Source organism: Vulpes lagopus, chromosome 21, assembly GCF_018345385.1.
Source record: "Vulpes lagopus strain Blue_001 chromosome 21, ASM1834538v1, whole genome shotgun sequence".
NCBI classification, from domain to species: domain Eukaryota; kingdom Metazoa; phylum Chordata; class Mammalia; order Carnivora; family Canidae; genus Vulpes; species Vulpes lagopus.
In genome coordinates, this window is record NC_054844.1 from 7,340,940 (window position 1) to 7,401,906 (window position 60,967).

General features: G+C 49.9%; 2 protein-coding genes across 5 annotated transcripts; one reads left to right on the top strand and one right to left on the bottom strand.

Moving 5' to 3' along the window:
• The first annotated feature begins 30,928 nt into the window (after positions 1-30,928).
• On the top strand, positions 30,929-47,406 carry PLEKHG6 (pleckstrin homology and RhoGEF domain containing G6). 3 transcript variants are annotated; one of them, XM_041736221.1, is made up of 17 exons: positions 30,929-31,190; positions 31,874-32,041; positions 32,750-32,955; positions 34,246-34,401; positions 34,918-35,082; positions 35,419-35,514; positions 35,800-35,850; positions 36,239-36,388; positions 37,288-37,398; positions 37,554-37,703; positions 37,899-38,036; positions 38,344-38,463; positions 38,862-38,994; positions 39,111-39,226; positions 45,326-45,501; positions 46,191-46,883; positions 47,092-47,406. In XM_041736221.1, exons 3-17 carry the CDS (start codon positions 32,818-32,820, stop codon positions 47,099-47,101), a joined length of 2,403 nt encoding a protein of 800 aa, XP_041592155.1. In that variant the 5' UTR covers positions 30,929-31,190; positions 31,874-32,041; positions 32,750-32,817; the 3' UTR covers positions 47,102-47,406. The 3 variants fall into 3 exon arrangements, with proteins under 3 accessions (XP_041592155.1, XP_041592154.1, XP_041592156.1); XM_041736220.1 differs by lacking the exon at positions 30,929-31,190 and adding an exon at positions 31,416-31,551; XM_041736222.1 differs by lacking the exons at positions 30,929-31,190; positions 31,874-32,041 and adding an exon at positions 31,419-31,551.
• A 188-nt stretch (positions 47,407-47,594) lies between these two features.
• On the bottom strand, positions 47,595-60,394 carry TNFRSF1A (TNF receptor superfamily member 1A). 2 transcript variants are annotated; one of them, XM_041736223.1, is made up of 10 exons: positions 60,065-60,394; positions 52,681-52,834; positions 52,291-52,419; positions 51,935-52,084; positions 51,614-51,692; positions 49,602-49,675; positions 49,365-49,475; positions 49,030-49,058; positions 48,595-48,871; positions 47,595-48,494 (listed from the first exon to the last, which is right to left on the bottom strand). In XM_041736223.1, the coding sequence occupies exons 1-10, from the start codon at positions 60,101-60,103 to the stop codon at positions 48,178-48,180; spliced, it is 1,359 nt and encodes a 452-aa protein (XP_041592157.1). In that variant the 5' UTR covers positions 60,104-60,394; the 3' UTR covers positions 47,595-48,177. The 2 variants fall into 2 exon arrangements, with proteins under 2 accessions (XP_041592157.1, XP_041592158.1); XM_041736224.1 differs by lacking the exon at positions 60,065-60,394 and adding an exon at positions 59,581-59,783.
• Positions 60,395-60,967: the final 573 nt, after the last annotated feature.

Below are 60,967 nucleotides of genomic sequence, written 5' to 3' on the forward strand. Positions count from 1 at the left end.
CACGTATCAAACTGTGGCTGCCCTGCCTCTGCACCCTGCCGGTGAGATGGGAGGAAGAAGGCTTTCATTCACCCTTCCTTGTCAGTGCACCAAAAATGATTACCAGTGAGCAGCAGGTTCTAGAGGGGCATGGCACCAGGTCTCCCTTCAGAGACTACTAGAAGAAGGATGTGCCTTTTTGCTTAAAAAAAGGAAGGGAAGGAACCATAGCCTTGTCTGACAACCACTTATGACACCCTTTTGTGATGCTGGTGCCTAAGAGGCCTCCATGTCTAGGTCAATCCTGCTGAGCTTCGTTATTACAGAAATCAGGGCAACAAGGGGTGGCCTGTAAATGCAATACTTCTCCCTCAGGCCTCTCCTCATCCCAGCTCTGCATCTCTCACAGCATATTTCCCTGCATCCTCCCCTCCCTCCATCCAATTCCAACCTGTCCTTCTAGACTTGGCTGGTTGTAATTCTTTATCTACATCAAGGATTTAAGCTCTGGTCATTAATGCTACACTCTCTCTGAAATTCCAAAGCATGCAGTGGTTATAGTACTGAGTTTTCACCCACCATTACCCACTTCTTTTTTGATGTGGATTGCCTGACTTGCTAACAAAAAGCCTAGAACCCTCTCACATCTAATTCCATTCCTGGTACACAGGGTAGGCTCTCAGTCAGTGCACTCCAATTCAATGAGGACAAGAGGCAAACTTCTAGGATATACCATTAATATCATCTGCTGACAACATGAGTATTCCCTATGAAAGGGTATATATTACCCCTTACTCTGCCAACCAGGAATGAGACAGCTCAGTTTATCCAACTCAATGAATACAGATGACATTGGCATCATGACTGACTTGCAGTTACCAAAGCACACCTTTGTAGACTATCTCATTTGAACCACACAGAAACCTTGTGACCATTTGACAGAATTTGAGGGTCGGAGAGGTTAAGTAATATGACTCAGGACACGTAATTAGTTCAATACACAGGTCCCTAGTCTCCTAGCCTAACACGTACTATAGTATGTGCACCTAGGATCCAGTTTAACACTTAGTATCCAGGGGCGTCTGAGTGTCTCAGTTAGTTAAGTGTCTGACTCTCAATCTCAGCTCAGGTCATGATCTCAGGGTTGTGAGATCGAGCCCCACATCAGGCTCTGCACCGGGAGTCAAGCCTGCTTAAGATTCTCTCTCTCTCTCTGTCCCTTCTCACCCTCTGTTTCTCTCAAAAACAAAAAAGTCAGAGATGGACAATATTAACACCCAGTATCCAAAGACAAGCAAAAAAGGCTATCAAGCTGGGAGCTGACAGATACAACTCTACTCCAGATTGGAATACAACACTGAAAGAGAGGGATAAACAATGTGACCCAGGAGGAGGGAAAGTCATCACTCTGCCCAACTCACATGTCTTGATAACACAATCTACTGGAAATTGGGGGAAAGAAGACAGATATGAAGATTCACGAAGGTCTTAGGGCTGCCAGCATGTTGGTCTGAGCTCTCAGAGCCCAAGGGTCCCAACCCCAGCTGAGAAGCTCAGAGGCATGACCGCCCTGCCCAGGACCTGCAAGAAGTGAACCCCACTATGTGGGTGAAAAGGCTGGTGCCTGGTAAAGAAACAAATCCTATAAACCGAGGCAGAGGCCCAGAGAGGTTGAGAAGGGACATGACTCCAAAGGAGTGACACAGATGCTTCCATTGAAAGAATCTGGGACACTGCTCAAAGTCAGTTGCAAAAAAAATGGGTTTGGAAGATGAGGGAATGGGGTCACTGGGCATTAAGGAGGGCACGTGATGTGATGGGCACTGGGTATGATATGCAACTGATGAATTACTGAGCTCTACATGGGAAACTAATGATATGTTGGCTAATCGAGTTTAAATTTTAAATTTTTCTTAAAGAAAAATGAAAATAAAAAAGAAGAAATTGGGCAAACAGGGCTACACAAGAAAATTGTAGAAGCTGTCTCGTAAAATTACAGGTTCCTAGAGCCACCTTGACACTACTCACTCAGTCCTTGGAGCCGTGGTTTTCAATCTCAGCTGCACACCAGAATCATCCCTATTGCCCAGGCTGACTCCTAGGTGTATTCAATCGGGAGTCCCTAGAGGGAAGAACCCAGGCTTTCTTCAAGTCCTGAAGGATACTCCTCGAGCATCAGTGTACGACCAAGTCTGAGGATCTCTGCTCTCCAGTGGGTGAGGGATCTGTGTGTTCACCATGCTCCCTAACTGATTCTAATGGGCCTTGAGTCCACCTCACTCTGTTGGCAAGTATTTGGGAAACTCTGCTAAAGGTAACTTCCCTTAAAGCCTACGAAACCAGCAGGGATAATGGTGGCGGCCAGAGGCCAGGTCCTGGGACAATACAGATGATCAGCAATGGGACATGAGTGCCACTCAGCGGTTCGGCCGGCCTGTGGCACCCCAGGAAAGCTACAGAGCTTGGGCCTCGGGCAGGAGGGGCAGAGCTAACAAGGCCAGAGGGAAATAGCTCGCCCCTCTGGTCTGTGTGTAACACCGTCCTCTTCAGATACCCTGAATGCAAACAATTTCTGGGGCATGGCCCCATGCCACTAATATTCGAAGTCATTTGCGTGCATAACGCGTCTAAAGGCCCGGGTCCGGGTTTATCCCACACCGCACTTCCCAGCTGTGTGATCTTGGGCAAGTTACCCAAGTTCTCTGAGCTTCTGCTTCCTCAGCGGCCGTACAGAGATAACCACAGTAGTTCTGGCTCCTGTCGTGAGAATCAAACACGATGGGTAACCGAGAGCCCTCGGAGCCCTGTGGGCGGGACCAGGCTGGGCGCCCCTGGTCCTGCGCGGTCCTGCCCGGGCTCCCCGGGGCGCCGTCTTCAGCCCGCAGCCAGGACCCCGGGGCGCCCATGCCCCCGACCTCCTGGAGGAGCGCTGGAAGCGGGGGCTCTCCCAGGGAGCAGGGCAGGCTCTGGGCCTGGGCTGCGGCCGGGCGCTTCCCTCCCGCCGCGCCCGCGGGGGCCGCGACCCGGGCGGCCCAGGCCGGAGCCCCCTTCTTGGAGCAGGTGCCCGGGAGGCCGAGGGGCACCCCGCGCCGCAGGCAAGGCCACCGGGGGCGCCAGGGCCTCCGGGAAACCCAGGCAAGCTCCGGCGCCTCCCGAAGCTCTGGCCCCGGCCCCACCCCGGGCCTCGCGGAGGGAGACCCGGAGCCCCCGGGCTGCACCCCGCAGGAGCCCCGGAGCGCCGGGCCGAGCACAGGGGGCACCGGCCGGGGGCGGCAGCTGACTCCTCCTCCCCCCGCCGCGGTGAGTCACCCGCGGGAGCCGCCGCCCCACGCCGCGGGCTCGGGTCCCGGAGGCCGGCCCGGGGCGCCCCCTCGCGGCCACGCGGGGAGGTGCCGCCCGCGTCCGCGCCCCTGCCTCGCTCCCCGCCCCCCCCCCCCCCTCTCTCTCTCTCTCTCTCTCTCTCTCTCTCTCTCTCTCGCCCTCCCTTTTTCTCTCTCCTTCTTGCCGCTGAGCAGGGACCTCTCTCCCCACTCTCTTCTTTCTCTCATTTTCTCTCTCCTCTTTCTTCTCTTTCTCTCATTATCTCCCATCTCTCATTCTCTCTCTCTCTCACAGTGCATTGTCCTTTTAAAAGATGAGTTTGGGGCACCCCGGGTGGCTCAGCGGTTGAGCATCCACCTTCTGTCAGGGCGTGACCCGGGGTCCGGCATCGAGTCCCACATCAGCTCCCCCATGGAGCCTGCTTCTCCCTCTGCCTGTGCCTCTGCCTCTCTCTGTGTGTCTCTCATGAATAAATAAATAAAATCTATTTTAAAAAAAGATGAATTTCTGCACCCTCTCGGGGACCCCAAGCCAATGCCACATTGGAGCAGGAAGCGGAGAGGTCTTCCCCACCCACCCCAACCTCCAAGAGGAAAGACCAGACCCTTAGCTTCCAGGGAGAAGACCAATGACCTAGGCTACCAGCTACCACTCCTATTCACCTCTGTCCCCACATGGGATGTGGGCCCAGAGAACAGTGAGCCTGTCTGGCTGGCTAACCCCCACCCCCACCACCCCACTCTGCCCATGCAAATTGCAGGATTTTCACCCAGTAGGCCCTCCATGAAAATGTACCAAATGAATGCATGGGTGAGGGAGTTTGGAGGTCAGGGGAAGGAGCAGACAAGAGAAAGCAAGGGTCCCCATCCACTCCTCCAGCTACACTTATTCCTAGAAATCTCACAAGACTTCCTCATCAGTGGGCCGCCTCCTCCTGCTTCATCCCCAAGGAACTGAAGCACTACCCTGAGCAGCCCCCCTCCCCCAATTGCCCACTCACCATGTCAAGCCCAGGGGGATCCCACGCCTGGCCCCCAGGATCCTGAGCCCCAGCCCTCAGCCTGACACAACTACCCATTTCCCCTTCCTGATGGAGTCTGGTCATCAAACAGCAAAGAATTCTCTGGAGATGAACAGGGGACTGATGATAGAGGCCAGCTTTTACTCATTACACGTACCAAACATCTTGCTAAACCTTTTACGTGCTTTATTTTATTTACATTTTAAATAAATAAATTTTATTAAAGCCACCTGGTGGAAGTAGGCGCTCTTATGTGTCCATCCTCAAAGAAAGAGATAAAGAGTTAATAGCATAATGACAATCTGTAGAGAACTTAATTATTTAGGCAACACTTTCATTTAATTCCACAACAATCCAAGGAATGAGGGATCATTCTCCTGCTTTACAGATCAGCCAACAGGACAGGTCTTTAAAAAAGTAAATGATTTATTCAAGGTCACACAGCTCCAGCCCCTGGACACTGAGCCTTGGTGCTTTTTCCGTCACTTCTTCCTACCTCCAAGCAACAAAAGTGACTCACGCTCTTAATGCACTCCACATCCAGATTCCAGCACCCATGAGTAATTTACTCTGCTGGTAGCTTTTGCATAAAAAACAAACCTAAACAGGGGCACCTGGGTGCCTCAGTCTATTAAGGGGCTGACTTGATTTGGGCCCAGGTCATGTTCTCAGGGTCATGAGATCCAGCCCCACATCCAACTCCCTGCTCAGCGTGAAGTCTGCTTGTCCCTCTCCCTTTCCCCCTGAGTCCCCATTCATTCTCTCTCTCTCTCTCTCTCTCTCTCTCTCTGTCTCAAGTAAATAAATAAATAAAATATTTGGGGGGGGGGCAGGAAACTAAACAAATCGTCCTGCTAAGGACCCAGCTCCTGGGGACCAGGATTTCTTTTTCTCTGTTATAATCCCTGTCACCTCTGCAATGCCTAGAACAGTCTACATATCTGAGGCTCTGTAGAATTATGTGGAATGAATTAAGTCTCTACACCAGATGAAGCCAGACAGCCCCTAGCAGACTTCAAAAAAATTGGAAGATAGCGAAATGAAGCATTGGGAAGTGGGGGACAATTCTGCTCCCAAACGTCTCCAGGAAGAAAGGACACTTTCTAGGGCTCTGTCAGCTGCCAGTCTTCATGCCTCATGCCCTGTCAAGGTCAGAATTTTCTTCTTCAAATCTAGCCTTGAACATGCTCTCTCTCACATTCCCCACATACTTTAGGGGCCAGAAGTGAGGTTGGTGGCCTTCTTGCTTTTCATGGCTGCTTCCAGAAGTTATGTCCCAACAACCACCCCTGACATCCCTTATAAACATCCTTGAAGAATTTGGGCATCCAGCTCTAGCACCCTGTCCTCCCTCTTGTTGTCATCTGGCCTCCTGACCACTCCACTTCCTTCCTTGAAGACTTAGCTCCTGGTCCGCATCTAGTTCTCCACCCATCTCCTCCAGTTCCTTCAGGCAGCCTCAACATCCACACACATGACCTGTTATCCTGGGCCTCTTCCTTCCTGATGACAATCCTCCTCCTTCAACTTCCCATTACTGACTCATACCTTGGATCTTATCATGTACCTGAAACTGCCCCGTCTCCCCAGGCACCTGTCCCATCATCCCAGTTCCGGTCACCTGCTCAAGGACTTCCTGTAAACCAGTCCTTTGGTGTCATAGAGATTTCCAGCCTGTCGCCCCTCCTCTGGCTTTTCTTCCCTCCCCACCAGCAGATGGTTAATGGATCATCATTGGTCACTCCCTTGCACAAATCCTCAATCCCCTTTCCTCCCTCACATCATAATCACCTAACAAAATCTCAGCCCCAGATGAACTTCTCCAGGCCACACAGTCAAGCTTTGCTGGAGAGCACACATCAATCAGGCAGATGACATTGCTATGACCTCTTGCTTACCACCCTCCAGTGGACCCCGGTGGCAGCCAGCGATTCTAAGACCTTTCGTTCGTTCTTTCTTTCTTTCTTTTTGAGATTTTATTTATTTATTCATGAGAGACACAGAGAGAGAGAGGCAGAGACGCAGGCAGAGGGAGAAGCAGACTCCATGTAGGGAGCCCGATGTGGGACTCGATCCTGGGTCTCCAGGATCACACCCCAGGCTGCAGGCAGCGCTAAACCGCTGCGCCACCGGGGCTGCCCCTAAGACATTTCTGAAGCAAGCTTTCTCTCCCACTCTCCTTGTCCCACAAAACTGTTCTTGGCCCCCTATCCCTCCCAAATTTCACCTGACAGCTTTCTTCTCACTTCTCCAGAACACAGAGCCATCACACAAGAGCTTTCCCAACTTTCTATGACCAAATTCTACCTACACCAGACCCCATCTCCTTTCCTCTCCTGACACCCCAGAGAATGGATCCCTTCTCCCAGAGACCAACAGTCCACAGGAGCCCTAGATCCCATCCTCTCCACTTCTCCTCTTACCCCACTCTGCCACCCCCATCATTCCCTCCAACACTGACTGAGCCCCCAGTTTTCTTTATTTTTTACTTTTATTGAAGTACAGTTGACACACATTATATTAGTTTCAGGTGTACAACATGTAATCCTACATTTCTTTACATTATGAAATGCTCACTACCATAAGCATAGTTACCATCTATCACCATACAAAGTTATAATATTATTGCTTATGTTCCCTATGCTGTTCACCCCCATGATTTATTTATTTTATAATTAGAAGTTTGTACCTCTTAATCCCCTTCATATGCTCCACCCATTCTCCACATCTTCTCCTCTGGCAACCACCAGTTTGCCCTCTGTATTTGTGAGTCTGTTTCTCCTTTTTTGTTCATTTGTTTTGTTTTTAAGATTCCATATATCGGGGGCACCTGGGTGGCTCAGTTAGTTAAGTGTCTGCCTTTGGCTCAGGACATGATCTCCGGGTCCTGAGATCAAGCCCCACACTGGGCGCTGTGCTCAACAGGGAGACTTATTCTCCCTCTCCTTCTCCCTTTTTTCTCTCTCTCGCTCTCTCTCTCTCTCTCACATGTGCATGTGCGACATGCTCAAATAAACAAATAAAATCTTAAAAAAGAAAGATTCCACATGTAAGTGAGATCATATGGTACTTGCCTTTCTCTGTCTGATTTATTTCACTTAGCATAACACCCTCTAGGTCCATGCCAATGTCATTGCAAATGACAAGATATCATTCTTTTTTATGGCTGAGTAATATCCCATTGTCTATCTACCACACCTTTATCCAGTTCATCTTTCAATGGACACTTAGGTTGTTTCCTTATCTTGGCCATTGTAAATAATGCTGCAGTAGACATGGGATGCCTATATATCTTTTTGAATTAGTGAATTAGTGTTTTCATTTTCTTTGAGTAAATACCCAACAGTGGAATTATGGGATCATAATGCTATTTCTATTTTTAAACATTTGAGGAACTTTCATACTGTTTTCCAGAGTGGAATGCATTTTAAAAGCCAAAACAACTACCAAAAACTCTGTTCTTTTTCCATATCCCTCTTGCTCAGGACTGCCCATTTCTCTGTCCATCTTTAGAGCCTAACTTCTCTTTTTTTTTTTTTTTTAAAGGTTTTATTTATTTATTCATGAGACACAGAGAGAGAGAGAGAGAGAGGCAGAGTACAGGCAGGGGGAGAAGCAGATTCCATGCAGGGAGCCTGATGTGGGACTGGATCCCGGGTCTCCAGGATCATGCCCTGGGCCAAAGACGGCGCCAAACCTCGGAGCCACCCGGGCTGCCCTAGAGCCTAAACTCTTTTTTTTTTTTTTTAAGAGTTTATTTATTTATTCTTGAAAGACACAGAGAAAGAGAGGCAGAGACAATGGCAGAGGGAGAAGCAGGCTCCATGCAAGGATCCTGATGTGGGACTCGATCCCAGGCCTCCAGGATCATGCCCTGGGCTGAAGGCGGTGCCAAACCGCTGAGCCACCCAAGGATCCCAGAGCCTAACTTCTTGATAGCACTGTCTGCATGCTCGCACACCTGTTCTCCCTTCTGCTGGCCTCTGCCCCTAGCTTGGTCTGGAACTGCTCTAGTCCATGTGACCAACAGATCCATGTGGCCCAGGCCAGGGGGACACTGCTTCTCTGCCTTCTCACTGTTGTCAGGTTTAATCTGATCAATAGAGAGGCCAGGCAAAAGTTGGTCTAGACAGGCTTTTAATGGGATGCACTCTGGGGCAGGGTTCCCTGGCTCGCAGGGGGCAGGGGGCAGGGGGGTAAGGGGTTGTGTGTCTGCAGGGGATGATTGGTATTAGGCAGATTACTGGTGAAATCGGCCTGGGACAATAACTGCCCATGCCCTTATATGGGGTCTGGGTAAGTATGGTTCAGGTTTCCTGCATAGGTTCAGTCTCCCCCTGATTACGTGTCCTCGTGTCCTCGGGCAGTCTGCTGGTGATGGGAAGTTCTGAGGTGGGGGCAACAAGCAGGAAGGTCTGCCACAATTTTGTTAGTGCCTCCCGATCCCCCTTGATCCCCCCCCTCCCCCCCCCAACAACTGTCACAACCACCCCCTAATGGATCACTCCCTCCTCCTGGCCCCTAGGCCCCATACTTCCTCCTTCTCCTTCTAGTCCTCAGCTTTTGCCTCCTCCAGCCAACTGTAAACATCAAAGTCTGGTCCTAGGCCCCCATTGTCTCCAATTTGCTCTGCCCTGGCCATCTTTACCATCCCCATGACCTCCGATACTATCTATGTCACAGAGACTCCCAGAGTTTATTTCCTGCCCACAAGACTCATACCCAACTGTCTACTTGACATGGCCCCTTGTAGGACTCCCAGGACTTTAAAAATGGAACAACACAGTCCACTATTCCCCATCAGCAGGCCTGCCCCCTCAGGACAGGCTACCCGGTTGCTGACTGGGACCACATAACATCCTTACACTTTTGATGGTCTCCAGTGCTTCTCCATCCCAGACATAGTAAAATTACTCTTTTGAAATTTGTGTCAAACTCATGTATTACCATTTCTAAAACATGAATTAGAAAGAAAAGTAAAACAATTGAAAGCAGGGTATTGCAGAGATATTTGTACACTCACGCTCACAGCAGCCTGACTCACAGTAGCCAAAAGGTGGAAACAATGAAGTGTCCATGAACAGATGACTTAGGTAAACAAAATGTGGCATACATACAATGGAATAGTAGTCAACCTTAAAAAGGAAGGAAATTCTGACACATGCTACAACATGGATGAATCTTGAGAACATAATGCTAAGTGAAATGAGCCAGTCACCAAAAAATACAGTATACTTGTGTACCGTATGATTCCACTTACATGGCAATCCCTGGAGTAGTCAAATTCGCAGAAAGAAAATAGAGTAGTCTGAGAAGTGGGAGCAGGGGGAGAGTGGTTATTTAATGGGTGGAGAGTCTTAGTTTTGGGAAATGAAAAGACTTCTAGAATTGCACAGTATGAATGTACTTAAGCTACTTGAGCTGTAAACTTACAAAGTAAAGATGGTAAATTTTATGTGTTTATTTTTACAATTAAAAATAAAATAAGAGGGATCCCTGGGTGGTGCAGCGGTTTGGCGCCTGCCTTTGGCCCAGGGCGCGATCCTGGAGACCCGGGATCGAATCCCACATCGGGCTCCTGGTGCATGGAGCCTGCTTCTCCTTCTGCCTGTGTCTCTGCCTCTCTCTCTCTCTCTCTCTCTGTGACTATCATAAATAAATAATAAAAATTAAAATTAAAATAAATAAATAAAATAAAATAAGAAAAATATAAATTAGCTGGCCTTTCTCCCCTGTTTTAAATCCTACAATGGCTTCTCATTTCCCTGAGAATATTGAGGTAGTTTGTTTTTTGGAGTAGCATTGGTGAGTTCCAGAGCCAACAGCGAAGAAAGAATTCTTGAGAAGTCTGGTGTAAAAATAGGTGGTTTTATTAATGCATGGGGAAAGGACCCACGGACACAAAGAGCTGCTTCCTCCAGGGGCTGTGAGGGGTGGCTGATTATAGACTTGGGAGTTGGTGGAGGTATGGATAAGGGAAGGTTTTGAAAGAATTTTATTTTTTTAAGATTTTATTAATTTATTCATAAGAGACACAGAAAGAGAGAGGCAGAGACACAGGCAGAGGGAGAAGCAGGCTCCATGCAGGGAGCCCGTTGTGGGACTTAATCCGGGGACCCTAGGATCAGTCCTGGGCCAAAGGCAGACGCTTAACCTCCGAGCCACCCAGGCATCCCGAGTATTTTATTTTATTTTATTTACTTATTCATAAGAGACACAAAGAGAGAGGCAGATTCATAGGCAGAGGAAGAAGCAGGCTCCATCCAGGGAGCCGGATGTGGGACTCGATCCTGGGACTCCAGGATCACGACCGAGAGGAAGGCAGACGCTCAACTGCTGAGCCACCCAGGCGTCTCTCTCTCTCTCTCTCTCTCTCTCTCTCTCTCTCTCTCTCTCTCTCTCTTTAAGATCGTATTTACTTATTCGCGAGAGAGGCAGAGACACAGGCAGAGGGAGAAGCCGGCTCCCTGCAAGGAGGCCGATGCGGACCCATCCCGGGACCCGGGTCACGCCTGGAACGGACGGCGGACGGCAGACGCTCGGCCGCTGAGCCACCCAAGGATCCTTTGAAAGAATATTCACATGCTAAAGAAGACCTCCAGGACAGTGGAGGCCCTGCCATGGTCAAGTTAAGGCTGTTTTTCCCTCTAGGGAGGCAAGACAGTAGGGAGCTTCCTGAAGGAGTGTGGCACAGAGCCCACCCAGGAGTGGGGGGCGGGGGTTGCAGGCAGCTTCTGCTCTGTCCTCAGCCTTCTGCTCCGTCCACAGAGAGAGAGAGAGAACTTGGGGGGGGGGGGGGGCGCGTGTGCTGGGGGAGGGCATGAGCTGGGGAGGGTCTGCGCAGGAGGAGGGGCAAGCAGATTCCCCGCTGAGCAGGGAGCCCGAGGGCCGGGTGTGGCGGGGCTGGATCCCATGACCCTGAGCAGGACTTGAGCCTAAGGCAGATGCTTAACCCACAGAACCGCCCCCTTCTATCCTTTACTCTTACCTCATCGCTATTTCCACAGGCCTCCCCTAGCCATCCTACCTGAAGATTCCCGCCCCCCCCCCCCTTTTTAAGATTTTATTTATTTATTCATGAGAGACACAGAGAGAGAGGCAGAGACACAGGCAGAGGGAGAACCAGGCTCCCTGCGAGGAGCCCGATACTCGATCCCAGGACCCCGGGATCACGCCCTGAGCCAAAGGCAGATGCTCAACCACCCAGATGTCCCTCCCCTTTTCTATGTAGCTGTCCTCTCCTGAAGTGTTTCCTTCAGAGCACTTTTCTTATTTTGCAATTGCCTGCATGTATGTTGACTCTTTCCCTGCTGACGTGACCACCACTACCAGCACCTCCTCCAGGCACTAAGCTTCAGGAAAGCAGGGAGCAAGTCTGTCCCGTTTTCCCCTCTACCCTTGACACCCAGCACACCACTGGACACATGCCAGTATTCCTGTATGTTTGCTGGTGAGCGAGTCTCTCTTGCTTTTTTTTTTTTTTTTTTTTTTCTGGGAATAGCAACATCGCAGTGAGAGTCAACCACTCCTGGAATTAAATCCCAGCCTCCCCACTAGGTAGCCGTGTGGTCTGGAGCAAAGTACTTCCACCTCTTTGAACTTCAGGTTCTTTATCTGGCAAGGTGGTTCTGAGGATTATGTTAAATAACATGTATTAAATGCTTGCCCCCCCAAAAAATAATAAAATAAAATAAATAAATGCTTGCGTAGATGTCAACAGATTAGTACCTAACATCATGCATTCTATACCGTCAAGGGGATGCATTACATTCTATGCCTTCAACGGGATAGTATTGCTTTTGGGGGTGGTGGGGGTGGGAGGGAAAATGTCACAAGTCCTTTCGAAAGTTTTATTAACACTATAAAACTTTCCTCTAACCAAAATATACAGCTCATCCCAGGCACACATATTTTATGTATAAATTCTAGATGTTCACTGACCATCAGAAGCCTGACCACAGTCACCAGGTGAAGAACCTTTACTATATAGGGGCGCCTGGGTGGCTCAGCCGCTCAGTGGGTTAAGCCTCTGCCTTTGGCTCAGGTCATGGTGGGAGGCTTGGGATCCAATCCTGCACGGGCTCCCTGCCGTGCACTCTCCCTCTGTGTGTCACTCCCCCTGCTTGTGCACTCTCTCTGTCAAATAAATGAATAAAATCTTTAAAAAAGGAAAACTTTACTATGAAGGAATAAGACCAGATGAATACGATTAAATTGCTGAAGCTTGGATAGAGTTCAAGAATGCCTGGAGCAAACGATTCTAAACGGACTCGCTGAACAAGGCCGGCGTCCCTAGGTGTCCAGCGCCCCCTCGTGGTGGGCTGTACCGCCGGCAGGGACTCCCGGGCCCGCCGAGGAAGGCAGGGTTCCTTGGGATTATGCTCCACCCTGGGAGTCTACCCTCAACACTTCACGTGGCCTCTGTCTCCCTATTTATCCTTCAATCACCTCCCTCGCAGCTCATCTAATAGGAATTAAAAATCTCTTGGAGGGGCACCTGGGTGGCTCAGTAGTTGAGCACCTGCCTTCGGCTCAGGGTGTGATCCTGGGGTCCTGGGATTGAGTCCCATATAGGGCTCCCTGCAAAGAGAGCCTGCTTCTCCCTCTGCTTATATGTATCTCTGCCTTTCTCTGTGTCTCTCATAAATAAATAAATAAATAAATAAATAAATAAATAAATAAATAAATAAATAAATTCTCTTAAAAATATAAAAATAAAGTAAAAATAAAAATCTCTTGGAGCAGTAGAACGTTTCCAACGACAGTTTTACCAACTGTAAATTGGTAGGTTCAGGGGAGAACAGTGATAAATGATTTTGTTCCTTCCGTTTCACAGATTTGAAACATGACATTACTTATGGCTGTCACAGACATCTCATTATGTTAATAATTATTACACTCCTGAAGATTTCAGGACTGCTGTAACTAAAGGGACCAGCTTATGCATGTTTTTGTTTATGTTTTAAAATATACTCTCTGTATTCATACTGTTGTGCTATGTTATATCCCCAAATTATAAAAAGTCATTAATGGTTCAAAAGTGCTTTATGGAGCCATAAAAGCAGCAATGATGATAGCAACATAAATCTGACAACTCAGAACAATGTCATCCATGCTCAGTGAGCAGGATTTCAGTGGGCATATAGTATGTGTGCATATATTGAGACAAAGGAAAATGTTAAGAGTGATTATTTTGCACATCAAGCAAAAAAAAACCTCCAGAGAGGAGCTACCTGGAAACTATGTTTTACTGACTGTACACCCCTCGTCCCCAATGCATTATCATCTATGAAATGTCAAATAGTGGCTCAAAGTCATTAAAATTTGTCGTGGCCAGAGCCTACAGATTTTTCTTTTTCAAAATAAGCACAAAATAGCATTTCCCAGAATAAAAATTTAATTTTGCTCTAAAGACAAAAGAACGCATCAGAAATACGGCACATCACTCAAAGTTGTCCTCCCCCGTCAGAGTGAATACAGGTCCAAGTCCCACAACAATAGACAAAGCAGTTGTGACATGAACGACCTAAATACTTAGAGAGCAGCTTTATCAAAGGCCACGGATGCAGATCATGTAGCTGGCAGACAGGGTGCTACACAGACTGTAAAATCGCTGTTGGAATGGGGACAACATTGATGATGGCAAAATAGTGAAGTTTTGTTCTGTTTCTTTCTAAAAATCCCTCCTACAAGAGAAAAATAGTTTGTGCTATTAGAGATTGTTTTGTGAATGAAAGGGACGCATTGGCATCAGTACAGATGGAGCACTGGTTTGGGGAGCAAGAAGGCAGGAGGTTGAAGATGTAATGAAAGAAGCTGTACCTTCCTGTGCTTTAGTTTTTTCCCTCTAAATAATTGGAAATGGGGGGCTCCTGGGGGGCTCAGTTGGTTAAGCATCTGCCTTCGGCTCAGGTCGTGACCCCGGGGTCCTGGGGTGGAGCCCTGCACTGGGCTCCCTCCTCAGTGGGGAACCTGCTTCTCCCTCTCTCTCTGCCCCTCCCTGTTTGTGCTCTCTCTTTCTCTCTCTCGCGCTCTCTCTCTCTCTGAAACAAACAACAAAAAAAATAACTAGAATCCTTAAAAAATAAACATTGGAAATGATGATGATCAGTAGTAGTAATAATAATAATACCTATTTCATACAGTTGGGGTAAGGATTAGTGAAGAAATACATAGGAAGGGCTTACTTAGTACAATAATTGGCAGATATCGAGTGCTCAGTAAAGATTAGTATTGTTGGTCACTAGTATTGAAGGTCAGTTTGAAACATTTTAATTCACAGAGAACCCCTGAGAGTCTTCAGTATGCCTCCTGAATCCAATTCAGTGTTGAAGGAAATAGAAACATTTCCCGGTGATTCATAATGCAGTCACCAAGGATACATTCTTTCCAATGTGTTCAGGTAGAAATGAGCAGCACAGAAGAGAAACTGCTTCCTTCTCCCAAAGCCTAGAAAGTACTCTGACTCTGTGGGGCAAAGGTGCTCACATGAATGTTTTGTTCTAGTTTAACTTCTTTATTGAGATGTAATTCACAGAACATAAAATTCATCATTTTAAAGTGTACCCTCCAAAGGTTTTAGTATATGTACTATGTTGTGCAAACATCACTACTAATTTCAAAACACCTCTATCACCGCACAAAGAAACCCCACACCTATTAGCAGTTAGTCCAAATTCCTTGCCTTCACCAACCCCCTGGCAACTGCTAATCTACTTTGTGCCTCTATGGATTTGCCTACTCTGGACATTTTTTATCAATGGAATCATACAGTATTTGGTCTTTTGGGGTTGGCTTCTTTCAATTAGCATACTGTTTTCAAGGTTCTCCTATGTTGTAGCATATATCAATACTTCATTCCTTTCTATAGCTGAATAATATCCCATTATATGGCTATATCACATTTTGCTTCTCCATTAATAACTTGACAAACTTTGTGTTGGTTCTATTTTTGGCTATTGTAACACTGCGATGAATATTCATATACAAGTTTTTGTGTGAATGTGTAATCAGTTTTTTTAGGCATATACACCTAGGAATGGAATCGCTGGGCCATATGATAATTCTATAACCTTTTCAGGCATCCCATTAGTTCTTTTATTTAGATCTTTGATTCATTTTGAGTTAAGATTTGTATATGATATGAGATAGAAGTCCAAATTCATGGGACACCTGGGTGGCTCAGCAAGTGAGTGTCTGCCTTCAGCTCAGGTCGTGATCCTGGGGTCCAGGGATTGAGTCCCACATCGGGCTCCTTTCAGGGAGCCTGCTTCTCCCTCTGCCTCTGTCTCTGCCTCTCTCTCTGTCTCTCATGAATAAATAAAATCTTAAAAAAAAAAAAAAAGAAAGAAATCCTTCTTCTTTTGTATGTGGATATCCACATATCCCAGCATCATTTGTTGAAAAAGTTTTTCCCTGCTGAATGGTCTTCCTATCTTTGTCAAAAATCAATTAACTGTAAATGTCTGAGTTTGTTTCTGGACTCTTAATTCTATTCAATTGGTCTATATGTCTATCCTTACACCAGTACCACACTGTCATGATTATTATTAGTTTTGAAATTGGGAAGTGTGAGTCTTTCAATTTTTTTTTTCAAGATTGTTTCAGTTGTTCTTGGTCCCTTATGACTCTATATGAAATTTAGGATCAGCTTGCCCATTTCTGGGGGAAAAAAAGCAGTTTTGACAGAGATTGCTTTGAATCTGGAGACCAATTTGGCAAGTATTGTCATCTTGACGATGTTAAATTTTTCAGACAGTGAACACAAGATGTTCTTAGATTTGCATAGACGATCTTTAATTTCTTTTAACAGTATTTCAGAGTGTACAAGTCTTGACTTTTTTTTGTTAAATTTATCCCTAAGTGTTTTAGTATTTTTGATGCTATTATAATGAAAATTGTTTTCTTAATTTCCCTTTCAGATTGTTCATTGCTACTGTATTGAAACACAACTGGTTTTTGTATATTGATCCTGTATCCTGCAACTTTGCTGATTTATTTATGAGCTGTATGTAACTGGTGTTTTGTAAATTCTTTAGGGTCTTCTATATATAGGATCATGTCATCTGCCAATAAAGATAGTTTACTGCTTCCTTTTCATTACATGAGTTTTTGAAATGCAAGGTGACACTTCATGACATTGATAATGCCAACAAAGAATATTTCTCCAATTGCAAACGGCCTACTCACATAATGTACTTTAGTGATATGTCAGAACCTATCACTCAAGACCAAAATCTCACAATGTTGGGGATACAATATCAGGATGTCTCAAAACTAGAACTCTGGCACAGTAGCAGCTTCAAAGTTTTACTATTTCCCAACATTTGCTTTACTTGAGAAAGAAATAAAAAAAAAATATGCTATTGGGTATATTTAAAACCACTTTGATAAAATGGAAAACTTTATGTGTGTGTGTGTGTGTGTGTATGTGTTTTTAAAAGATTTTACTTATTTATTCATGAGAGACACGGAGAGAGAGGCAGAGACATAGGCAGAAGAAGAAGGCTCCCAGTGGGGAGCCTGATGCGGGACTTGATCTCCTCCCCCACCCCACCCCCCATCATGTGCTGAGCCAAAGGCAGACCCTCAACCACTGAGCCACCCAGGTGCCTTGGAAAGCTTTATGTTATGTATATTACCACACACACACACACACACACACACACACACACACACACACAGTCTTGAGATTGTACATCATGATAAGAAGTTGCTTTCCAATGCTGAACAAAGCCAAGAATTAGATAAGGAATCCATTTGCCCCCAACTTCTAGGTTAAAACAGTCAATATTCCAACTTTTGTACATAATGTGCTTACAGACCTAGGTCCTGGTAGTTTGACCAACCATTTTCATTGAGAATGTTGTCCACAGTTCTGAGTCTGAGTTTAATCTGCTTACCAAGGACTGTCTGATGAAGCACTTGATGCCATTCCTTCCATTTTTCTAACTTGGTAGAAATGGTTAAAAAAAAAAAAAAAAACAGGGGCGCCTAGGTAGCTCAGTCAGTTAAGCATCTGCCTTTGGCTCAGGTCATGATCCCAGGGTCCTGGGATCAAGCCCCACATTGGGCTCTCTGCTTGACAGAGAGCCTATTTCTCCCTCTCCTTCTGCCTGCCACTCCTCCTGCTTGTTCTCTCTCTGTCAAATGAGTAAATGAAATCTTAAAAAAAAAAAAACAAAAAAAAACAAAACCATACTGGATACAAGATCTGAGCCATGGCTCAAAAAATATACTGGAAAAAAAAAAAATATATACTGGATACCGGATACCAAGCTGAATATAGATACTTTAGTGAAGATCACGAATGTATCTCTTTCATTGAGTTAAAACAAAGTAACAAAGTTACTTTGTAAGTGCTTTATTACATTATTTTAAAATTTGTGATGATTTTTAAGTGTATAAAAAATTTAGGTACTTGTGTGTACCAGACATCCATTAATGGATGCCAAAGTTTCAGAAACACCGATTAAGTAAAAAGAACATTGGGCTGGGAGCCAAGAGGGCTAGATTCTAGTCCTAGTTTTGACCTTGGCTTTGTTAATTAACTTCTGTTAGCCCAAGTCTCCCCATTTTAGAATAGACTGGTATTCTTTGTTGTCCTGGCTTCCTCCCAGGAGTTCTGTGAAAAGCAAATTAACAATGGATAAACAAGCGCTTTGTAACCTGTAAGACTATGCAAATGTATGAGATGAGATAATCTTTTAAAATCTATATTTTGGTTTTCCCTTCTTTTGGTTCCTTTGTGTACATCTCCAGCAGTTGTCAAATAGACCATTCCTCTTGGCTTTGCATTTGTAAATCTGGCCTATCCACCACAATAGAGAAAGAACCCTGCTTGTCCCTGGTGAAGAAGGTTGCCCAAGGTCTCCCAAATCCTTCTCTGACTCTTCTGTGTCCCAAGATTCCTTGTCTCTCCATTTCCTGAGTCCTCCCATAAGTATTTGGAGAAGGCAGGAGCTGCACAGTTCTCTGTCACACACTGTGTGACTATGTACCCCCACACCTGACTACAGAGATCTGTTCCTAACCCCTAGCTCCATACCCCAGCCTCTCTTTCATTTTCTCCCAAGGAAACTCACACCTGAGATTCTGTAGACACACATTCTCCCCACCAATCACCTCTGCTATATCCTGGACAAAGCTGCTGGGGTGCTGAGCCAGACAAGCGAGAGAATAGCCCCACCTGCACTCCCCACTCTCCAGGACTAGATTTATGCTTTATTGTTGGTGGCAACCATGGAAACCACAGATGACTGTGAGTCAGAGGGTAATAAACAGGATTCTTTACTAACAGAAGTTGCCTGGAACAACCCTGGGAGGGCAGGGCCCTAGATTTCTGGTTTGGACTCTGAGAACTTCCTAGAACAGCAGAGCTCCCAACTCGGATATTCGGGAAGGCTAACAAGCACAGATAAATCGTTTGAACTTCTTCTGGAGTTTCTTCTCAAGACCCCCAATATCCCCTTGAACTTTGCGTTTCCCCATCCTGAGCTTCTATTTTTTTTTTTTTTAAGATTTTATTTATTTATGAGAAACACAGAGAGGCAGAGACATACACAAGAGGGAGAAGCAGGCTCCCTGCCAGGAGCCTGATGTGGGACTCCACCCCAGGACCCCAGAATCACATCCTGAGCCAAAGGCAGATGCTTAACCACTGAGCCACCCAGGTGTCTCTCCAACTTGAGCTTCTTTCCATTCCTCAAACTCATCATGCTGTCTCTTGGCTCCTGACTTTCCTACCTGAGCTTCCTGTTGCTGGAAATGCTCTTCTTTTTACTCAGAAAGCACCTATTCATCCTTTAGGTATCAGGTCCCTTAAATGTCAGGGCCTTCCCAGAACCCCAGAAAACATGGAATCTTATTTCTCACTCACTTGAATAAGGTCTGGAGATACAGGGTGCTCTCCATGGAATCCTCGAGGTTTCAGGCTCCTTCCCACTCTGCCAGCCCTACAGGTGAGTCCCTCAGCCTCATGATCCAGGATGGCAGTATCTGCTCCAGACAGCAGAAGGGAGACAGGAACAAGGGCTTGTGCTGGCTGCCGTGTAAAACAGGTCATTAAATCTGCCAACAGGTACTCAGCACCATTGGAAGGCAATTGCTTTCCACCAGCTCAAACTCCCTGTCCCTCCTTCCTAAGACACTCCTGCCTGCAGCCAAGGCCTCTGCCAATTCTCTTGTCCCACCTGCCTATTGGCATGCACCACTGTCTTGCCACTTTAGAAAAGAAAGGGAGACCTCTCACCAGTTGTGGTCTCACCACCGACAGCAGGCTATGGGGTGCGTTGTGGAGAATTTTAAAACAGTGATCAACCAAAAGCCAGCTGCTCTTTATCACCTCAACCAGCAATTCTAAATATCAGTGGAAAAACATTCCTTTCCTGAGAAAACATTTTGTTGGTCTAAGTTCTAAATCTAAACTAGTGCTGTAGTTATCACTGGCTTTCAACAATAGATTAGCAAGTTAGCATTTTTTTAATGTGTTTTTTAGGAAACATTATATTCTACAGAGAATTTCAATTCTGGAAATTCCAGTGATACAACCCCCCCACCACCACCGACTCCTGATTCAGGCCAAGTGGGCCCCTTTTGGATCATACGGCCCCTTCATGCTAGGTCAGCGCATCCATCTGGGCAAACTATCTCTGCGTTTAAAAAGGAGATTCAAAGGAAGGGATGACAGCACTGAGGATGTAAAGACAAAAGAAGTAAATTGAGTTATTTTGCACCTGTCTACTTAGACTTCTTATTTGTGTTTGAAATTTAAACAGTGAAAAGAAGGACAGATTCCAAGTGGGAATTTTTTTGTTTAGTAAGAGTAGGCATGAAATGGAATCATTTCATTTCACAATTACTGCAGAAAATAATTTTGTCTAAGAGAGGAGAAAGGTGTTTAAAAATAATCTATGCCATTGTCAAACACCTCAGCCTCAGCCTCTCATCCCTCCTGATTTTTATTAAGATATAATGCTTAGATTGGAAAAGCTTGGTGCCCCCCCCCCGCAAAAAACAGATGCCAAAATATGGGTTTTGGTGAATCTCTTTGTAATCAAATCAACACAAACCTATGATAGGTCTTCATGCCTTCTCTGTCATGTGTATATTTTTGTTACAGGCACAGTGCAAAATTAAAAGGAAGATATCATGGCCTACGTTTAGATGTTCTGGATTCAGTTATAGTATCATGCAGGGCAGCAGGATGGCAGTATTAATTTCTACGTGCCCCGAGTTGTCCCAGAATGCCTAAGTGCTGAAGGAGAATCCTTTGAGCACAAAGCAATGAAATACTAAAGGCATTTAGTCATGCAGACGACAAACTCATAGCAGAGCTCCATGCCCGATCTATCCATCTTAACTATGCATGATTCCTAAGGGTGCCTAGCTGGCTCAGTCAGTAGAGCCTGGGCCTCTTAATCTCAGGGTTGTGAGTTCCAGCCCCACGCCGGGTGTAGAGAGTACTTAAAAATCTAATCATGGGGCGCCTGGGGGACTCAGTTCGTTGCCCAATTATTGATTTCAATTCAGGTCATGATCTCAGGCTCCTGGGATCAAGCCCCACTTTGCGATAGGCTCCTCAGTCTAGCAGGGAGTCTACTTGAGGATTCTCTCCCTCTTGCCCCTCCTCTCTTTCTCTCTCTCTCTCTCTCTCTCTCTCTCTCTCTCTCTCTCAAATAAATACATCTTAAAAAAAAAATCTATTTGTGATTCCTAAAAAAAAGGATCTGGTCAATGCTGACCTGCTATGAAGCGCACTCCGTGCCTTCACTGAGCCACCAGCGGTTAAAGAGTGGCCAGCCAGCTCTGTCAGTCATCTGATCTGGGTCGCTTCTCCTTTGCACATTCCTTCAAGGAGGAGGAAGTGAAAAGTTTCAGATTTACTTTCAACAGCTGAACACATCTTTAAATAAAAAGCATATATCAAAGGCACTTCAGTGTTTCATATTTTTGTAAACATTTATTGACTTATAGAAAAAATTTTCAGTAACTTTTGCCCCCAAATTATTGGATGATGGAAAGTCAGGATCTTTTCTTTTTTTAATTTGGGCAGGAGTCTCCCACTTGCTGTCAATTATCAATCACTTCTCAGCTCATTTGTTTATTCCAACCATGTTTCTATTAGATTAATTTAATAACATCTGTGATGTGATCTCCTATAAATAATGCATTCAACAACAATCATTAATACATCTCTCATAAGTGTCCAATTTACTGGTAAGCCATATTGTCTTGTTAATTTGCTCAGAATCTTCATTATTTCAGCAATAGATAATTATGTGTCCATTGATGCATTCTATTTACATTATACACATAAATTGCATTTAAAATACATCAGGTAAAGTTCTAAGTACCTTATAATATTAACTCATTGGGTCCTCATCACAACCCATATGTGACAGATATTATTATCTATAATAATATATAACATATATTATTATATATTGAGGTACAGAGAAATAACTTGCCCAAGGCCAGACAGCTAATAAGTAGCAGAACCAGGCTTCCAATACAGGCTGCCTGATTCCATTCATGAGCTAAACAACTGCACTATGCTGCCTCTATAAAAAAATTTAAGTCAGGGGGAAGCTCTGTCCATCTTACTTAGGACGTAAAGTACAATCCCAATAAACTTTTAAGTTTAATGTGAATTTGAAATATATTTCTATTTGATCAATTTTATACTATAATTCTGATGTGAAGAGTATGAGAGAGAGCAAACAGGGCAAAATATTCATAACTGATAAATCTAAGGAAAGTGTATATAAGAAGTCATTGTATTATTTTGCAACTTTAAAAAGATGTTTTAAAATAAGTTAAAATAAAAGTGATTTTATTTTTTGATGTTAATAATATACTAAAAGTTGCATTTAAAACTATAAGGAAAAATTTTAGGTCTAAAAAATATGCAAGGGGGTATATAGTTTTCCAAAATTCTTTTGGTAGTGGGAACAAGCACAAAGTTTGAAGACAATAGTCTTAACAAGGAACATTTCAGGAAACTGCCATGTGATTCTTCCCCTTCCACCTCATTGGCCATAACTCACCACATGGTCATTTGCGGCCCCTCCCATGGGTGAGTTCTGGGAAATCAGACTGTAAGATAAAGATATGAAATGGAAGAGGTTTATTGGAGGCACTCTTGGCCTCAACTCCTGTGGAGGACAAATGAAACAGGCCTACCTAGGCTGGGGAAGAAGTAGGGAGACAACACAGTTGCAAGAAAAGCCTTAGTTGATCCCACAGGCAGCTCTGGAGCAACGATGACCCTGCTGAGTTGGCCCAAATTGGAACAAGAGGGCTGGAACTTTATACTTCCACATCAGCCAGTCACGATATAGGCTGTCCCAGAGGAGAGGGCAGAAACTTGAGTAAGGCAGCTCTTCAGCTGAAACAAACCATAAAAGGGGAAACTCAGCTGCAAGCTGTCAACAGTGTCCACTGCATCCCCATTTTACAGATAAGGAAGTTGAAGTACATGGAGACTAAATAGCTTGCCCAAGGTCACAGAGGTGGTAAATGGTTGTATCAATTCTCTATTGTCATGTTAATGCTGCGTAACAAATGTTCACAAAACCTCTAATAACAGGCTAATAGTAGTTAGTTTTGTGCATGAGTCTTTTGGTCGGCTAAGAGGCTCTGCTGATTTGGGCCAGACTAGACTCACTTCTGGGCTCACTCAGGCATTTGCAGTCATGGATCAGGGGACTCATGGTGTAAAGCAGCCTCAGCTGGGATGACTTGACTCTACTCTGCATGGTCTCTCATCCTCCAGGAGGCTACCCTGGGCTTATTCTCATGATGGTGGGAAGGTTCCCAGAGAGAATGAAAGTGCACAAAGCCTTTTGAGGCCTATGCCTGGAACTAGTGCATCGTTATTTCTGTCACTCTATTGGCCAAAGCAAATCACCAGGCTGAGCCCAGAGGGAGTGTGGGAGGGTGCTCTTGGATGGCAGAGAGCCACAGAGGCATGAAAACCCCGGGGCTGATCTGCCAGAGTGATGGAGCCAGGAGGCAAACTTCAGAGACCTCTCTTAACCTTATTTCCCAGCAACCTCCCTATCCAATATTTTGTAGTATCTATTTTTTAAGTTCCTTCATTTCATGTACCCAGCATGTTGGTAGGCACTCTGGAGAGACAAGGTCTTACTTTCAAGGAGCCTACGGTCTCGTTAAGGAGATGAGACACCACCCTGGAAGGCTTGGTGACAGTAAAGGCAAGACAAATGGTACAGGGACGTACGGGGATGAAACAACGGGAATCAAAGGTAGGCACTGTGCCTAAGGGCACCGTGCACTGGAAACATGAGGAAGGCCGGATGGAGGTTTATTTGAGTCTTGCACAATGTTCAGCACTGAGTCAGCCGGTGAATAAGAAGGCACAAATAACTCCACTTCCTCCTCCCTCCCCCAGGTACCAAAGGAGAGGGAGAATAAGAGATGGAATGGGGACTCCATCCCAGGACCCTGGGATCAGGACTTGAGTTGTAGACAGGCAGCAGACACTTAACCACCTGAGCCACCCAGGCATGGGAAAGTCAGTTTCTAACTCCCCTCTCCATTGTGTCATCAACTCATTAGGGTTTCCTTCCACCTCCCTCGGGCGGGCCGTGCATTCAGTGCTCAGCATGCCAAGGACAATCCTATTCAACTCATATGGGTTTACTGCCCCCTTTAGAGAATGGTAGGCTCTGAAAAATCATTGGTTTTACTGAGCAGAAGGGTGGACAGAGTTGCAGATGGCAAGATGAGAACGAATGGCTTTGTAAAGGGAACGAAGGGGAGCTAGGGAGGGAAGGACAGGCAGAGGGGTTGGAAGGAGACAAAAGAAGATGAGAGAGGTTTGAAAAGATACTATGAGGAGGGTTCTTTTGGGGACAGGGAATAACTGTGCAAAGATGCTTCTTTTTAGGAAGCATCTTGCTTCCTAAAAGCAAGATGCTGCGTGGTAAGCCACAAGACCCTGTGCTCCAAGTCGGCAGCCTTTAGCAAGGGTCAATGTTACTTCTCAAGGCTTTGGGAGTTAGATTTCTGTTTCTTTGAATACTGAGACGACCTTGAGGATTGAAACAAGACAGTGGGTTTTCCTTGGTTTTCTTGCAGTGTGGCAAGCTACACAGAACAACCCATTTATTTTCTCAAAGGAGAGTGGTAAAAGGTGCAGGCTTTGGAGAGAGACAAATGTGAATTCAAATCCTGGTCATCTGAAGCATGTTACCTAATCTCTCTGAGCCTGTTTCTTTATTTGTTCCAGGAGGGTAATATCTAACTCAAGAATTTTTGCAAGGATTACATAAAATGAAACATGTCAAGTGCTTAATTATGCCTGCACCTATAATTGCTTTATTAAAACATTAGCTGTTATTATTAATAATTATCCTAAAATTTAATATCATTATCCTCATTTACATATGAGGATGAAGATATAGAGAAGTCAAGTCCTCTTGCCCCAGAAACTCTGGTGAAGGGCTTGCCTTTGAACAAAGACGCTGACATCGAACAAAGAGCAGGAAGGAATGCATGAGGCTATGACAGAAGGTTGTTCAAGCAGAAAGAGAGGATTAATGCAAAATTAGGGTGGAGGCCAATGTAAAGTGGGGGTAAAGTCAGAGGAAGACATCTTTCCTAAATGCACACAGAGGTCTCTTGCTTGGAGGCTAGTGGTTGAACCAACCCCTAGCTCTGAAGCCTTGTTAGATGTGGGGATAAGATCCCAGTCATTCCACATGCTGGCTTTGTGACCTTAGCCAAGTTACTTGACCTCCGAGATTCAGCCTTGCATCTATCAAATGGGACTATCCCAGTCATACCTGTTTCATTGGGTTGTAGTAAGGGTATGTTGATTAATCTACACTGGGGCATCCAGCACAGTACCTGGCACACAGACCTAGGTGCCTATCCACATAAACCACCTAAACTGAGAGAACTAGTGTCTCTGAAGGATAGTCTCTAAAATGACCCAAATTCAATTATCTGAAAAGGGATTCATGCAGAAGGACAGTTCTGGGAGTAGGAGGAAATTATCTTAAGTTTGAGCTGGAGGTATTTGGGTCAGAGATGAGAAGGAACTTCCTGAAAATCTGGGTTGTCAAATGAAATTAGAAATAATGATCTAGGACTGTGGTGCTGGCATCTACTCAAAGAGTAAAATATCTGCCCGTGCTTCTGATCTGCACAAGATGTATCATAATGAGATGGGACGAAACAGCCAACCATCCTGGGCACAAGAGCCTCAAAATACATGTGCTATGAGCAAGGCCTTTCCGTAATCCGAGACTAAGTAATGAGGGCCACAGAGCTAGAAGTTGAGCGTGGCAGGGAGCGAAGCTGTACTAACTTGGAGAACATTTACAAAGACCAACTGGAGCCTTATGCTTCACAATTACAAGTACTTTTGAGTTAACCTCAGGCTGAAGAGGTGGAGACCCACTGTCAGTATGGACCCGAAGGAGGAAATCAAATGACTCCACTAATCAAAACCACTTGAACAAAGGCACAGACATTGGGAGCAGCATTGCTGGAGGTTATCAGGTAGCAGCAGGGGCCATCTGCCAAAGTCATTAGCCGGTGTTCTTGCCTGAAGAGACATGTTGGGTTGCAAGAACACATGGGTCCCATTCAAGTGGGAAGGGCAAGGCTTGGGAGTGTGTCCACTCCTGGTCACAGAAACCAAGTCATAGGGTTTCCAGGGAATGCCACTAGGGGAGACCATGGCCCCAGGTGCAATGGAGCAAAGATAGGAAGCTGGGAAATAACTCTCTAGATAGTATCTAGAGATTATTCTCTAGATATAATCTCTAGATATTATTCACTTTTTTTTTAAAGATTTTATTTATTTATTCATGAGAAACAGAGAGACAGAGAGGCAGAGACACAGGCAGAGGGAGAAGCAGGCTCCATGTAGGGCACCCAATGTGGGACTCCCTCCTGGGTCTCCAGGATCATGCCTTGGGCCGAAGGTGGCGCTAAACCACTGAGCCACCCAGGTTGCCCTAGATATTATTATTACTTTTGATACATTCTTATCATTCTTTTAAAACTTTTTTTAAAGATTTTATTTTTATTTTACTTGAGAGAGAGAGAGCTCGCACACACTCAAAAGGCAGAGGTGGAGAGAGAGGAACAAGCAGACTCTGCACTAAGCATAGAGCCCATCACAGGGCTAGATCTCAAGACTCTGACCTGAGCCAAAATCAAGAGTTGGATGCTTTACTGACTGAGCCATTCTGGAGGAGCCTTGGCTGCCTAGGAAGACAGAGGAATCAGGGACATGCCCACAGGTGGAGAACCCCGTGTTATCGCCTTCGCTTTACCTGCTAAGGAATCTGCTGGGGATCCTGAACCACGAAGCCCTATTGGTCTGGCTGAGTCTACAGCCACCTCTGGGGACTGATCATGTCAAGATCAGGAGGACGCACAGTAAGAACATAGACCCAGACATTCAGACACTTGACTCCAAGGTTTGCTCTAGGAAATCTCAAGAGGGTAAATCTACCTTTGGAGACCTCAGCTCCTCTTCTGCTCACTCTCCTCCGTCAGCTTCCACCAAAGGCAAAAGCCCCACCCAGGCTCTCACACTGCCCCAGTCTTGGCTTTATGTGAGAAAAGTATCTGATGAACTAACAGAAGGCAGAGGGAGCGCTGCCTCCTCACATGGCACATGTTGCTAAACCATCTTGGGGTTCTTTCTCCTGAGCCCCCATCATCCACAGGATCCTTCTTGGCATAATATTCTAGGGAGACCACTACTAATCTATCAGCAGTGATGTGCAAGGTAAAACTTACACGGTGTATTCGTCCTAACGGGGCTGAAACTTTTAGGGGGAGCATCAAGGAAGTGCTGAAGCTACAGTGAAAGAGCAGGAATGCCAAACTGAAGTTATGGAAGAGTCCTGGATATTTAAAAAAAAAAAAAAAAAGGTGGCTCCTTTGATAAGGGATGGAGAGATTACAGACTAGGCAAGTCCACCCACAAGTCTATTTTTTTTTTTTAAGATTTTATTTATTTATTCATGAGAGACACACAGAGAGAGGCAAAGACCCAGGCAGAGGGAGAAGCAGGCTCCCCACAGGGAGCTTGATGCAGGACTCGACTCAGGACCCTGGGATCATGACCTGAGCCGAAGGTAGACACTCAGCCACTGAGCCACCCAGGTGCTCCCTATAAGTTGAATTTATTTGGATCCTCTAGCGAATCAATGCAGTTCAATCCCACAGACACTGGCTACCAGTCCTCTCCCAGGCCTTGCCCTCAAGGAGCTTGGTGTCTAGTGAGGGACATGGGCATATGGATTAACAACAGAACTGGGCAGGGTGTGAGTGGCGTGTTTTTAAGAAACACAGTGGCCAAGGCCATTGAAAGCAGGAAGGAAAGTGATCTGGTTGGGAGACTAGCAGGAAATGGTTCATGAAGGAAGCAGCCCCCTGGGAAGGTCCCTGAAGGAGGCAGAAATGGAGATGGGGGAAAGGGGGCCAAGAACATCATGCCAGCTGAGGAGAAGGGCTCATGCCCTTGAACAAAGTCATGGAATCCGGGCCACTGGGGCAGACTCAGAGACTGGGCACACTTCATGGGATGGAGTAGGGAAGAAGGAAGTGGAAGGCAGGGAGTGTAATTGGGGTCATATTGAAGAGGTCCTTGAATGCCAGAAAGAGGGTTTGTCCTCCTTAGCCACCACCCAGAGATCAGCTGCTTGGAGGGTAGGATGTCCCCAGGCAGCCACCACAGCTGACTTTCAGGACACCTTTGGGAAAGCCTGCCCTTCTCCCTGCCTTTTTTAAAAAATTATTTTATTTTTTGAGAGAGAGAGAGAGCACATGTGTACAAGCACAAGTAGGGGGAGGGGCGGAGGAAGAAGCAGACTCCCCACTGAGCACAGGGCCTCACTTGATGCAGGGCTCAATCCCAGGACCCTGGGATCATGACCTGAGCCAAAGACAGATGCTTAACCGACTGAGCCACTCAGGCACCACCACCACTCCACCCCCACCCCATTTCTTTTTAAACATGCTCCTCCACATGCCAGTGTCTTTGTTCACACTGTTCCCTCCTCTAGCAATGCCCTTTCCTCTTCTCTGAGGATCAAACTCCTACTCAGCCTTCAAGACCCATACAAAGTTCGTCTCCTCTGTGAAGATTCCCCGGCTCCTCCATGCAGCTGCTAGTCCATCCACAGTGCTCCTGGAGCTCCTGGCTCATTCCTTGTATGTATGACTCGCAGATCAGTGTTCTCTTCACCGTCCGTCTCTCTCTCCACTGGTCTGTAGCCTCCTGGAAGCCAGGGACTGTCTCTTATACTAGGAAGGGGACAATATATTCCTCATACTGGGAATATGTATTCTATACACTCCTAGTACCTTCTTGTACAGACAAAGCCTGTCAGTAAGTGTGGAAGGAAGGTGGGGGTGGGGGGGCAGGGTGGAGAAGGGAAATAGGGTAACAGTTCTGGTCAGAGGCACTGGCAGTTGCCCAGTGGCTGGGCCTCCTGGTGATTAGCTGCCTCAGGTGCCCTGGTGCCTCCCAGCTCAAGGCCTCAGGCTCCCTTCCTCTCCTTGACCCTGGGCCAAGGAGGATGCCCCTGTGAGCACTTCATTAACCCAGATGGCCCCAGAGACAGACACCTTCTCATCAACTGTGGGGTGGAGCTGGGAAATACCCTGGTGAAGGGCACCCACACTAAAGGAGAAACTAACTCAGGCTCGGAGGATGGAGAGGACTCAGGCTAGAGCTGCAAGGAAAGTCTGGGCTGGCCAGTAGGACAGACATGCATCCAGGTGCCCCTCTCAGGGCCAAGGACAAGGTGCTCCCCAGGGCCCCACAGTAGAGGCCACCCTTCAAGCCCCTGGCTCTCTGGGCTTCATTCAGCTCCCTGAGCTGTGTTCCCCCTCAGCCTGTCAGAAGCTGGGGCTCGCTGAGGGGAGAGCTTGTGAGGGCAAGGATCTGACAAGGCTAGATCCCAGGAGTCCCGCCTCCTGGCCCACCCACAGTGTGTGCCCAGCCACACCTCCAGCTTTTAGACTCCAGCTTTCCCTGGGAACCTCTCCTCCCAGGGAGGCTGAAGACAGGCCCCGGGGGAAGTGGTGGGTGGAGATTGGATCTCAGACTGGAGGGAAGTGAAAGGGTTAACTCTCCCTGCGTCCCCTGGGCCAGTCCAGCCGGCTCACCCCAGAGCGCTGTAAGTCCAGGCCTGTCACTGGTGTTCTCTCAACTTCCATTTCGCTCTTACTCCTCCTTCCACCTCCTTCTGGGAGATTCTGGGAGGAGAAGCCAGGGGCCCCTTGGCACCAGCTCTCTCTGGGGTGTCATTTAATGTTGCCGGTAATCACCATCTTCTGGTTTATCAGCTCTCTCTCCCTCGTGGCTACTCTTGTCACCCCTGAATCTCTATTCCCCTCAATCTCTCTCTCTCTTACACACACACACACACACACACACACACACACACACAGGCTGTGAATGGAAGACAAAAAGGCTTTTCTTCACTAGGGTTCCTGCTCCATTCGACTCCTCTCCCTAAAATCCATGCTGATCCACTGGAGGCAGAAAGCAGGAGGTAGGATGCAGGGAGCTGGAGGCACTCTTCTGAAACAACCGAGCAATCACATAACAGCAAGCTCAGAAAAAAGAGAATTTTGGAGGGTAAATATGAGGAGGGCAGACAAAATTAGAAACCATTCAATGATAAAGATTTCTCTGCCAAACAAAATGGAGTCATCAGAGTCCAAGTGAGGGTTCAAACATGTGCAATCCCTAATGCGTATAATGTGGTAGATGGGAGGGACGCCTGGGTGGCTCAGCGGTTGAGCATCTGCCTTTGGCTCCAGGCGTGATCCTGGGGTCCTGGGATAGAGTCCTGTACCAGGTTCCCCGCAGGGAGCCTGCTTCTCCCTCTGCCTGTGTCTCTGCCTCTCTCTGTGTGTGTCTCTCATGAATAAATAAATAAAACCTTAAATAAAGAAGTGTGGCAGACAGGAGAGGTGGCTGGAGCCCCTTTTCCCTAGGACTAATAATGAGATTATGCTTTTGAAAGTGTTTCATAAATTTCAGAGTGCTCTACAAACGGAAGGAGTCAAATCAATCACTGCGCAGCTGATTTGCAGGAGGAAGACCACAGGACAGGGGGGAGGGAAGGAGGCACTCAGGCCTGCCCAGCCCACACCGCTACTGACTTTGGCTTTGGGACCCTGAGATTACAATGATGCCCCATCCGTGGACACTTCTGATTACCAATATCCAGCGCTTCTGTCAGGTGATGTGTCATGATTTAGGGATGTGAAAATGTGGTCCATTCATGTCATGCGCAGAAAGGGCCCTTCCAGTGTCTATGTCAGCAGCCGCTCTGGGTCCTGGGATGGCACTTTGACTGGAGGAGAAGCCTAAACCGTGCCGTCTTGCAGGGAAGTGTGAGGACGCCCCCATCTGATACCCTTGTCCCTCTCACCCCTAGTCTTCAGGAGCGGGAGAAGCGTTGGGTCAGGCCTCAGCCTGGCACCCGGCGCCATCCCTGGAGCAAAGGCAAAGTCCAGAGACAGCCTTCCACCCGATGGCCAGGGCAGGCATGTGAGAGATAAGGGTCACACTTTGGACTCAGCCAGAGAATCGGCGTTGAGGGCCCCCAGGGTCCCGTGGCCGCTGTGCCCTCCTCTGCTGGCAGTCGCACTCTGCTAGGCAGGGAGGAGGGGAGAGCTGGCCACCCGCTGCCCCTGCAAACAAGGCGGACATCACAGATCCCTGGCTCATGACCCTCACCACTCCTCCCGCGACGCCCAGCCTCCCATGTGTGCCTCATTACTCGGGCGCCTGGAAGGGGTCCGGCCCGAGGGGAGGACGCGAGCGCGGCGCGCGGTTGGGGCCTTGCGCACAGGCCAGGTGGCTGGCGAGTTCGGGGGCGAAGGCGGGAGCGGAAGGGGGCGCTGCGCAGCGAGCTCTCCCGGTCGGGCGGCGGGGGGGTGGCGGCTGCGTCCCGGGCACCGGGCCCGGGTCCCCCAGGGCCCCAGCGGCGCCGGCGCGGAGCTGCCGGGTCCCGGGCCCGCGGCGAGGGGGCGGGGCCGCCGGCTGGCCCCGCCCCCTCCCGCCACCTGCCCTCCCGGCCCGGCCCTTCGCTGCCCGGGTCCCGCGGGCCGCTCGGTCCCAGACCCAGGCCGCGCAGCGGGGCGGGCATCGCCTGGGGAGCCCCGCGGGCGGGGGTCGGCAGCGCGGGCGGCGGGCGCCGGGACACCTGCGGGCCCAGGTGAGCGGCTGCGGGGGGCCGGGCTGGCGGGGCGGGGCTGGCGGGGCGGGGCGGGGGCGAGAGCGAAGGGAAGCCGGGGTGGGCGCTCCGCAAGCCCCAGGGGGAGGGAGACGGAGAGGGAGGCAGCCAGCCCTCGGAGGGAGAATTACTGGGAGGGGGTCAGGGAGACCATGAACGTTTTCCTCTTTGGTTCCTAAATCAGAGAAACGTAAGGAAAGGGCTGAGCAGGGTCCTCAGGCCCCTCCAAAGGGAGACAAGCACCTGCTTAGGAAGCCTCTGCTCTCCAAGCGCTGCCCACTCAAAGGGTGGGTCCTCTACCCAGGTTTAGGGCGAAGGGATGGAGCCCCCCCACCTGGCTCCCAGCTCCGTGGAGTGTTCCCAAAGCCTGGGGAAGACCAAACATAGCCTGCTGTCACTTGGCTCGTCGCTAAGCCCCGCGGCCTCATAGCTGTCCTCCCTCACCTCCCTGTCTGTGGCCAGGAGGGTCCAGGTAAGGGGTGGGCAAACTTTCAGTAAAGGGCCAGATAGTGGATATTTTAGACTTGAAGTCTACAGGAACAATCTCTGTCACCACTAGGAAGAGAAGAGTGGTAGACAGTTGGAAAGGAGTAAATGTGACTGTGTTCCAGGAAAACTCTATTTATCGTCCCCAAAATTTGAATTTTATATACTTTCCATGCGTTATGGAATATTCTTCTTTTGATGTTTTCCAATTATTTAAACACATAAAAAGCATTCTTAGCTTCGCAGCTGTACAAAAATAGTGGGCAGCTGGTGCTGTCTCCAGATGCCCCCCACCCCATGGCCTCCCTGCAGCTTTACCCTAGGCTTCAGGGAGGGTGTGGCTAGGTACCAAGGGAATACCCCTGTGGGAAGAGGGGACATCCAGGAAGCCGGGAGACCTGCCTGTGACCTTTGCTCCCAGCTACTCTTAGGATTGCAGCATCCTTTGAGGCTCATGAGGGAGCTTGTACCCCAAATGTGCATACATGGGAGGAAGGAGGCATAGCTCCCAGGGGCTTTCTACCCAGTGTGCGGGGTCATACCCTACCCCCATTAAGTCACAGATAGGCAGCTCTGCTCCCAGATAAGTGACAAGGCCTTGGCTCTTCCTCCCCATCCTCCACCCCATCATCCTTCCCTCCTCCCTCCCCCTGATCAAGGCTGGCCTTTCCATTCCTTTATTTTCTCTTTGCAGCCTCAGGGGATCCTTTTCTCCTGGACATTGAAGCTATGACCCTTCAGAGGTGACCTGGGAGAGAAGAGATGCAGACCTTTGCTCCTCCAGATGAGAGTCCCTTTCGAGGACTTGTGGCCTCCCGCATTGAGACCTATGGGGGCCGGCATCAGGCCTCCAACCAGAGTTTTCCTGGCAGTCCCTATTTCCGAGGAGGTCCTGGGCTGGTGAGTCCAGATTGCCCCAAAAGTGACCTGGTTGGGGCAGGAGGGAGGATACAGGGTCTCTGGAAGCCCTGCTCTGTTCCTATCCCTCACCCCTGCCTTTTTTCCTGGGTTTCAAGGGAGAGGAGGGCAGTGTTGGGCCAGGCTCCCAGGACTCCACACCCATCCCTGGCAGATGGAGCAGGTGAGGCAGAGAGCCAGGAGAAGCCAGGCCCTCCCTCAGAGGAGGTGCTGTTAGACAGGTCTGAGGCCTGCAGCTAGGCAGAATGGGGGGGAGGGGGCTGAGGGGGGAGCGAACCACCCTGCTGGGGTGGGCACCTCCCAGATTCCCGCCTCTACATGGGAGGAGCCTGTGAGCTCCCAGAGACCTGCTCCCTCTGAGTCAACACTGAAGGAAGAGCAAAGGTTAGGGTGTCCCTACTCTGCAAGTGGGGAGGAGTGGAGGGGCCTGCCTTGGCTTCTCTGTGGCTCCACCCTCCTGGCTCACCTCAAATACTGACCAAGGAAAGGAGTGTGGAGGCCACATACTCTTTCCCTCTGCCTCCAAGCTTCCTCTCCACCTTGGGGACTGTTCTGCTTCCAGCTGGGGGTATCCCCTGCCTTCCTAGAAGAGGATTTGGCCCTGGGAGATGGGCAGGACAGTTGGGGACTCTCCCAGGATGAGGGCAGGAAGGGAGACTAGGAAGTATGTGGTGTTAGGCCACAGGCAGATCAAGGAATGTGACCAGGCCTGCCCAGGAGACTTGTGGCCGTGGTCTGTCTCTCATGCAGAAGCGCAGCCACTCCCAACTGGAAAGGCAGGGCTCCATGCCCCCTGGGGAGGAGGCCACACATGTGTGTGCCCTTATCCCCACATGAGAGGGAAGCCGCTCCCAGTGGGGGGAAGCTGTGAGGGACTCAGAACACAGTGTGCACTGTGTGTTGTGTGTGCAAGCCTGCAGTACAAGGAGCACATGTGTGAGGGGGCAGATGCTGGGGGATTATCCACACCAGGGCTCAGGTGTATAAGTGCCCATGCCCCTGGTCTAGAGGCCCCCACTTCTAGCCCTGGGCGCACTGGGGGAGCCAAGATGGTGTTCCCCTGCCCAGCTCAGCATGGCCTCCTTGGCAGCAGCTGCTGTGACTCAGGGCAGGAGTGGCTCATCCCAAACTGGTTTGAGGTGAGAAGTGAGCCAGCCCCACTTGCAGCGGTAGGGGACACCATCTGGAGTCGAGCCTGGCCCTCACTACCTCTCTGAGACTTCTGGAGGAAGGGAGGTGCCCCAAGAGCTTACCCCACTCTCCGTCCTCCAGGATCCCAGTGGTCGACGCCTCCAGGGCTACGTCCCCTTTGCCAAGGGTTCTGGCCACGTCCGAAGTGTGTCTCCCCTGAAGTTGCGAGAACCAGAGCCCGAGAAGAAGCATGGAGGCCATTTTGGGGCTGGCCCACCACACTCCCCCAAAGTCAAGGTAAGGTGTCCCTCTTCTCCCATCCTCATGTTCACAGCCTGAGCTGTAGTGTCCTCCACAGATGATCAGGGTGGAGAGAATGGCCAGCCCTTCCAAGAAGATGGATTTGGTTCTCTGTAGAGATCCTCTCAGGGATGCATCTCCAAGCCATGCTGCCTCATAAAAGTGTCCATTTTATAGGCAAATGTCAAAATGTTGCCTGAGACCACTGGTTCCCTAGCCCTCTCTAGGGTCTAGGAGAAGATCCCTCTGAAGGGGTCTATCTCAGAAGAGCCCTGGAAAGTATCTCTCTGGTCAGGGAGCCTAGGTCAGACTCCTCTGTCAGACCAAGGTGCCTCTCTATTCATGTTCCAGCAACACCCTTTCCCCTATACCCGAGGCTTCCATGTCCCCACTCACAGTGCTACTTGCCACCTCCCATTCCCAGACACACATGTGCGTGGACAGCCATCCCCAGGCCAGGGGTCTGAATGCCCAGGAAACGGCCAGGACTGATCCCCTTTTCGGCTCCCCCAGGAAGTCACCAAAGCCCACCAGCTGGAGATGAGGCTGCATACATTCAGCATGTTTGGGATGCCCCGCCTGCCCCCTGAGGACCGGCGATACTGGGAGATAGGAGAGGGCAGCGACAATGGCCTGGTCATTGAGAAGTCCTGGAAGGAGCTGGTTCCTGGGCACAAGGTGGGCCTGGAACACAGTGTCTGTCCCTGTGGTGTTGTAGATGCACGCATACACCTCACCTCAGGCCCGGAAGAAGGAAAGGCCTGAAGAAATGGGTTGGAGACATCTTGCTCTAGGTTCAGCTCCTGGTTCTGCTGCTTACTAGTGACACCTAGATGGAGACAGGAAACCTCTCTCTGGGCCTCAGTTGCTTCATCTGTAAAATGGGGATAACACCACCTACACACTTGAGGATTAAAAGGTCATCTATGAAGTAGATTCTAGTAGCATTTGACAGGTGGTAGCTGCCATTCTTTTTATCACACCCCTACTGAACCAGCACTATCCCCACCCCAGGAGATGAGCCGGGAGCTTTGCCACCAACAGGAAGCCCTTTGGGAACTGCTGACCACCGAGCTGACCTACGTACGGAAGCTCAAGATCATGACCGATGTGAGTTTCCCTCAGCTCCAGACCAGGCCCCTGCTTCAGCCATCCACCCACCTCCTTTGCTTTGTCCCCCACTCCCCCAAGGCAGGAAGGGAGGGCCACGGAGGAGTGTGGGGAGAAGGGGGGAGAAAGGCAACCAAGAGATCCCCCCATTTGAGACCTGCTGGGGATCTTTGGGAAGCTAGTTAGCAGTGGTCAAGCCAGAGGTGGGGACACATAGAAGGGCTAGGTTAGGGTCCCAAGAGGAGGAGGTCAAGCACTGAAACCCTTATCTTTCCCTGCCTCCAGCTCCTTGTCTCCGGCCTGCTGAACTTGCAGCGAGTGGAACTGCTAACCGAGGTAAGTGGGTGCTAAGGAGAACCCAGCACATCCCAAGCTCGGAGGCCATGGAGGGGAGTGGGATCCCAGAGAGCCCCACAGGCTGCTCTGTCCAAATTCCCATGGCCCCGTTTTCTAGGACACCCAGTGCCCTCCTACTCCCCTTTCTGCTCTAGACCGCAAGCAGGCTGGCCTCTGCTATTTTCCAGGACTCAGCAAGAGCTCAGCTGAAGTGCCAGAGGAGTAGAAGGGAAAGCCCCAGCCCCTTAGATCTCTCAGCTCCCCTGCAGGCTTCATCCCTGACCCCACCCTCGGCCAGCCAAGCTTATGGGTCCTCACCTGTCCATAGCCAGGGCTGCCTGACAGTGACCTCCCAAGGCTTGTGGCTAAGTTCTGCTCCCTCCTCCAGGTGTCAGCTGAGACCTTGTTTGGAAATATCCCCAGCCTGATTCGAGTCCACAAGAGCTTTTGGGAGGAGGTGCTGGGGCCCACCCTAGAGGAAACTCGAACCTCAGGCCGGCCTCTGGACCCTGTCAGCCTGCAAAATGGCTTCTTGACGGTGAGACATGACAAAGGGCCATATCTGGCTGGGGCAGGCCTGGGAGATCCCAGAGAAGTCCTGTCTGCAGGGCATGCCTATTCCATTTGACTTGAGGGAGTCTGAGGGCATAGCCTCCATCCCAGAATATCGTCTCACCTCCTGCCCTTCTCTCCATAGATATGACCTCTGTCCCAAAGGTTCTTTGGTCTTTTAGTAACTCTTTTGAAATGAAATGCAGCTATCTCAGGGAAGGGTTATACCTAATCTCTTAACTACAAAATCTTACTTCTTAGCCAGAGGTCCATTGCCAAACAGCTGGGAGAAGACTGGAGCCTAAGCAAGGCATCCCCTGGGTGACTGGGGGAGGGGGACACAAAAGGTTATAGGGCACCCAGAGCATGGAGAAATGTGGTAAGAGGCCTAGAATCAGACTTTCTTCTTCAATTTTACCCAACTGGAAAACTATGGGCCTTGCAGAGCTGGAATGGGGTACAGAGGTGGAAGGGATAGTCTCCTGGAGCCACAGACAGTCCTTTTCCACAGGATCAGGGCTTCTGGGCAAACCTCAGGTCACTACCCACCACCTGTGTGAAATGGGACCTGCAGTGTCCAGCTCTGAAAACATTCCAGCTGAATTATTGATGATGAGAGAGTATGTCCAGAGCGGCAGGGCACAGCAGGGGCTATGCATGGGGGCTCAGAGGGTGGCAGGGCCTGCCACCCTGGGACCTCAGTTTCTCCCTGGAATCCAGAGAGAGGAACTGGCAGTCACAGGGGATAGAGTCATGGGGGGTAGGGATTGGTGCGAGCTGAACTAAGTGTCAGTGAGAGGCTCTCTCCGCCCTGCTCCGTCTGTTCTGTAACTGGAGGCCGGATTTCATGATCTTCTTCCCCTGCCTGCCATATCTGTCCCTCAGTTCAGCCAGCGGTTCCAGCCCTATGTCCAATACTGCCTACAAGTGAAGCGGACCATGGCATACGCCCGGGAGCAGCAAGACAATAATCCTCTCTTCCATGCCTTTGTGCAGGTGGGAAAGAGGGAGCCTGGGAAAGGGGCTGGGGTGGATCCTAGACAACCAGGTCATCCCTGATCTCCAGCTGGGTCCAAGACTGAGTCCATCACTAGAATGGGAGAGCAGGGGGACTTGCAGACCCCTTACCCCCTGCCCTCCTCTGCTGGCAGTGGTGTGAGAAGCACAAGCGCTCCGGAAGGCAGATGCTGGGTGACCTGCTCATCAAGCCCCACCAGCGCATCACCAAGTACCCCCTGCTGCTCCAGGCTGTGCTTAAGAGGAGTCCTGAGGCACATGCCCGAGAGGCCCTGAACACCATGGTAGGTGGCCTGGCAGGGCCATGCCCTTGGGAGCTGGGGACTGATGTGTGGGAACTGATTTCCAGGAACTCTTAAAGGTCTCTTTCTTCATATGCATGTGGCACTGGCTAGCCGCCTGTGTTGTCATTGATTGGGTTACATGTACAGGGTAAGGAGCTGAGCTCTTCCTCCTTTCATACCCCGCCTGTCACATAGATTGCTGCTGTGGAGTCATTCCTGCGACACATCAATCAACAGGTTCGCCAGGGCGAAGAGCAGGAGAGCCTGGTGGCTGCAGCCCAGCGCATCGGACCCTATGAAGTGCTAGAGCCATCTAGTGAGGAGGTGGAGAAGGTGAGGGAGGGCAGAGGGAAGGAGGCTCAGAAAAAGCAAGACCCGCAGGGAAACAGATGAGCAGAGGCCTGGAGGGTTCGGGACAGAGGTGCCACAGAAGGGCCTTGCACAGCATTCTTTCCCCATGAGGAGAGCCTAAGAGGTGGAGTTCCAAAGAGCGAGAAGGAAGTACTGGATGTTTCCTCTCCCTCCAAGAGGGCTAGGATGAGAGGAAGAGTTTCTGGTGACAGAACATAGAACCACTGTGGCTGGGAGAGGGAGGCAACCCTACCCAGCCCCACGATCCACCCTACCCCATGTCCCTCAGAACCTGCGTCCATTCTGCACCCTGGACCTGATGTCCCCCATGCTAGGAGTTGCTTCTGAGCACATCAGGCAGCTGCTGCTGGAGGGACCCGTGCGAGTGAAGGAGGGGCGAGAAGGGAAGGTAAGGGGTGTGAGGAAGATTGGAGAAGATGAGAAGTAGATTGAAGAGAAGGGAGGGATGCTGGGAGACAGAAGAAGAGTTAGAAATGCTGGGAGTGGGCAAAGAGGTGTGTTTGTATGTCTGTGTGTGTGTTTCTGTGTCTATGTGTGTTGGGAAGACAACATGGCATGGCTGAGCTCTGGTTGTTTGTATGTCCCTGAATCAGCCATGTTCCCTGGCTACAAAGTGAGAGGTGGGACCAAAGTGCCACCCCTTCCAGCTATTAGCATTCCATGGTTCTGAACTTGTCCCTTGTGCACGTGCAGACCCATGCATGCACACCACACAGGAGCCTGATCTGTGTCCCGCCCTTCCCCTGCTCCAGCTGACCCTTTCTCTCTCCTGCACATGCTTCCCAGCTGGACGTGTACCTCTTCCTCTTCTCTGACGTGCTCCTGGTGACCAAACCCCAGCGCAAGGCAGACAGAGCCAAGGTTATTCGCCCCCCACTCATGCTGGAGAAGCTTGTGTGCCAACCACTACGAGACCCTAGTATGTCTCTCCTATGGGGACCCTTCCTTCTCCTTTCCCCTTGGCAAGGGGAAGGAGCAGTCAGGATGGGCATCAAATAAGGTCTAGCCCTTGAGCAGACCTTCTCCTCCACCCAGATAGCTTCCTGGTGATCCATCTCACTGACTTCCAGTGTGTCTCCAGTGCCTTCATTGTGCACTGCCCCAGTGCTACAGACTGTGCCCAATGGCTAAAGAAGACCCAGCAGGCCCAGGTATGTGAAGGCCAGAGGTGGGAAGGGGTGGAGGGGTCCTCAGAGGTCAGAAATGGGAGCACTAGAGGGAAAGAGGAAGAGAAAGAGGCTGGGGTGGATGCAGGTTCAGTCTGGCCCAGCCTCTCAGGAGGGAGACACAGACTTAACCATCCGCAAGAGGATGAAGGAAAGCCTTTGGCCAGCTATTGTGCCGGTCACTGGGAGAGCCCAAGATGGCATCCCCTAAAGGTTTTAACGCCCTGAAACAATGATCTTCTGAATGTCATCTTCCATTCAACATCCATGGAGTGCTAGGGAATCAGAAAATAATAAAGCACCATTCCTCCCCCTCAGGGAACATGCACTGCAGCCAAGCTAGACAAATTAGGATACAAATATTAGAAACATGTACACAGAATGGAACGATGACCAAGAAGAGAGTAATTCATTCTGTCTAGTGGGTTGATTGGGAAAGGGACAGTGCTGAGGGAAGTATGCTGAGACACCTTCACAGAGAGCCTATCGTCTGAGCACCGTTTGTGGGAACAATGTAGGAGTTCATTAGGGGAACAAGGATGGGAAAGAAGGGTATTCCAAATGGAGAATGCAAGAAACATGAAACATCGTGTGTATTGAGAGAACTGTTGGCCTAGTAGTTCATATTACCAGGATATAAAGTCCAAAGGCAGGCATAGTGGCAGAGAGGCTGGGAGGTAGGTACTCTCAGATCATGCCTGCTACTGGATGCTTTGCTAAGGAACTTGAACTTTGTCCTATAGATGACAAGGAGCAAGTGAAGGTATTTAATGGGGCAGATTTATATGATAAAGGCTAGAGGAATTCAAAAGATCCAAATGGAGCTGTGCTAGTTACCACAAACTTAATGGCTTAAAGCAACAGAAACTTATTCTCTCACAGTTCTGGAAGCCAGAAGTTGGAAATCAGAGTGTTAGCAAGCCCACATTTCCTCTCCAAGACTCTAGAGGAGAATCCACCTTTGCCTCTTCCAGCTTCTGGTGGCTTCCTTACCTTGTGATTGTGTCACTCCAGTCTCTGCCTCTGTCTTCATGTGGCCTTCCTCTCATATGTCTCTGTGTCCAAATCTCCCACTCAGTCTCTTGTGCAGACACCAGTCATTAGATATAGAGTCCACCCTAAATCCAGGATGATCTCATCTTGAGATCCTTAACTGACGAAGTTTGCACATCTGCAAAGACCCAAATAAGGTCACATTCACAGGTTCTGGAGGTAAGTACCTAGACATATCTTTCTGAGGCTTCTGTTCAACCCATCATGGAGCAGAATGGTCAAAGATTAAAGATTTGGATTGGCCTTTCAAGGACAGGGAAGACTCTGAGCAGAAAAATCAAGGGAGCAATTGGGTTGGATTATTTTGGGGACAATGACCACATCTGTCTAAGTCTGAAGCAAAGGGTTTGTGTGAGCAAATGATGAGAGGGCAGGTTCTACAGGACCCCCAGGAGCTACAGAAGAGTGTGGACAGGACAAGGTTGAATTGAACGGATTGACAAGAAAGAGCCACCATTGATTCTTGAGCAAGGGAATACCATGATGAAATCAGTGTGTTCTTGAATTGAGAGCTGGCAGGGTGATAGGTGGGCTGGGGGAGGGAGAGATTGGTGGCAGGAGATTTACTATACCAGTTTGGGTGTGAAATATTGAGGTTTAGTGCCATATTCTTAGGGACATGTTGCAAAAAGAGGGGAACATGTAGGGGGCGGGTGTAGAGAAAAGAATTAAAGAGGAAGAGACAGGTGAGCCCTTGGGAAGCTGTGGTTAAAAGCCTATATTGAATGCAGGAAAAGCCAGGTTCAGACATCAGGTCTACCTCTTCCTAGCCAGATGACCTTGGGTGAGTTATGTGGCCTCTCTAAGCTTCCATTTCTTCATCTGCAGTGGACACAAATAATAACAGTCCTTGCCTCATAGAGAAGAGTCAAAGAAGTCATTCTGATAAAGCAGGCAGCATACTGCCACTCTAGGTAAATACTCCCTGATACAGGTCACAGGTTAGAGAGAACAAAGGATAATCTCCTTCCCAAAGTTCCCATTTGAAAGATTGCTTTGGCAATGGAACCCCTGAGTAAAGTGAAATTACAAAGAGAGAAACCTTTTGGATTAGTTGTGGCTTCCTGGGAGGGGTGGGTCTAGGGTAATGATGTAGTGGGAGATAGCCAAGTGGAAGTATCTTAGGGGCTTTGGGAAGTATAGAAACAGCCCTGGGGTTCAGGTGGAGACAAAAGATGAATTATGAAAGTTGCTAAGAGAATAGATCTTAAAAGTTCTCAGCCAGGAGAAAAAAAAATTTATAAAATGTAGGGTGACAGATGTTACCTGGACTTACCGAAGTGATTATTTTGTAATATATACAAATATTGGATCATTAATGTGTACATCTGAAACTAATAAAATGTCAATTATACCTCAATTACAAAAAAGAAGGTATTGTGAACAAAGAAAGAAATCTTAATGTAGAGTATTTCTAAAGAATGCTTCATTATTATTTTAACAGTTTATTTTTTTAAAGATTTTATTTATTTATTCATGACAGACATGGAGAGAGAGAGGCAGAGACACAGGCAGAGGGAGAAGCAGGCTCCACGCAGGGAGCCCGATGTGGGACTCGATCCAGGCATTCTGGGATCATGCCCTGAGCTGAAGGCAGATGCTCAGTCACTGATCCACCCAGGTTTCCCTTATTTTAACAATTTAAATCAAATTAGTGGTTCTCGTGGGGCTTGCTTTAATGAATAGATAATAATAATTTGTCATTGGCACATTAGAAGCCCTAATGCTTCTGAAACTTGTGAAAATAGTTTTGATCTTTAAATGATCTAAAGCATTCTTCCTGCAATCTTATCTATAATATCAGATCATAATGTGGAGAGCCTGTTTAAGAAAAGGAAATCCAGAGTTTAGTCTCTGTTTAAATAGTGTAGGAAAGGGACTCTAGTAAGGCCCCCTCTGCTGCCCTGGGGAGCCTTGTGGCTTGTTTAGTTATTCAAGGAAGTGGCAATCCTGCTGGGCTGAAAGACACAAGATCTTGAGGTTCTATCTTTCGTTCCTCTTTCTTTCTTTTTTTTTATGGCAAAATCCTCATATTTATTTTTTACTCTCCAAATTTATAGTTTTTAATACATTTAGAGCTCCCAGGAGACCACTACAAACTTGGGATTTTATTCAAACTAATTTACCTCCAGAAGTCTCACTCCTACTTAACAGGTGAAAAGAGGTCACTTCTGATACATAACCAAGCAGTACACAAGCTCCCTGTCCTCATTTAGCAAAACAAAGAACAAAGAAACTGAAATTAGTGTATCCTGCTATTGTCTCACACCAAATTCTTATAGAAAACTGCTCTCTATTGTCATCAGTCTTTGTAAATTGATAAGGGCAGTAGAATATCTGTTGGTCCCCTTGATAGAGCAACCGCCCAGGAGTGGGACTATTTTTCTCCCCCTCACAGAAATGTAGGTGTAGATTTATTCCCCACAGGTCAAACCTGGGCAGCTTAAACTTTCAGAAAAAAAAAATTAGCTTCTCTAGGAAAAACAGACTAAACCCTGAGAAATTTCCATATTTAGGAACTGGGAAGAGGAAAAAGGAACCAGTGATGGGAATAGAAAAAGCTGTCAGAGACGGAGGTAAAAAAAAATGACCAGAGGGAGGCTGAAGCAGGCAGCTGAGGGAATATCCAGAGCCCAGCTCTTATGTGTTATCTGTGGTTCTTACAGGAGTTATGTCACCTCTCCAACCCCAGTCCCCATCTGGGAATTGCAGTGATAGTGGCACTACCATGCAGAAGAGATGGGATAATTATTGATGCTGCTTGGCGTGAGGCCCAGCACTTAATAGGCGCTCCATAAATGTTTGTTATTGTCATCATTAAAAGAAAGTGGTGGTCAGTGGCACCTAGGCAGGGTTGGGTACTGCCTGGGAAAAGGCCTCACAGCTGCTGTTCAGAGTCTGTAGACACCTTGAGAGATCCATATTAGTCTTCTTAGGAGCTTTGGGAGGAGCAGATGAATCTAGGAGCAACCTCAGAGGCAGAAGTGGGAAGAAGAGGCATTTCCTGTCAAGACTTATGTTCTCCACCAGGGCAAAGGAAGAAGAATCCTTCTGGGGGATTCCTTCTGGGGGAACCCTCCCTTCCTCTTCTTGGCTTTGTGGAGGGGTCACATTTTGGCTCAGGCACCAATTTCCTCTTCCCTTCCCAACTTGTCTCTCTTCTTACCCAAGCTGAGAACATCCTCCCAGGGTTGCTAGAGAGGCTTTGAAGTGTCTGGGAGGACCCAGCCCCATTCCCTGGTTCCTGAGGTCCCCTTCCTCCCTTCTTTTTCCTTCAGTTGGACCAGGGGTAAGTTTAATGGAGATACTTGTATTATCCCACCCCTTCCTTCCAGTTCTTTCCCTCCACACACCATCCCTCTCCTGGACTTCCCAAACACTCAGTTGAACTTGGGTCATGTAGGGCCAAGGGCATGGCATCTGAGCCAGACAAGCAGGCTGCTCCAGCTCCACCCTGGCCCCAAGAACAACTCCACCCACTGTCCTTACTAATTGTTCTATCCCACATTAGAGACAAGGGAGGAGGTCACAGGACCTGGCCCCGCAGTGTGCTGGTTTCCTATACTCAGGCCCCACCATCCCTTGCTCCAGCCAAATCACTAGTCTTCTGAGACTGCTAAGAATTTTTGCACTGCTTTGTCACTCACAACAGTGAGGGACTGGAGACCCAGAGAAAGGAAACGTGCAATATAAACCTGATGTCATTTTCCTGTCCCTGTTTATCCATTTCTCCAACATGTCTCCTATCCCGCCCCAGCTACCTCTTGTGTTTCTGGAGAGGCTTTGGGAAAGTCCAAATGTCTAGTATTTGCTGGTTCGTATACCTCAAGCTGGGGAGATCATCAAAATATATAGCAACAAGTATGGCATGGTCATCATCCAATCAGAGTGGAGCATTTAGGGGTAGGCAGGTGTCCTAGAGGTCCCCTGCTGTGCCACATATTATCCCTGTAGCTGCTGGATCTTGAAGGATTGGGTAGTCCTAGAGAAGGGAGGTAGGAGGCTCAGATAGCAGCCCTTTGCTTACCAGTTATGGAAGTACTCCAATATTTTAACAGTGATACGGCCATACCAGTGAGTACTGATATCAGAGCTGCCCATAGCTGCCACCAGTACCTCGATTTTGCCCAGCCTCTGCCTTCAACCTCTTTGCAGGTTCTGCTGCCTTCCCTACCCCCCTCCCAAGCAAACGTCATCCTTTAGCAACACTTTGCCCTTTAAGGCTGCCCTTCAAAAAACAGTGCAGTTGGTGAACCAGGACTCAAAGAGAAGGCCCAGTGCCAGTTCCACTTCTCTTCCCATGGGACCTTGAGCAAAAGCCTTTGTCTCTCTAAGTCTTGTTTTCTCATGTGTAAAATGGGCTAATATCTATGCTGTCCACCCTGCAGGGTGATGGTGTGTATCAAATGTCCACATGCATGTGGAGGTGCCCTGTAAGCCACTTCTTAGATGTCACTACTTTATTCTGAGGGCACCTGTGTGAAAATGTTGAGGGAAGAAGATAAAAATATGGTGTATCCTCTCTCCATTCCTCTTGCAATGGTCTTGCTTTCATCTCTGAAGGATAGCAGAGGAGAAAGCCTGCCCCCACCCTCCCTGGTGGCAGGAGAAGTAACTTGAGGCCCAGAACCATTCAGAACACTTCCATCACCATCATCAGGGAGGGCTTCCTGAAGGAGGGGACAGACTGGATGGAGGGCTTGCAGAGGGGGCATGAGTAGCAGGAAGAACTGTACAAGCAGGAGAAGGGGCCTTCTGTTCACCCCAGCCACCCCCAGGGCCAGGTCACTGTCTTTTGCTCCATTCCCCCTGTCTTTGGCTTCATTGACCTTGGCAGTTACTTATTCCAAGTCTCCATTTTTCTGTGGTAAAGAAGGAGTAACAAATTCTGTCTGCCTCATAGGCTTCATGGTATATTCATAATCTGTGAAGATCAAATGAAATGATGTATGTAAAGCACTTACCACCTGTCTGGTATACAGCAAGTCTCAAACAAATGAGAGCTGTTAATGAAAGTATGCCCCTTCCCAGGCCACGCTGCAAAAGCTGAAGGCAGAGGAGTATGTCCAACAGAAGAGGGAGCTCCTGGCTCTCTATCGGGACCAGGACCAGGACCAGGACCAGGAGTCCTCAGGCACCAGGCCCTCCTCACCTTCCCCGCCTTCCCCGCCTTCCCCGGAGGGCTCTCAGAGCAGCGCAGAGGGGAGGTAAGATCCATGGGGACCACAAGTCTCTCAATATAGGGGAGCTGAGGGCAGGAAGAGAAGAGGAACCCACAGGCAGAGAAATGTCATCACACCTTTGGGGGGCATTGGGAATAGATTGAGGAACCTAGGTTATGGGTTGGAGTAGAACAGGTTGGCCCCAGGCACACGAAAGGCCTATGGGACAGCCTAGGGGGTTAGCCAGTCTGCCGTTGTCTGAGTGAGGGACACAGACACAAGAGACGTGAGCTCCCTGAGAAGAGCAAGCTCTCCAGGCCAGGAATGGAGAGGGAAAGCCAGGATGGATTTGCAGAATGCTTCACTGCAGGGCCCCAGGAGGTCCAAATCCCTGGAGTCAGAGGTTCGTTCACAGGAACAGAGATATGCAGCAGCACGGTTAAGTAGAAAAAAGATCCATCACTTGGGGATAACCTGAAGGGAGCTCAGGAACCTCTCAGCAAATACCTGAGCACCTGCTTGATACAAGGTCCTAGCCCAAGTGCTGTGGCTAAAACGCCTTAGAGGGGCTTACGGTGTAGCCAGCAAGATGAGAAAATAATCATGCAGTGTGAAGGTGATACCAAAGTTAAGTTTGGAGGAGGGGCCATTTCTGGATGGGATGAGACTTCCTAGACTTGAAATTGATCCCTCAGCACCAGACTCTGACCATTTACTCTTACTATTACTTGTAGGACTCCTGAGTTTTCGACCATCATCCCCCAACTGGTGGTGACAGAAGACACAGATGAAGACTCTCCCTCGGTCCCAGATGATACCTCAGACTCTGGCTACGGCACCCTGATCCCAGGCTCCCCCAAGGGCCCCCACTATGTGAGCCGTCTATGCCCAAAGGCCCTTCGGCGTGACCCTCGCCTCACCTTCTCCACCCTGGACCTCCGAGATGTTCCTTTGCGCCCTCGGCCTGCCAACCCCCAAGCTCCCCAACGCCGAAGCGCCCCTGAACTGCCAAGGCAAGTTATCCGAAGAGGAAGCAGCCTTCCCAGGGGAGATACACCAACCTGGTCCGAGGAAGAAGATCGGACCTCAGTGGGCGGGAACGTGGTAGTGGAAACCTTGCATAGGGCCCAACTCTGGGGACAGCACCCTCCATCCCCAACCCACACTGACTCTGCTGGGGAAAGCCCCTGGGAGTCCTCAGGGGATGAGGAAGAAGTGTCCCACTTTGTGGGACCTGACTGCACCCCCTCCCCCCGCCCTCTCCGGGCTGAGGATATGCTCAGAGAGATCCGGGAAGAACTGGCCAGCCAAAGGATTGAGGGCCTCCAGGAGCCTGGGAACAGCAGGCCTCGGAAGCTGACCCGAGGCCAACTGCAGAGGATGCGTGGACCCTACATCATACAACTGGACACCCCCCTGTCCACATCGTAAGTGCTAAAAGGAAGGTGGCCTGGGAGGGAGCAAAGAGGGCTGGTATGGAGTGGGAAGGGGTGTCAGAGTAGGACGTTGGTGGGGACTGAGTCAGGATAGGAGGGCACTACCAGCACAGGGGTGATGGCAAGGAAGGGCGCTTAGCCTCACTCTTCACCCCACATCTGACTTGACCTAACACCCACCTAACTCCTTTCTTTTCAGAGAGGTGTGAGGAACGCTCAGGACCTTTGGCATTTCTCCCCAGAGGAAATCTCTGCCCCCGAGAGTGCTGGTCACCACCCCACCCCTGGACTCTACCTCAAGGACCACACTCCCCACTAAGAAGCCTGGCTCAGGCACTCCGCCTCTTCTGCTGTGAGAGCTTTGGGGTCTCACAAAGTACAAAATGTACAAAGTGTACAAAAATGTACTCACAAAGTACAAAATGTACAAAGTGTACAAAAATGTACACAAGTGCTGTACATTTTTGTACCACAGACCGGCCAGAGCTCCCCATAAAGTTGTGCATAAAAATGACTGCCTGGTCATTGCTGGACGAGGGTGGGAAGAAAGAGAACCTGGTGGGGAGGGGGGGTCACAGAGCGAGCACAGGCTACTCCTCGGTCAGCTGGCATCATGGTGGTGGGGTGTCTGGCTCAAGCTCAGGGCTTCTCCCATCCCACCCCATCAGGAGCCTCCCACACCCACCACTCAGAAGCAGCCCCTCCAGGAGCAGAGCTTTAATTCCAAAGTTTTAGTGTATTTACAAAAGTCCACTGCTCCAGCTGGCGGCCCCATCGTTCTGTGCTTGCCCCTGCCTTGGAACCGTTCAGCTTCCTCTGTGCTTGTCCAAGCAGTGGCAGAAGGGCAATCAGTTTCTATTAGTGTAACATAATTGATACAGAGATTGCTTATGTACTGTGAAAAGGGCCCAGGTGCCCCCCAGAGGCCCCTAAGCCGCCTCTCTGGGTTCTCTAAGCCCGAAATGGGTGGGGGGTCAGGCGCCTCCTATCTCTGCAGCCACAGGCTTGGGCTCCTGGCACACTCAACCTCTCTCAGGACCACACGCGCGCACACGCACACACACACACACACACACACACCTGCCACGCACACAAGGCTGAGCCTCCGGAAGGGCTCCAGCTGCTGAGAAAACCTACGTACACTAACAGAGTAGCACCAAGTAGGTGGCGGCCAACCACGCCGGCCCCTCCACCGCCGGTCCAGAGGAAGCGGTCCCTGCCGGCCGCCCCGCCCCGCCCGGAGGCCGCGGTCCTGGGCAGGCCCCTCCCCGCGCGGGGCGCGGCCTCATCGAGGGAGGCGGGGCGCCGGCGGGAGGGAGGCGGGGGCGCACAGCGCCTCCTCGATGTCCTCCAGGCAGCCGCGCAGCTCCATGTCGCGGAGCACGCGGCCCAGCAGCTCCAGCGTGGCCTCGCGCCGCGGGGTGCGCCGCCGCCAGGCCGCCAGCATGCTGTAGTGCGCCTCCCGCAGGCAGCGCCCGTTCTGCAGCTCCAGCCGCTCGATCTCGTGCTCGCTCAGCCCCAGCCGCCGCACGAACTCCTTCCAGCGCGACGGGGGCACGCCGTCCACCACCGCATACAGCGTCGCGGGGTCCGCGGGGTCCGCTGCGGGCGGCGGGCGGGCGGTGAGCCTCCGCGCCCCGCCCCTCGCCCCCCGTCCACGCCCCTCCGGGAGCCCGGCCCTCTGCACCCGCTAGGAACTCACCTTCTGTGCGCAGAGTGGCGGTGCCGTCCTCCCACTTCTGAACAGGGGTGGGGATGGGGGTGGAGGCTGGAGCCGAGGTGAGGATGGGGCCAGCCCCCTGGCACGGTGGGGCCATCTCTCTGGAGACTGGTGCAGCCCTGCCGTGAGGCCAGTCACTAGGGGTGAAGGTGGGACTGGGGGTGAGGATGGACCTGGGGGTGCAGGTGGGGTTGGGGATGGGACTGAAGCCCGTGGTGGGACTGAAGCCCGGAACCGAGGCCCGGGACTCAGGCTCCCCCTAAAAGAGAGAAGGCACAGCATTAGCGGAGAAGAGGAACCCTCCATTCTGGAGAGGGGTTGGGGCTACAGGCAGGTAGGGGTGGCCGAGGGCCATTTGGGTATGATTATAATGGACAACCGGGGAAGATTGGGGCTACGGTCCTAGTTTCATCTTACCTCTTTCGTCGGTGTTGGTTTCCCACAAACTAAGAAAAAAGAAACAAAGCGTCACAAATTTCACTTCCTCTCTCAGCCCTGCGCCCATCCTGGGGCTGGCCGCGAGGACTTGTGGTGACATGCTTCAGGGCCAAAGCGGCCCCAGGGACCAGAGAAGCACTGACGCAGTGTGACCTCTCACAAGCCATCAGGGCTACCTCCTGCCAACAGGGTTCTTGGCAGAGAACTGAGGGGACACTCCTCATTTCCCTCTGTGCTGGTCCATCATGCCACCCCACCTCTTCCCACGTCCCCACCAGCACGCTGCTCCCCCCCCCCCCCCAACCACCACTCACCAATGGAGAAGAGCCTGGGCTTCTGCCGTTGGTAGCGACACATTAAACCGATGGAGAAGGATAAAACGCAAATACCAAAGAGGATCACCAGGGGCAACAGCACGGTGGAGCCTACAGACAAGGCAGGCTGTGGTCAGAAGGCAGCCGCGGCAGGAGGCAGTGGGGCTGGCTGGCTGAGTGGAGGGGCAAGGATGAGGACAGGGCAGGTGAGCCTGGGAACCGGTTCTTTCTCCTCACCTGGGTCCTGGGGGACCTTGACTGTTTCCACGGGGGGTAGGCACAACTTCGTGCACTCTGTGTTTTTCTTACAGCTAAAAGAAGAGATGGCACAGGTGGATAGGAGCCCTCCCATAAGAGGAAGACAGGGTGGAAAGACAAAGAAAAAAAGAAGAAAAAAATTCCACATTGTTGGAAATTCCTTGCTCTGCAAATATTTTTAGGTATCTCTTGGTATAATAGAAATTAAACCTCTCCTGGGAAATGAAACCTGTCCTGATGCAGGGGAATTAAACACAAGTTAATCACAAAATCATTTAACTTTAGAACTGGAAATGATCTTGAGGAGGCTGTGTAGAAAAAAATCAAAAGCAATCAGAGGCAGGGCATGCATTCCAGCCCATTCATTGGCTGGCAGTATGACTCCCAACAAGTCATTTACCTGTGGAGGCCTCAGTTTGCTCATCAGTAAAATAAGGTTCCTACCCACCTGTCAGAATAGAGGAGTAGGTGAGGTCAGTCTGCCTGACATACAGTATGTGCTCAGAAAATGGTAACTATCACTGAATTGTTTCACTGATGAGAATCCCATGGTAAAGAGAGGTTGGAGAGCTTTTTCTTGAGATAACAGTACTAGTGGGATGCTTGGGTGGCTCAGTGGTTGAGCCTTTGGCTCAGGTTGTGATCCCCAGATCCTGGGATTGAGTCCTGCATCTGTCTATGGCTATGTCTCTGCCTCTCTCTGTGTCTCTCATGAATAAATAAATAAAATATATTTTTTAAAAAGATAACACTGCTAGTGACAATCCCTGACTTTGAGAGAAGGGTCAAACATGTGTGTGAAAAATTTTGAAATACATATTGTTGGGGGGCAGCCAAAGAGCACTCTAGAACAAGCACATCTTCCCCTGTTAGGAGTTGTCACTGGGCAGCATGGAGTGATGAGAATTCTTGGGGGGTTAGAAGGAACTCAGGAAAGTGAACTCTCAGGAGGAATCTGAAACAGGAAGAGGCACTTTTGCCTATCTTACAAGTTCTTGGTGAGAACCACATGGAGGGGCAGCCCTGGTGGCTCAGCGGTTTAGCGCCACCTTCAGCTTGGGGTGTGATCCTGGAGACCTGGGATCAAGTCCCACATCAGGCTCCCTGCATGGAGCCTGCTTCTCCCTCTGCCTATGTCTCTGCCTCTCTCTCCCTCTGGGTCTCTCCTGAATAAATAAGTAAAATCTTTAAAAAAAAAAAAAGAGAGAGAGAGAGAGAGAGAGAGAACCACATGGAATCAGTGTAAAAGCTCTTTGAAGTAACAGAGAGGACTTAGTAGAAAAAGAAAACAAATAGTTTGGTGTCAGACACTTTGTAGCTATACAGCTTGCCAAGTGGGTGTCATTATCCTTATTTTAAAGGTGAGAAAACTAAGGCTCAGAGATGTTAAGTAACTTGCCCAAGGTCACACAGCCAACAAGTGGCCCAGCTGAGATTTAAACCCAGGTCACTTGAATGTTAGAGCCCTCAAAGTTCCTTCTTTGCAAGTATGTGTGCAAGAACAAGCTCTGTAGAGCCAAAAGAGGTGAGGAGGCCTGAACAGAGACTGGGGGAGAAATACCATTTCACAGCAAAGATGCCACCAGTAATAAGAAGCACCATTATTTACATGCCACTACACACACACACACACACACACACACACACACACACACAGCTGCTAGCTAAACCATGACACATCAATTGTTAGAAGCAGTCTGATTTCAGAAATGTGAAAATGTGCATCCTAGAATCATCGAACTACAGTATACCCTGTCATCCCCAAATCCAAATCTCTAAAAGAACTGGAAGTCCGTGAGCCTCTCTCCCCAAAGACTTCTTCAGATTTTAGGAGCAAGTCAGAGGTGGAGGGAACTCTGCTGTTTTGTCACTAAGAGCCAGAGCATCCTGGGGTGTCTCCCTTGCCCTGCTGGTGGCTCTCACCTGCAGCCACCCCATCCCACCCAAGCCCTCCCACTCACTGGTGCCCAGCAGCTGGCAGAGATACTCACTTCACACAAGAGACGCATTCATGCTCTCTTAGAAAGAACCCTGCGTGGCAGGTGCATATGGTGTTCTGCTTCTCTTGGCCTGGGGGAAGAGATTACAGCATAGCTAAGGGAGGACTGCCCTGCACCCCAAGGATCACGGGGAAAACCAAGAAGGGCAGAGGGTGGATGGCCAGAGTGGAGGTGGTCCCACAGACTTCAGGGGAGTGGGAAGGAGGGGAAGAGTTGCGTCAGGGGGCTGGGGCACAGAGGTCGAGAGCTTCTTCCTGAGATGGGGACACCCTAGGGCAGAGAGGGGGCTGGGGTCGGGACAGCCATGCTCACAGGAGATCTGCACTGTGCCATTGAGGCAGAGGCTGCAGTTATTGCACTGGAAAAGGGTTTCACTCCAATAAAACCGGTACTGGTTCTTCCTGCAGCCACACACCGTGTCCCGGTACACAGTACAAGGAGAAATCTCCACCTGGTTCATTTCTGGAGTGGGGAGGAGATGAGGTATGAGCCCTCGACCCACCGCAGCGTGTGTGCCTTTCTCTGTACACACATCCCCACCCATGCACTCATGCATGCACATGCAGTCCCACTCACACCCACCAGCAGAGCTCTGTCTGCCCACACACAGAGACAGGCACACAAGCTGCTCTAACAGTTTAGAGCCCTTGCAACCTCCTGAGACTCACCTTTTCGGCATTTGGAGCAGCTAAGACATTGTCTGAGGTGGTTCTCTGAAGCTGTAAAGGTTCCGTTTTCACATTCCCTGCAGTCCGTGTCCAGCCCTGGGCCTGGACAGTCATTGTACAGGTAGGTCCCTGTGTTGGGGGGACAGGGTTAGGTGGCAGTGAGAGCTCAAGGAAAGAGCCCCAGGCTAGAGAGAACAGTTGGGGCCATCTTCCACCCAAGTCTCTAAGAGCGGAAAGATGGGAGGAAATCCCAGCCCAAGAGAGGCAGCAAAGTTAGGAGACCGGAGGTGAAAGACACCTCCCCCTCCAGGTTCTAGAACTTCTGGAAAAGGCAAAGGAAGAAGCAGGACCCCATAACTGAGCAGATTCACTGTTACCGCTTTCTCCTACCTTTGTGGCACTTCGTACAGCAAATGGAATCGTCTTGAGGGTGAATATATTTCCCCTGGGGACACAGAATAGCTCTCTTCACCCTGTTCCGGGGGTGAGGAACAAGTGCAGTAACGCTTATGGGGTATATTTCCACCAACAGAGCCAGGAGCACCTGGGGAAAGAATCAGAGGAGATCCCATCAGGAGAGGGAGGATGGGAGCCTTAGAGGTGGCAAGTCCAAAGCCTTCCCAGCTCAAGTCCCTTCTCAGCGAAACATTCTCCCCAGGCCACTCCTGCTCACTCTTGATGTTCCTCCTCAGAGCTTAGCCGGCTGGCCCCATGGAATCTGGTGCTTAATCCTTCCCTCCTACGAATTTTTGTTCCTCCAAGTCAAGGCTAGTAGACCCCAGGCCTGGGCTATATTTTATCCTTATTTCTCCATAACAGCTAATAGTGCTAGACACGGGGCAGGTGTTTAAGGAATGTTTTTGTTTTGTGTTTTTGGGAACTGGCTGGTTACCTCAATTATGGCCCTTCTTTCCAACTGGAGCCCTAAGGCTTCAGGTGGTGTTTCTCCATCGGGGTGCTATGTTGACAGTGTATTCACTTTGTGAACATTCACAGGTGAACAGTTAGGATCTGTCTACTTTCCTGGATTGTGTTATACCAGTTAAAAGGCTTTTTATAAAATCAGATTGGTGTGGAAGTAAGTGATGTCTCTGTGGGCACCATTCCTGGGGAGTGGGTAGAAAGGAAGGATTTCTTTTTTTTTAAAGATTTTATTTATTTATTCATGAGAGACACACAGAGAGAGGCAGAGATACAGGCAGAGGCAGAAGCAGGCTCCATGTAGGGAGCCCGATGCTGAACTTGACCCCAGGACCCTAGGGATCATAACCTGAGCCAAAGGTAGATGCTCAACCACTGAGCCACTCAGGTGTCCTGAAGGGTTTCTTTATAAATCTCTATCAGAACCTCATTTAGCATTACGCCCTCAGGCTCCATGCCTTATCCCCTTCCACCAGGAAATCTGCACAAAGGCCACAGGTTGGCCAGGGGCAAAAGGGGAGGGGGTAAAAGGGAAAGTTCTAGACCAGGAATGAGGTAGATGATAAAGTTTTTCTGGCAGGCAGGAGTGGACAAAGGCATATGTAGTTTATACCAACTAAAGCTGGCCAGGGGCCACTGGTCCTGCTCAGAGGACTATCGAGTCAAGAGCTGAGAGTGGATCAGGGAGCCCTGTGGCCCTCTGCATGGACATTCTGGGAGGCACGCTTTATACCGTTAGGGCAACCCCACCAGCAACTGAACCACCTGCTCTGTTCTGGCTTCTGAGCCCCAGACGGCAAAGCCAGGAGTCAGTGTCTAGCTCCAACCCAGACTTTGCCCCTTGGGCTCCTGTCAGCCTCTTTCTGGCTTTCCCTGGGTCTTGATTTGTTTTGCCCTCTGCTATGAGAGCCACTTTATGTAAAGATAAGAGGATGTCCTCAAAGTGTGTTCAACCCTGGGGAGCAGCATGCTAATCTGATCACAGAAACCCCAGCATGGGACAGGAGGGCATGGCAGCCCACAGCCCAGTAGCAGGGTGGGCAGGTGGGTCCCGCTCTGAGGCACTCTCTGGGGAATGCTGCCGCCTGGAAGCTGGAGCCTCAGCCACAAACAGAAGCCACCCTGGGAAACAGCAGCAAACTGCCTCCCCTACCCAGATGGCAGCATCATCCTTGGCCCACTCCAGCACTGTCACCTCCCGCCCAACAAGACTGAGGTGTCCAAGGCAACAGGAAGAGTTTGGGGTGGTAATGGGAAGAACTTCTCAATCCTGAAAGTGTGGTTCCTATGCCTGAAGAAGGGCTCTCTGCGCCTAAGTTTGCTGGCACTTGGAATTCCACGCAGCCCCCACCACCACCACCTCAGGGGGGCAAAGTGGACCAGGGGACAAGGTCGAAGGTCGGGAAGAAAAACTGGAGGCTCCAGTTCTGGGACAGCCTTGGTGGGAGGGGGCAGCTTTTCAGGGACTCCTGGCCTGTGAGGAGTAAATGTCCCAGGAGGGAGGGAGGCTTTCTCAATCCTCGTGTCTCCCTCCCTCTCCAGCACTTTGAGGGTTAAGTCGGATCCGGGAAAGGGAAAAAGCTTTTCCCGGCAGCTCCGCCCAGTGACTCAGGCCAGAGAGGGAGGGCAGCTAGGGGAAGGGAGAGAGAACCAGCAGCTTCCCCAGCTCCTCAAGGGTCATGAGTCAGCAGAACGACTGAGGGGACCAGCCAGCCATTAAGACCCCATCTGAGCCCTCTGTCCTGAGGGCCAGGCTCTCCCTCCAATCCCCACTCAGAGCATACTTCCTCCCCCGCCCCTCCTCCTCAAAAGAGCCAGGCAAGAGACCCCTGTTCCACTTGGCACACATGTTTTGGGAAATGGCTCCCTCTCCCATTCCATCCCAAAGGGAAATCTCCTCAACCCTTGGCTTCTTCCTATCAGGTCACTACCCACCCCTCCCTGAGGGGCCTCTCAGCTCCTTCCCGCCCCTCAGCATCCTTCCTTTAAGACCAGGCCCTGCCCTCGCTCCTCCTCTGGGTTTAACCAGTACCCAACAGACAAACCCTTTGCTTGGGTTCTCCCAGGAGCCCCCTGACACTCCCCATTTCCAAAAGAAGGCAAACCAAGGCTGCCCTCCCACTCGGGGTTCACTGCATTCCCACAGCCTGGCTGGTTCTGGCCAGTTGGGGTGGGTTCGGGGACCTCCCTGGGGTCCCCCAACAACCCTTAGGAAATAAGGCCAGTTCTGGGCTTCCACAGCCCTACCCCCACCAAGTCCACTGGCAGTACAGGAGAAATTCCAGAGCCCTGAAAGGCCCACTTTCCAGGAGTGAGGAAACAGGCCAAGAAGGGATGGAGGACAGGATTTCCCAGATCCCTCATAGCCCCTAGCAGTGCTCCAGCCAGCCCTCTCTGACTCCTAGTAGCCAGGGCCTCAGGCCCCCACCAGCTGGCTCTAGGGAGCGGGTCCTCAGCATCTGCTCTTGCAGCTAAATTAGGAGGTGAGCTCTGAGCCCAAGACACTAGCCAGCCTGCACCTGCCATCTGGAGCAGGAGAAAGGCAGGAAACTGGGAGGTGCCTGTGGAGACACAGTTGAGGGGGTGGCCTGGCACCCCTCCGACTCCCCCACAACTTCCAACTCCCCCACAACTTCCGCCTGGGGAGACTTTCAAGTGTGACTTCCTGTGTTGAGGCTGCAGAGGGGGCGGAGAAGCAGAGAGCAGAGAGCGACCCTGTGGTCTAACCCTGACCCGGCACCTCAAGACCTTAGCTGTGCCCTTCCCCTGCATTAATTTGTTCATTAAATCAAGACGTGTTTGTTCTTTTAATGTCAAAATCTTTGGGGAGCTCAGGATAGCTTCTCCTCCAAGAGCTCAGCTGAGACCCCACCTCCCTGCCCCGAAGCCCTCCATTATTAACACCACTTCCTCCGCACAAGCTCATTAGCTGCTCAGCCTCCTGTGAACTTCAATAACGTGAATTAACTGTATCTACTTTCGGCTTTTACTATAATATAATTATCCTGGGTGAGTAGATATGATCTCCCACAAATGACCATAGACTCTATGAGATGAGCAATCTGAGAGACTGTGTGGTCAGAGATAGTGTCTTATCCTCCTGGGTATCTTCTCAGCCCCCAGAACGAGAGGAGCCAAATAAATACAGATTGATTGGCCAATCTGATGACTTATCTATGTTCCACTCCAGTTAAAGCTAATGATTCCCAGAGAGGGAAGTAGAGTCAGCGCCCCCTTATAGGAACAAACTTATCTCCTCTCCCTCACCATTAGAGGGGGTGGAGGAAGAGTTCTCAAATCATACCCACTCCTACCCACCCACACACACATACACACACTCCCCCACTGGAGAGTCTGACCAGTGTTCCTCTCTTTTTGAGCATCACTGGTGACTGCATGCAGCAGATATGAATGATATGAAGGCAGATTAGAGTTTGAAAAGCCCTGCTCTAGCCTGTTAGGTGTGCACTTCATCTGGCTCTGACCCTTAACATGCCCCAAACTCAACTGGTCAATCTCCTGGTCTAGACAAATATCATAGTTCCGGTACTGAGAACCTTGCCACCCTTCTCTTCTCAAGGCCCCATTCCAGTCCTGAGGCCATCGGGTCTGTCAGTTCACCTCATCAGTCCTTCTTCGGAGGACAGGATCTCTTGGTCCTGTCCGTATCCATGGGCTGCCCCACTCTTAGATTATTGCAACTGTCTCCCCACTGACTGCCCAGCTGCCAGCCTCTTTCCTGCTCCAATCCATCCTACACACTTTCTTATCTGTGTTCATGCTTCAACTTGCACCCACAGGTTGGGTGGGAATCTTCCTCTCCAGAGCCTGACCTCAAACATCATTTCCACAGGTCACTCCTTCCCTGAGTACTTGCAGAGGTACCTCACTACTCTTCTGAACATGTTCCCAGATGCCATGGGCCCTCAGAGAACTGTGTCTGAATGAATGAATGAATGAATGAATGAATTCCTCTACCTGGGACCACACTCAAGATTCTCTCTTCATCCCCTCCCCAACACCCTTCAATTTTCTCATTTTTTTCTTCTTCTTCAACATGCTCCTTCCACTTCCAGCAACAATGTTCAGCTTCCTGCCACCACCAACCCCAACACAAAACCCCACCTCTCCATTCCCCTACTCTCCCTCAAACCAGTCTCCCTTTTTTCTAGCCATCTTTCCAATGAGTGACTTCGAATCTCAGCTCCAAATCCACTTATCTGTGAGGTTTTTCTCTTCCTCATTCCATCTGACCAATGCCTGCTCCTTGATTCATTCAACAAAGAGTTAGAAGCACCATCTAGGCACCAGGTCCCATATGGCTTCTAGGGGTTTAGAGCGAATACATAGCCCACGCTGTCAAGTTCTCAGCTGGGTCAGAGACAATCCACTGTAGGCTCTGCACTCTAGGCAGAGGGTGCTCCTGGAGCCCCGACACCAGACACCACGGTTGAGGTCTGCTAAGCAAGAAAAGGCAGCTCATTCCCTTCCCTGGTCTGTCTCCCTTCGGTGTTCCAGGGCACCGCATCAAAACACTTTTGTGGGTCTTCCCCCCCAGACTGTTCTGAAATCTTTTTTTTTTTTTTTTTGCTGTAAGATGTCTTACAGACCATAAGCTCTTTGAGGCACAACAAAACCCTATAAGCTTTACTACCCTCTCTCCAGTATTCTTCCCCCTATCCACCCACACACGGTATACTAGAGTGCTCAGTATTAATGGTGAACAATTGAAAAGCTCAGACTTTGCATATCTTCTGTTTCCCCTCCAGCTCCAGGCTTAGCTTGGGTCCCTTCACAGTCACACTCCCACATGGGCTGGAGCCTCCTCCCCAGCCCCCAGACACTTTCCTTTACCAATTCAGACTACCCCTACCCTATGTTTTTCAAACACAGTAGCCACCAAGTAATTACTACTAATACTAACAATACAAATCTAACATTTATTGTTTTCTATTTGCTATACCTTATTCGTCTACTAGACTGTAGACTACATGGGGGCAGAGATTTTGCTTGCTACTGTAATCCCACTTAAAATAATGTCTAGCACAGACCCAACATTTAATAAGTTGAATACTTAATACATAGCTGACCCTTGAACAATGCAGGTGTTAGGAGCACCAGCCCACCCCACTTGGTGAAAACTCTACATATAATTTTTGACTCCTCTAAAACGTAACTACAAATACCCTACTGTTGACTGGATGTCTTACCAATAGCATAAAACAATGGATTAGCACACATTTTGCATATTATGTGTATCATATGCTGTATTCTTACAATAAAGAAGGCTGGAGAAATGAAAATGTTATTAAGGAAATCATAAAAAGAAAATATATTTATAATACTGTATTTAGTGGGAAAAAACCTGCATATAAGTGGAACGGCATAGTTCAAACCCATGTTGTTCAAAGGTCAACTGTCTCTCAATCTATTTCATCTTCGAAATGACATTATGAGGTTGTGATTATTACCTACATTTTAGAAATAAAGAAGCTAAGACGTGGAAGCCACCCAGGTTCAGGTGGCTAGTCTGTGAGGGAGCTAGGATTTGAATCCAAGGGATCTACCTCCAAAAGAGAGAAGAGAAGTAAAGTAAGCCCAGGCCACTGGATGGGGGCAGAGGGAGCCTGGGAGAAGTACAGCCTTGAGAGAAGTCAAGAGACAGTGGGCTGGGGAGAGGAGGTGGGACAGTGAAAAGAACAGTGAGACCCAGATGGAGACAGGTGCTGCCTGGGAAATCAGAGTCTAGAAATGTGGACTCAGCAGAGAAGAGAGGGAGGAACCAGGGAAAAAAGTCTCAAAAAAGGAGACTCATGGAGAAACTGACAGAAAAGGAGTGAATGCTTAGGAGACACAGGACAAGATCCAGAGGAGAGGAGAGTGCGGGGAGGACGTGGGCCAGGGAAGGGCAAGGACCCCGAAGAAAAGGGCCAGTGCAGGCCGGGAACATACACCCAGGTAGGGGGAGAGAGGAAGCCAGGGTATGGCACAGGAGATCAAGGAAGCATTGAAACAAGGCTGAGGCATAAGAAAGGGACATTTTCCAGTGACGAAAACAACTTTCTACTAACTTCCCTAAACCCAGCTGTAAAAGAAGAAACCAAGAGATTGTTGTCCAGGCCTGAGGGAAGGGGGCTGGAAGGCCGGCACAGGGCCAGGACCAGGTGGAGGTGGTGCTGGCTGCTAGAGAGGGTCCCCAGTCCAACACAGGCCACCCATCTAAAAGCTGAGCCAGAGGCACAGTGTGGGGAGTGCCTCCAGGTGGGCGTCCTGGCTCTCCACGGGGTTGCCCTGCCCCTGTCCAGTTCCCACCGGACACCCAAATACCCGCCTCCACACAGACACACAGACACAGCATCCCAAACTTACCCTCCAATCCATCTCTGCTCCCGGCCTCAGTTTCCCCCTTCCCTAGCATCCAGCTCCTCCCCTCCGCCGGGGTCTGCCCGGCCAGGGCCGCACACCCCGCCGGCCAGCGGACTCGAGGACACAGCTCTGAATCATCTGGCCTCCAGGGAGAGGGCTGACGACCTTCTCGCACTCCTTTCCTCACTCTCCCGAATCGGCCCCACCCCTCCCTCAGCGATCACCTGCCCCCACATTCCCAGCCAATCCCTAGCCCCAGCAGACTTCCTCGGCTGGCCTCGGCTGGCCTTTCACTCTCTCCCTTGCCTCCGACTCAGGGCCGGCGGCCGATTGGGGAACCCCAACTCCTGGCCGCGCTGGAAGTGGGGCCCCGCTGGCCCGAGGTCCGGACGGGCGGGGAGGGCCCACTCCTGCGGGGCGGCGCCCTCTGCACCGGCCCCTACCCCCCACCCCCCACCCCCAGCCCTCGTCCGGTCCCGGGGCTCACCAGTGGCAGCAGCAGGCCAGGCACGGTGGGGAGGCCCATGTCCGGCCAGCCGTGGCCTCTCACTCCCCCATCAGGGCTCAGGCAGTGGCGGCGGCGGGGTCCGGGATGCGCGGGCCCCGCGGGTCCCAAGAGGAGCCCGGGCGGCGGGCAGGGAGCCCGGGGGGTTGGGGGGACTGGAGAGACGGTCCCCGGGACCTCCAACCCCAAAGGCCAGAGCTGGAGGCTGAGTCCCGAGAACCGGGAGAAAATTAAAGCAGAGAGCAGAGAGAAGGTGGGAGGGAAGGGAGAGAGTGGCAGATGGGGTGTCGCAACTGCGGGACAGGAAGAGCCTGGGGGAGGAGGAGGGAGGAGGCGGGGGAGGGGGGGCGAAGGGCTGTAACCCTTTGGAGCTCAGTCAGAGGCGCCTGCAGCCCTGGCTCTGGCGGCAGCCTGGGGTCGCCAGCCCAGCAATCCGACCCCTCCAGCCCCGACCCGAGGAGCGAACAGCCCCCCCACCCCACCCACCCAAGACCTTTCCCACGTGACCAGCAGTAGACTGGCTCAGGGCTTTGGAATCTAATTCACTGGGTTCCAGTTCAGAATCCTCTACTTTTTTAGCTGTCTGGTCCTGGACCAACGAACGACCTACAGACAGCCTGTGAGTCTGTTTTTCAGTTTGCCAGTTGGAGAGAACCTAGTTCATGGGGTGGCTGTGAAGATTTCCTGAGACAGGACAGGTGTCTGACCTGTGACAGGCACTCAGCGTTCCGTAGTCAGTCCTCCCTTTGCTCCAGAGTTCTCCACTGACACCCTAATCTCCCACTCTCTTGGGCATTTATCCCTCCAACCCAGACTCAAAGTAAACCCTAACCCTGGCTTTCTGCCCTGACTGGGGCCCTGACACCCTCCCACCAGTCTGGTGCT

Coding starts and splice junctions, on each gene's coding strand:
- PLEKHG6 (XM_041736221.1), top strand. CDS start 32,818: ATGCAGACCTTTGCTCCTCCAGATGAGAGTCCCTTTCGAGGACTTGTG. Junction 37,399..37,553: donor TCTTCCATGCCTTTGTGCAG/GTGGGAAAGAGG, acceptor CTCTGCTGGCAG/TGGTGTGAGAAGCACAAGCG. Junction 38,995..39,110: donor CCAACCACTACGAGACCCTA/GTATGTCTCTCC, acceptor TCCTCCACCCAG/ATAGCTTCCTGGTGATCCAT.
- TNFRSF1A (XM_041736223.1), bottom strand. CDS start 60,103: ATGGGCCTCCCCACCGTGCCTGGCCTGCTGCTGCCACTG. Junction 52,835..60,064: donor CTGGCCTGCTGCTGCCACTG/GTGAGCCCCGGG, acceptor TTCTTTCCCCAG/GTGCTCCTGGCTCTGTTGGT. Junction 52,085..52,290: donor CTGCTCCAAATGCCGAAAAG/GTGAGTCTCAGG, acceptor TCCCCACTCCAG/AAATGAACCAGGTGGAGATT.